General features: G+C 38.9%; 6 protein-coding genes across 7 annotated transcripts; 3 read left to right on the top strand and 3 right to left on the bottom strand.

Annotated features, from left to right (window-relative positions):
- The first annotated feature begins 254 nt into the window (after positions 1-254).
- LOC122656079 lies at positions 255-2,413 on the top strand. Its single transcript, XM_043850514.1, has 2 exons — positions 255-401; positions 2,163-2,413. The coding sequence occupies exons 1-2, from the start codon at positions 297-299 to the stop codon at positions 2,247-2,249; spliced, it is 192 nt and encodes a 63-aa protein (XP_043706449.1). The 5' UTR covers positions 255-296; the 3' UTR covers positions 2,250-2,413.
- A 7,254-nt stretch (positions 2,414-9,667) lies between these two features.
- LOC122657124 (vignain-like) lies at positions 9,668-11,152 on the bottom strand. The gene is made up of 4 exons (XM_043851904.1): positions 10,675-11,152; positions 10,354-10,592; positions 10,135-10,275; positions 9,668-9,941 (listed from the first exon to the last, which is right to left on the bottom strand). Exons 1-4 carry the CDS (start codon positions 11,126-11,128, stop codon positions 9,696-9,698), a joined length of 1,080 nt encoding a protein of 359 aa, XP_043707839.1. The 5' UTR covers positions 11,129-11,152; the 3' UTR covers positions 9,668-9,695.
- A 3,698-nt stretch (positions 11,153-14,850) lies between these two features.
- LOC122657123 (vignain-like) lies at positions 14,851-16,266 on the bottom strand. Of its 2 annotated transcripts, none has more exons than XM_043851902.1 (3): positions 15,782-16,266; positions 15,371-15,621; positions 14,851-15,277 (listed from the first exon to the last, which is right to left on the bottom strand). In XM_043851902.1, exons 1-3 carry the CDS (start codon positions 16,242-16,244, stop codon positions 14,888-14,890), a joined length of 1,104 nt encoding a protein of 367 aa, XP_043707837.1. In that variant the 5' UTR covers positions 16,245-16,266; the 3' UTR covers positions 14,851-14,887. The 2 variants fall into 2 exon arrangements, with proteins under 2 accessions (XP_043707837.1, XP_043707836.1); XM_043851901.1 differs by having other exon boundaries at positions 14,851-15,292; positions 15,386-15,621; positions 15,782-16,265.
- Positions 16,267-28,976: 12,710 nt separating this feature from the next.
- On the top strand, positions 28,977-30,459 carry LOC122653730 (vignain-like). The gene is made up of 4 exons (XM_043847668.1): positions 28,977-29,519; positions 29,630-29,862; positions 29,949-30,089; positions 30,190-30,459. The coding sequence occupies exons 1-4, from the start codon at positions 29,072-29,074 to the stop codon at positions 30,436-30,438; spliced, it is 1,071 nt and encodes a 356-aa protein (XP_043703603.1). The 5' UTR covers positions 28,977-29,071; the 3' UTR covers positions 30,439-30,459.
- An 8,536-nt stretch (positions 30,460-38,995) lies between these two features.
- LOC122654014 (protein terminal ear1-like) lies at positions 38,996-41,683 on the top strand. The gene is made up of 6 exons (XM_043847986.1): positions 38,996-39,810; positions 40,207-40,816; positions 41,031-41,150; positions 41,243-41,384; positions 41,467-41,603; positions 41,680-41,683. The coding sequence occupies exons 1-6, from the start codon at positions 39,027-39,029 to the stop codon at positions 41,681-41,683; spliced, it is 1,797 nt and encodes a 598-aa protein (XP_043703921.1). The 5' UTR covers positions 38,996-39,026.
- Positions 41,684-54,370: 12,687 nt separating this feature from the next.
- On the bottom strand, positions 54,371-57,368 carry LOC122653458 (BTB/POZ and TAZ domain-containing protein 1-like). The gene is made up of 5 exons (XM_043847280.1): positions 57,176-57,368; positions 56,697-56,830; positions 56,008-56,311; positions 55,590-55,906; positions 54,371-54,562 (listed from the first exon to the last, which is right to left on the bottom strand). Exons 1-5 carry the CDS (start codon positions 57,356-57,358, stop codon positions 54,409-54,411), a joined length of 1,092 nt encoding a protein of 363 aa, XP_043703215.1. The 5' UTR covers positions 57,359-57,368; the 3' UTR covers positions 54,371-54,408.
- Between the last annotated feature and the right edge of the window lie 227 nt (positions 57,369-57,595).

The raw sequence follows: 57,595 nt of genomic DNA, 5'->3' as shown, positions 1-57,595 counted from the left end.
GGCCGATGTAAAGAATATTTGAGGAAAAAAGCCCATAAACACGATAAAATGCTGCAAAAGTGGGCTCCACCAGAGCTTCGACGTTGATATTTTGCAGGCCACATCAACGGTGATGGTAAGTAGGATTTATTGCAGATGATGGACCTTCGTTCATTTCAAGTTGCTCTTCAGTCTTCGCCTCGTCCCTCCGTAATACTTCGAACAGTCACAGGCAATAAATACGCTTCATAGAGTCTCCGAGAAGGAAATTGGAAGAGCGGAAGAGCGGAAGAGCGGAAGAGCAGAAGACGAGAAAGATGGTGAAAGTCTCTACATACTTCGGCATGTCATTTGGTGCCTTTATTTTCTGGCAGTCCATGGACAAAGTCCACGTTTGGATTGCTCTCCATCAGGACGAGAAGGTACACCAGTCTCTCTCTCTCTCTCTCTCTGATTGATCTCCGAACATTTCTACAGAAAAACGATTTCCCCATCAATGCATGAAAAATTGAATTTGGAATCGCTCAACTCCATCTTAGGAATCGTCGAGCAGGACATAAGGTTGGGATGGGGGAGAGAAGAATTGAAAACCCTAGATCACAAATAATTCTGCATTCTTTCAGTTAAAGCTAGATTTGTAATTTCTTGTATGGAGAATTTGATGTTCAGTACTTCGTCGTGATATATATAATTTCAAACTAGATCCACTAGATTGTTTGAATATAGACAAATATAAGCGATACAATTCTTTCGTATTCGAAGGTTGATTATGTTCTCGAAGTTTTTGGCGGTTTCGTTTTAATGTTATGCGGTTATTTCTAAGAATCTAACTGTTTTGTGACACTGTTTTTAATGGTTCGTGGTCGAAATGCAGATGATGGGGTCATTGGGTCCTCTGACTTATTTATCAATCCATTGGATTGAGAGGCTCGCTATGGACTTATGTATTCCCTTGGAGTTTTTTGGTTGCTAGATATTGTAGTATTTTTTTCTGGAGGATCTGTCCACTGGAATTTATCGACAGGAATATAGTTTTGCCATGTGGCAGTTTGGATTAGGATTGTGGTCAGGTAAACCCCTTCCCCTGCTCACCTGTTAAGTTTCAGCCCCAAACGAGGTTAGCTAAGTGGCAAAAAAAAAACATTGGAAAATCGAGGATACTCAAAGGGTACATGCCAACACTTGGACTAGCGAGAGGGTGCATCCCATTACATAGGAGTGTATATGATTGAATTTGAATAAACTTTGTCACCTGGTCGATTCATATCATTTCCTAGATATCCAACAGTTGGAATTGTCACATCACACCTCCATGTGGCACAACTTGGTGTAGAACAATCCATAGAATCTATAGCGGACTGCCTTGTACTGTTGAAACTTTTATATAGTATTTTGAGCCAGGTTTTATTTAATTTTATCAATGATTTGTGGGAGTTATTTATGCAAATTTTGAGCGGAGTGATGTTTCTTGGTATCTGGCCATTTCTCTGTTAATTAAATTCGAGAACATTGGGACTGAGTATTTTGATTAACAAAGATATTTGGGGAATCCAAGGAAATTTAGAATGGAGAAGCTGTCCAGTTAATACTGCTTTTGTTACATAACATAAACCTTTGGCTGAAAACTCTACTAATTATTTGAAGATCTTTTTCTGCAAATTTAATTTCTAATTACGTATAAAAAATGGTTTTAATTTTTAATGTGGACTTATCATTAGGTATTTGACTTGATGAAGTTCTTTAGTGTTGCTTTTAAATGAAGATAAGCCATTTACTTATCAAAAAAAAAAGATAAGCCATTTGAGTGGGAAGGAACCGCCAACTTATAAAACTCTAATTTTGTATTTATCTCATAGCTTGAGAAGGATTGTCAATTTGTAAAAGGATCTCTAGAAAAAGTTCAGTTTGTGTTTGGTTTAGGGCAGACTTAGTTTACTAGGTAAGGGATTCTTAAGGTACCACTTATTCAAGATTTATTGAAGTAGTGTTTACCTTTGGGAAGTTCATGTATGAATGGCTTGATTTAATTCAAAGTATAGAATTGGGTGGGCTTTGTAGCTCTTCAAACTAGCACATAGTGTATCTATTTCATGCTAGACAGTAAGACATTTTCTTAGAAATTTGAGCATCAAGCATATCCTCTCATTTTCTTATTAGTTGTATTTGCTTTCTTATTACATCAGAAAGAGAGAATGGAAAGGGAAATGGAGGTCAAGAGGGTCAGAGAAGAGCTACTGCGACAAGGCAAGCAAAACAATTCTCCGGCATAAGTCTCTCATTATTAATAGTGGCCCTGCCTGTGAACTTCATATTTTTGTAATGCTCTGCTACTGTTATCTTAATATTTTAATAACAGATTCCACATAAAACACTGTAAACATTTCAAAGTGGATGGTTTATTCTCAGTGGAAAGTACCTTGTTCTCTTCTCTTAATTGTGGTTTGTTTATCATCAATGTTTGAAATATTTATTGGTTGAAATTGGTCTATGTCATGCACGGATTCGAATAATATGCTTTTATTGCTTTATATGCCTTGGTGCTACGCAAGGATGGTCATCTATTTCATGGGATCCAGTGACCTTTCAGCAATAGAGGAAACTGAATATTAATTGGCATGTGTTTTATGTACAGTATTATGTTTATATTCTTATGGTTCATTTGGACTGTTTATTTGTAGGAAATTACGAGTTAAATGCATCCAGTTTGTTGTCTTGCTGATTTCAGTTTGAGTATTTCTCACATCTGTTGTCACAAAGTGTAGTCTGTTTGACGAGATGATAGTTTAGCCAGATAACTATTGTTTGAAGAACAAATTAAATCTTGGATCTTTGTGCTTTGTACCACAGGCCTGGTTTGAAAAAACTGTCTTCAACTTAACTACCAACCATAGACCAGCTCTTTTATTAAAGATAAAAAATAAAAAAATATTTTTAAACTTTACTGGATTCTTGTCCAAAATTGTGCTAGTTAAGGGCATGCAAGCGTAAAGCTTTAGCAAACTTTTGGGTGGGGGGGGCTGTGTTGTCATTCTAGAGATTCTATTTTCGATCAGAAGAGCTATATGTCCATGGTGCTTTATGCAGTTGTGTTCTTTTTTTTTTTTTTTAATGTCTTATAGAAATGTTTTGTTGTGCAGCTATGCTGCTAAGAAAATATTTTAATGGGTGCAACTTGTTGTCACCAAAGTGGTGAACCTAGAAGTTGTAACCTTCTTTTAATTGCCCTTGTCTTATTTCCAAAAGTTTTTAATGCAGGGGTAAAAAAGGGTTTTAAAAAGTTGAAAGTTATTTAATGCAGTATTTATGTGAAATGACAGGATTTACCCTCAATGTAAAAAAAGTGTGTTATGCTAAAAGGGCAAAAAATAAGGTTACGATTTTTTTCACCAACCTTGATTACAACAAGATTTTCCCAATTTTAATTCCCACAGTTAATGAGAATGGATATTTGAGTGCCACCAGCCATTTTTGTATCTTGCAATCTTTTGAGTTTTGGGAACTGGTGTCTGCTAGATGCTGAAGATATTTGATGTAGGACTGGGAACCCTGCCAAAGTAACTAGGGATCTATGAATATTATTGGTTCTAACTTCAAGAAAATGTTCTGGGAAAATGGTTTAGCGGGGGACGATCAAATGATTATCGAGAAATCGGTTCTCCTGAAAAGCATTGAAGGGTTTAGTAGAGATTAAATTTAGGTGTTGGATTGCAATATGGCTATGAAACTTGAAGGGATTGATTTTTGAATGGAACGTGGTGTTTGTTGAGAAAGAATTCACTAATGGGATTTAGATGGGTTGCTAGGATGGTGGTGGTGAAAACTATTGAAAACAGGGGTTTTAAAGGAAGAGTGCTGTCAGTTAGGGATAGTGCTGGGATCTGATGGTAATTTTGATGTAGATGATGATGATGATGATTGAATGGTTAGGTAATTTGGTGGTCATTGATGAAAAATTGATTGAATGAAGAACTTTCAATGGTTGAATGTGGCGTTTGTAAATGCAGGAAGTAACAAGGCAACTTAGATAGAAGATAAAGGAGGAGAGAGATGTAGAATCCATCTACTTCAACCACAAGTCCATGGGGCTACATCGGACAAAGTATCTGTTGAAAACCAAAATTCAATAATTTGTGTATTTGGAACTTGCTTATTTGAATGGTCTTGGTATTCATGATGTATTAGAAACCGCGTGTTGAAATAATGCTTGTTTGGATGTCATACAACAAGTCATTGATATAAAGACATAAATTCCATATCCACTGTCTGGATAAATTTCAGAATTAGTTGGATTTTTGCAACCAATTGCATATAGTCATGGAAGTAACGGTTGTCCCAATGTAGGACCCATCATCCAAGTTGGGCTTCTTTGGTGCAAAGTGAAGAAGGAGAGAGGACTGGGAAGTTGATTACATTGTGAGGAATGAGAATCTAGGTTGGATGTGGAAAATGAGGTGTTGATGGGAATCTCTCTTTTTGTTTTTCTTAGTTCTTTACAGGTACCTGGGGGGATTCTTCACTGAAAGATTGGTGTAGAGGGATTGCTCTGTGGGACTGGGTGGAGGGATTTGATATGAAGAGCTGAGAGGTTCTCCCTAGGGAAGCAACATTGAGGCCAGGATTAGGCTCACTAAATGAAGTTATTCATTGGGAATTTGCCTTGTTGGGGAGCATGTACACAGTACATACTGCAAATATGGTTGGGGAATATATCAGTGGGAAGACACTTTTAGATGTCATCTTTTTTGTATGATGCGTCCAAGGGGATTGTTGTGGTTTTGCTCTTTCCCCCCCCCCCCCTGGGGCTGGGAAGGGATGGTATTTGATCTTAAGCTTTCACAGTTATGTCATGGATTCAGATTTCATGTCATATTGGAATTTTTTTTAATCATTCGAAATATGTACTTGGTATAAGTGTATTGAGAGGGATTTGTAGGGAGTCCTTAATAAGGAGGAAGCTGACATGCAGGTTGTATTTTTTAGTTTACCGGTTTTCTCTAGAGAGGAGAAGGGGGGGGGGGGGGAAGAAATACAAAGGAAACAAAAAGGTAGCAAAGAATAAACTAATCTTCAAAGTGATGGTAGGGACTGCCTTTTGTCCTAATTAAGTTTTGATGCTCGAAGGAATGAATTTGGATCCTTTTGACAATGAGAAGGAGAAGACCTGTTGGCTGGGGAGGATTTAAAGAGAATGAAGTAAGTGAGGTGATTATTAAAATGAAAAAAGAAAAGTGGGGTTAACTTTTTTTCTCCACACTTTCAAAACCCAAACAGTGTTATAGAGATTTTGAAGTTTATTCTCACTCGTGCTGGTTTGTGATGTTTCCATAGGAGTTGAATTTATGATTAATATCCTACAGTTTGTATGTGGTGCCGCTTGGATGTGATTATGATTGAGAATAAACAATGAAATAAAGGGTGAGCGGGTGCAGGTTAGGTGCTGCCAGCGGTTTCTGCGAAATTGTGGGTCATGTGTGGCTCAAATTGTAGTGACATGTAAGCTCCACATGGTTTTAGGTTTCTAAAAATGTAACAGAAAATATGTAATAAAAGTTGGCTATAGGACGAAGGAGGGGTTCCTAAATGACATGATGTCCTCTCATTCTCTGATATAGATGTGCCAAGTAGGCGAGCTATGGCGGTACGGCCATGTGGGGGTTTAACCCAAAACCTCAAGGCATTAAGTGGAGGTAACTCCTCAAGTATTTGAAGGCATCAAGAACCTGAACAAACTGATGTCATACTATAACTCTGTAACTCGCAAATCTCAACACTCCTCTTCACATGTGGTTTCAGCATAGTTTTACATGTGGACAAACAATTTAGGGAGGATAACAAATGGATCTAGAGTCTAGACTCTGATATTATGTTGGAGGGTCTAACTACAAAAGTTCAAAATCTTGACACATCAAGTGGAGGTAGTTTCTCTAGAAAATGAGGGAAGCAAGGACATGAATAAACAAATGTGATACTATTATGTTGGAGGATCAACAGGTTGTTGAAAAGGATTAGTAAATGTTAATGCTACAGGTTGTTGAGATACATTTAATTCTGTTTCCGTATGTGGTTCCAAAATTAAAAGTTCTTTTTCTCCTGTTCCCCTCCCCTCTTCCCCTCTTCCCCGTTTTGTATTGGTTTAGGATCAATTTTGAAGCAATAAAACATGTCAGTCTCGCTCTTACCTCTTTGCTTTTCCAGACGAGAGGATATTGTCTCTTTGCTCTGCTTGCATAAAAAATACCTGAATTTTATCTATGAGACAAATTTATACCCTAGTGTATTCCTTTCAATGTTGTCATAATAGACAGAGTAAGATCGTTCATCGTGGATTAGAATAATCTCTGATCCAAATGAGAGAATGTAGGATGGTTTGAGGGGGCAAAATGTGTGACAACCTGACCTATCTTTAGTAGAACTCTGCCAGATTGTGTTTAGCTGTAGCTTCTACTCTGTTTCTAGGTTGTGATTGAGGGAAAGTTGTATACTAATGGTAATTATCAATGAGTTTTTGCATGAGGAAGTTGATCAACGTGTCACACATTTTGAAAAGTTGAAGGTTTGATATTATCTATCACAAGGGGAAGGGATCACTACGATGGTGGCGTGTAATGGAATCTCTATGTCCAAACAATGCCATGTCCTTCTAGCTGACCTGCCACTGCGGTTTACACTAGGTTCTAAAAAAGTGTAAGGCATCTGAGATAGATTGGAGTGCGGGAGAGGATAAGAACACAGTTCATATTCTGTAGAGTGTGTTAGTGAGGAGAGAAAATGTAAAAAGACGCATGACACTATTGACATATGCGACCTTTTCCCTTGACAGAAAAACTTCAGAAGGTTTCTATTTTTGCAGAAAAAGAAGGAAAAGAAAAGGGTATGAGTATGTACCCTGCCTCGAACATGGCCAATTAAATGGCTTTGAAGTTTTTTGTATGTCTTTGCATGTCAATGCTGATGGACATCAATTGCTCCTTGCGTATGGAGTATATCCAATGAACATAACCTGCTTATGAAATTTCACCCTTGAATATGTAAAAGAGGTATGTGAACCGTGGGTAGTTCTTCTTTTCTCTCTAGTCAAAATGATCAACATTAAGAGGAGCTTTCCACCAGCTAGAGATTGGTTGTATTTTTTCCATATTGAAGTATGGCTGATGAAGGAACATGGTCTGTACCATGGTTTGAGGTATCAGATCGGAGCGACTGATATTGTTCGGATCAGATCGGTATCGGCCGAGACCGATCCCGATACCGATCCGATCCAGCTGTATAGACGAGTAAAAATGTAAAAAAGGTATTTTTTTTTTATAAGAAAATAGGGACAAAAGTGTCATATTTACCTGAGTTTGGACGATCCAGCCAATGCCGTGATCACGAACCATGGTTTGTACAGATTTCATGCACTGTTTTGAAAAGCGGGAATAGCTCTAGCCATCTGTAATGGCTTAGAACTTTGTAGACCTCTATTGTTGTTGTGACCCGGCCCTTTAAGAGGCTGGCAAAAATAATCACCGCTAAAAAAGCAACATCACTGGTTGACAATAGAAATCCCCATTTTTCCCGTGGAGAGGAGAAATGCAGGAAAGAGTGTGGTCGGCTAGGGACCTTCTGAACATAATGAAGGCCTTTATATGACAAAATTAACCTAGCATTCAAGCAAATCCTTTTATATATGGATCTCATAATTTGAATTTGGGTCTGGTCGTAACCATCTCTGTGAAGGGGATATGATCCTCCTATCATATATATCTGTAAACTACCCTTATCAACCTCCTTATTATGGTTTTCATTTATAAGTAAGTAGTCATCCTCATGCAATATTTCTTGGTTCAATGAGAATGGTAGTTCTTATTTCTTAAGAATTTAGCATGGCAAAGGGTGTCAAATATTGCCTTGATGTCTCCTTGGACCACATGGTTGTGGAAAAGCAATTGAAAACTTTATTATTGGTTGAGAAAGTTAGCTTCCACTGCGACACTGTGAGCCTTTCTTCTTGAACCTATCATGATTCCTGATCAATTGGCATCATGTTCAAAAGTTAGGATATGGGCGAAATTAGGGTTTGACTTGGGCAGTCCTAGCCTGAGCCTGGCCTGGCCCTGCATTACAGTTGGATTGAAAAAACACAACCCAAACGAAGCCTGGAAAAGCTCAAACATATGGGTTTGCCTGAGCTTAAAAGTGGGTTCATGGTTGCAACTTGGAATTCAGAAAAACCTGATGTCACATAAAATTTCTGGGCATGTGGGAGTTAATGATGTTACAGGAGTCTTGCTCAGGCTCACTGTTATGGGCTTTTCCCACATTCTAGCCAGAGCCTGAGACAGAGCTGTAATTTAAGGGGCTGGGCTTGGCTTACCCAGGCATAGACCCAACTCAGCCCATGTACAGCCCCTAGTCTACTATATTGAACTGTAGAAAATACAGGGGAAGGACCGAAGGGGTGGATACTGGATAGTCTATCTGTCCACAAGTTCCAATTGGCCATTTCATCCCACAAAATGGCTTAAAAATAGGCACCAGAGCACACAGAAGACCTATTGTAATACCCTTTATTTTAGTCCCTTACGGATATTGTCCACTTAACAGGAGATTACTAGCCCCTGACCTGCCGAGACCTGTTGGAGGCTGATTGGTCAATTGGAAAAGAAATGACGAATTTAATATATATTAGGATAGTATTTTCTAAAGTCTTGAGAGGAATTTGCTCACCACATCAATGGTAGTGCGGATAACGAAATCATCCACATGGGCACATATAATCGGAACAGAAGAGAGAGAGAGAGTTTGTTTTTTCCATTTGAAAGATTTGACTTAGATTTACAGTCTCCATTCCCACATTTGTTAGTTCCAGACGTTTGATTTGCTTGTTAAGATCTGAGAATCTAAAGCTACATTTGGTTGCAAGGGGAATTAAAGGAAAGGAAAATGAAATTTTCTTACCTAAAAAAGAAATTTTTATAATTATTATCTCATATGATTGTATAAGCTACATAAATTTATAATTATATTTAGTAATGATACAATTTAAATGTAATTTTATTTTATAATCAAATATGGAATGATTTAGAGTTAGTGATATAATCACATGGGATAATGATTACAAAAGTTTTTTTTTTAGTTATGAAAATTTCACTTCCCTTCCCTTTAATTTTCCTTGCAACCAAACGAAACCTAAAGAATCATCTTGCCCTCATGCGATCGAGTTCAATTTAAGAAAGAAAAACAGTGATATATCATCCAAAACCCGAGTTTAAGGGTGGACAGATCTTTCCCAAAGTCAAAAGCCTAACAGACCCACACTACGGACGGATGTGGGACTAAGCCTTCCGAATTATTGGTCATGGAACTGCACAGAGTCTCATAGTTGTTGATTTTAATACCTGATATAAGGAATTTTGATTGCTTCCCTTAACCATTTCTCGCTTATTATAAAACCAAACGATTAAATCTTGATCCAACCAAGAACCTTTATTTCATTCTCTCAGAAATCCAAGGGATTCCATTAACAACCTAAGCACACTAACAGTCAAGAGTTGCTAGAAGAAACACATGCTACTTACTCTCTAGAACTAAAAACATCAATCAATAAACAGATTTGTCTATTTGTCTTTGAGGGTCAAATGACAGATCTTTGCAATCTTAGGAGGACGGAGGCATACGTGTAACTGAGACAAGAACACAGAAGGAAGAGAGATGATACACTCAATCCTCACTTCTCAGAGTTCGTCCTTTAGAACATGTTCAGAAGAGTTTTTGATGGGATAAGAAGCTTCTATGGCTATACCACACAGTCCCTCTTTGGCTGAGACGTCACGCTGCATTCTAATGTAACCTTGCTCTCCCCATTCAGCTCCCCATGAGTTCCTCACAATCCAGTACTTAGTCCCATCAACAGTTGTTCCATACCCAACAATCGCCACCCCATGATCTAGCTCTGTTCCGCAAGGTCCAGTGAATACCCCCTGTGTTCATCATCAATCATCGCACTTGCAGGGTTATTTCAGTCTCGAACCTTTTTAATTTTTATATTACACATTAATTAAATACTAATTTTGGATTGGTAGGAACTATATCACATTATTTAATTGAGAATGAAAACAAAATTCCAGATACTCTGTTTTCTCTTTTTGTTTTAGATGGAGATAAATTACGTACCTCTGAATAGAACTGGAATGCATTGCCGCTTGCTTCAATGGCAACTGATACGGGTTGGTTTGCGACGGCTTGCATCAGAGCATTTTCATCGCTAGAAGGTACGTTCTCATGTCCATCAATTGTCACCAAAGGAGCATTTTCCTGAAATTTCACAGTTCTTTAACAAGTCTCATAAATTTCTAAGAATCTATCATAGAGAGCTAAAATCTAAGAATCTACCTTGGATACATCACAAGTCCCACTTTGAGCTGTGTAGGGATAAATATCCTCTGTAGTGATCCCTCCGTTGTTCTTGATATACTCGAATGCGTATTCCATGAGTCCTCCATTACAACCTTGGTTCTGATCACCTCTGTCGCAATCGACCAGCTGCTGCTCAGACAGGGGAACCAGGTTCTGGGTTTTGATTTGGTTTATGCCCTCAATAGCAACAACAGTTGAAAAAGCCCAGCAACTTCCTGCAATATATCACATTAATGGATTGATCGATCTCAATTAATTAAGGTTGTTGCCTTGTTGGGTATCTTAAAATATTCTTACCACATTGGCCTTGGTTCTTGACAGGGGTGACGGCACCATTAGTCCTCCAATCGATGGAAGAAGGGGCGTCTTTGAACTTCTCGTACATGAAGCCACCGGACCGAGGCCCTCGCATCATGGTGTGGTGCTTCACTTTGGAGCCTGCGTAGGTGCTCTTGAACTCTTGGTTGGTCATGTCTGCAAATTTGTTGAGCTTCAACTTGTAGGGGTGGTCCTTGTTGAATTCATGAATGTACTTGACGTTCTCTTTGAAGACATTGAAACGCTTTTGCTTCTCTGAGAGGTCTCGAGAAACCGTGTGATGACTCCTCCACCTCTCGTACAGGTTCCAGAGACTGTCTTCCGTCTCCAAATCCTTTTCTTGGAAATCGAAGCTCTGGGCTAAACCCAGAAGAAGAGCAAACGTTAGAGCAACAACAACAAACACCTTCTTCTCCATCTCCATTGCTTGCATGCTTATGTGGGAACTTAGGCCTGAAGAAGCTGGTTTATATAGAAGGAGCACAAGAGGGAAACCTCCTTGGATCCTTCTCCATTAACAAATAATTATTGGAGCAGCTCGCAGTTTTGAACCATCGGATTTGCTTTTGCCATCAAGATCTCTGCTTTATCTCACTCTCTCTCGCTCACCAATGTTAAGGACCAGTAGGATATATTTTTGAATATCTTAATATCAAGAATCAAGATAAACCAAGGTTTCAAGTTTTGGATCACCAAGCACTGCACTCAAAGGCAGTGAAGGTAAACAGAAAAGAAGAATAATAGAAAGAGGTCGAAGTCCTCAAAACCCGTAATCGAATCAAACCGTTTAAATCGGAATTGATTTCAATGTTGGTCTAAAAAATAAAATTGTTTAATTAAATAATTCAGTTTAATTTTGAACCGATAAATTGTTGGTTTTGAATCAATTAAAATCAATTGAAACCGATATATTAGTGAAGCAATTATACATACAAAATCCATTAATCTTGGTATTCTATATATGTTTTCTAGTGTTTTGTAGTGAATTTACACCATATACATTAATTTAATCTGATATTATTTCTTAAGTCATAATTTGAGCTTAAACTTGCGTCAAAAAAAATAAATTTTGAGCTTAAATGTCTTGATTCAAGCCCAATAAAAATAGGTTTATTTCCAATTAAGTCCAAAATTGGTAACTCAAATTGACAATGAATCGAAACTGATTACAATTAAACTGAAATCATTTAAAAACCATGTAGCTAGAACTTTTATTAGGTGATTTAGATTTGAGATATTGGACTGTTTAATAAATGGTTCAGCTCTGATTTCTACTTTTCTTACCTTTAATCGAAACCAAACCAAACCAATTAACCTGACATTTTGATTTATATGACTGAAAAAGGGAAATTTTCACTAGATTGTTTGTATAAGTCTGAATCACATAACTATACATTTTGACATTAAGTTATGTCAAATTAAAGGGTAATATTGAAAATCCAACCATTTCATAATAAGGAAATTATCTGGATGGCCATGTGTACATTTTAGACTCAAATTCAATCTTCCATGTAATGTATATTTGATTTGTATTATCAGTCATTCCTTTCTTTTCTTTTTTCTTTTTGTTTTTTTATAAATTTCAATTTTCAATTGAGTTTTCAATCTTGAGATTATCTATTCAGTTCTATTTAACCTGCCATGTGACAAATATTTATCCTACCCTTTTTCACGGAGCGATTTTGCTGGGGTGGCATGTCCATTGAAGGCAAGTTTTTGCAAGCTCGCTACCACATCATTTCGCTTTGCCTATGCAAGGGGAAACGCTGGCTATAAGAAGTGCCTTATTATTTGCGTTGGCAGCCGGCTATGACAATCTTCAGATTGAAGCGTAGAACAAAGAGGTGATTGAGTTTCTTAGAGGATCAAGCAAGCTATCACCACTAGACACAGTAGCAGTTCTACAGTATGTGAAACTTTATGCTCTTTTCTCCATAGTGTCTTATGTACTTGTATTCCACGAGCTCTGAACTTTGTTGTGGATGTCCTGAGTAGGAAGGCCTTGTCCATTGTGTATAGGACTGATTGGTCGGATTCCACTCTTTGGCTTCGCCGACTCTGATTGGCGGTTTCCGCTGCTTGTACACATGCTTATCCTCATTAAACTACTCTTTACCCCAAAAAAAAACGTCCATTTGGAATCATGGACGGTTCTCTCTATCATGATCAATTATCATAGATGGCAGAAGTCCAAAACCAACAAGTGCGGCTCAGGCCCTTACGAAAGTGTTTTTACCTGAGCCGGCCTCAAAATCAACAAAGAGCAACAATTTTATCTACTCTGACAAGTTTCTCTCATTTTTTTAGTCCACATAGGAATCTCTTTGCCTACGCATCTGTTTAATGGGATTTTTTTTTTTTTGGGGGGCGGGTAATGAAAAAGGTTTAGCCCAATTTAAAAGGTTATCTTATCAATGGTGTTCAAAAAGCCAACACTTGACCTCCATTTTTTTTTTTTTTTGGGGGTAAATCCTATTCGTATAAACCATTAGTTTAACATTAACTATAAAGAACGAAACTCTATTTTCATGAAGAATAGAGATCCTTCACTAGAGATCAATGCCAAAGGCATAATATGGTTTTTCAGCTGTTCTAGTTTGTGGTTATTATTTCTTGTTTGCCTTCTGTCTCTGCAAAACGATGGAGCTAAAACATTGAGAAAGAGCGATTGACAAATAGTGAAATTATGGTATACTAACCATTCCTTAACATTCAAGATACTTTAAAAAATACGACCAAGGCAGCAGAGTAAATGATAAGATAATGAAAATTTCATGGCGTGGAGTTAAGAAAGAGAGGGAGAGAGCAATTTAGACAGTACATATATACATATGGGAAAAGGCTCTCTGAGCCTAAGGTCTACAATACCTTTTTCTTTTCACAATGAATTATTATACTATTTGAAAAAAAGAAAACTACTTAATCGCATGGCTCCAATACCTTTTCTTTTTTTCACAATGAATTATTATACTATTTGAAAAAAATAAAAAAAACTACTTGATCCTGTGGCTCCTATGCCTAGACACAATTCTACCTTGCCCCCATGGAAAGTATCGTGTACTGCCTATTGAAAGGCGGAAATTCCACTCCACCCAAATGGATGTTTGCAAGTTGCAACAAAGAAATAATGACTTAAAAAAAAAGGTGTTAGTATGAAGAGTACCTTGCCTACTCAAAGAATCCTCTCCTTAGGGTTCATCTTGTTGTCACAAGTAGGTGAACTAACAAGTTAAAGTCTTGCTTTTTCACCTTTGTCTTATTCATAAAAGTTATTTAATGTATGATTAAAAGGGTTTGTCAAAAGGTTGAGAGTCATTTAATAAAACATTTAATGCATGACCTATTTAAAGCCTTTTATTTTTTAAATTATTAGATGATTATTGTAAATAATAGAAAGAGCGAAAAAATAAGTTACAACTTGTAACCAAGTTAAAAGTTTTTTTGTAATGAGATTGCAACTTTACTTTATTGCCATTTTTATTATATATAATATGGAAAAAAAATTTTCTAATAAGGGAAAATCCTGTCATTTCTCAAGTGCACTTGAAAGATGTGTAACTTTATTATAAAAAGAAAGAAAGACGTGCAACTTTTAATAATGACAAGTTGATTTCAAATTATTTTTAACATTACATTAAAGGACCACAAGGAATGGGATCTCATTCACTGAGAGTTGGAGAGTGCGGGAAAGGGTATTGGGAGGGTATTTTGGAATATACCAAAACCCTAAGAGAGGTTTGTGAACCCTAGGATGGTGGGTGAACCGTCCTCTATGGGTGACCAGGATATTATCAGCCCTTGACCTGCTAAGACCCTATTGGAGGCTGGATTGATCAAAAAATCATCTTGCCCTAGCGAAAAAAAGATGATCACTTTCAACCTAAATGTTGGAGCGGCTTAAAATGATGATACTCATTCATGCCAGCAACTAATTAAATCTTGATCCAATTAAAAACTTTTATTTAATTTTCTCAGAAATCCCAGGGATTCCAATTTTTTTTTAGGTAACTAAGCAAATACTGTTACAACCTAATAAGCATACTACTTGCTCTCTAGAACTAAAAACATAAAGCAATAAACAGATTATATAGTCGATTTGTCTTTGTGGATCAAATGACAGATCTCTGCTGCAGTGATTGAAGAACGGAGTGGGACCACGTAAATGATATGCTCAGTCCTGAGTCCTGACTCCTCAGAGTTCGTCCTTGAGAGGTGATTCCGGTTCTGGAACATGTGCAGAAGAGTGTTTGATGGGATAAACAGCTTCCATGGCTATGCCACAAAGTCCCTCTTTAGCTGGGATGCCACGCTGCATTCTAATGTAACCTTTCTCTCCCCACTTGGCTCCCCATGAGTTCCTTACGATCCAGTACTTAGTTCCATCAACAGTTGTTCCATACCCAACAATCGCCACTCCATGATCTAGCTCTGTTCCGCAAGGTCCAGTGAATACCCCTTCTGAATAGAACTGGAATGCCTTGCCGCTTGCTTCAATGGAAACTGTTACAGGTTGGTTTGCGACAGCTTTCATCAGGGCAGCCTCGTTGTTGGCAGGCACATCTTGATGTCCATCAATTGTCACCACAGGACCATTCTTCTGCAAAATAAAGAAGAAATTTGAGAATTTGGCATTCTTAAATGTTCATCTGCAATCCCCCAGGGGTGGAATTTAGATTTTTAGAGAATCTACCTTTGATGCATCACAAATCCCATCTTTGGCTGTGTAGGGATAGTTCTCCTCTGTGGTGAGACCTCCATTCGACTTAACGAATTCGTATGCGTAATCCATGAGTCCTCCATTACAGCCTTCATTCTCGCCCTTGCTGCAATCGACCAGCTCCTGCTCAGATAGGGAGACGAGCTTCTTGGTTTTGATTTGGTTTATGCCCTCAACCCCAACCACAGTAGAAAAAGCCCAGCAACTACCTGTAACAGAATTAAAATTAAATTTAGAAATCTCATCAATCTGATCGATCAATCAAGCAAAGTAAACAAAACCCACAAGACAATCAGACCCAGTAATTGTAATCTCGATCAATTAATTAAACCTGTAATTGGCAGGGTATCTTTGAAATCAAATGCTTACCACATTGGCCTTGGTTCTTGACAGGGTTAACGGCACCTTTGGCCCTCCAGTCAATGGTAGAAGGGACGTTTTCGAAGTTTTCGTACATGAAGCCACCGGCCGCACGAGAACGCCCTCGCAGCATGCTGTGGTGGCTCAATTTGGAGCCTGCGTAGGTGCTTCGGAACTCATGGTTGGTCATGTCTGCGAAGTTGTTTAGCTTCAACTTGTAGGGGTGATCCTTCTTGTTGAATTCATGAATGTATTTGATATTCTCTTTGAACACATTGAAACGCTGTTGCTTCTCTGAGATGTCTCGAGAAACCGTGTGATGACTCCTCCACCTCTCGTACAAGTTCCAGAGACTGTCATCAGTCTCCAGATCCTTTTCAAGGTAATCGAAGCTCTGGGCTAAACCCAGAAGCAGAGCAAAAGAAAGAGCAACAACAACAAAAACCTTATTATCCATCACCATTGCTTTCATGTTTATATGGAAACTTAAGCCTCATGAAGCTGGTTTATATAGAAGAAGCACAACAGGGAAACCTCCTCGGTTCTGTCCTCCATTCACAATTCATTATTGGAGGGGATAGGAACAAGTGATAATATCATATTATCAGCTCACAATTTTGACCAGTACGTAGGATAAGTTTTTCATTTTTTGAATATCTTCTCTCAAGATGGATAAAACTCGGATCCAGATCTCCTATGGCCCAGCTGCCCGTAGCATCTTGTGTGAGACATGACAGGGTCGTGCGCGCAATGACCGCCTTATCCTTGTTCGGACAAGACACTGGGCAGGGGGTAAGACAATCATTGCATGCACAGCCCAATCTACACCGCACAGGCTGCTACGAGCAGTTGGGCCGTAGACAATCTGCATTGATAAAACTCTCTGTCTCTCTCACTCACTCAATCTAGGTCATCAACACTGAATGTTTTGACCAGTAGGATATGTTTTTAAGATTTTGAATATCTTCTCTCAAAATAAACTAGCTAGGGGTTTGAAGTTTCGGATCACCAAGAAATCCACTAAAAGATAAAAGAGAAAAACAGAAAATTAAGACGGTATGTTAGAAAGAGGTTGAGCTCCTCAAAACCAATGCAAATCGTCAGCCAGTGCGGCACAGCAATTATCCCGATTATATCACTAACTTCAAATCATTTCATATTTGGTCGTTATTAAATTTCACTTAACTTTGCGTTCAATTCCGTTTGATTTAGAATGTAAATAAAAATTTCATGTAAAATATATCATTACTAAAAGTGATAAGACATTTAAGTAGTTCAAACAATCACATGGATAGTGATTACAAAAGTTTCTTTATTAAGTTTGAAAACTTTCACTTCCCATCCCTTAAATTTTCCTTACAATCAAACGTAGCCATTATTTGAGCTTGCCATGTACTGTTCACGCCCCTCTCTCAACACATACGGTCAATCCGATCCCAATCCAAACACTATTTGTTACCTCATTAGGAAGCATGGGGAACTTAATCAAGTCTTAATTAACTGTCTAAATGTACCCATAATTAAAGATGCCATGAGTATGATTCCAATTGAAATGGTTAAAATATATGAAACATTAATTGAAAAGGACTCCAGGATTCCCAACTCCCAAAACCAAACTACGAAAGAAAAGAAAAGATGCCATCGAAAAGCAATATTTAGGTTGAGATTCTTTGAATTTGTTATATATACTATTCTAGTCCCAAAATACACAGAGATTCCACGGAAAGAAGATTGGATAGGATGAATTTTAAGAATTTGGAGAAGTTAATCGTGAACATGATGAGGGTTATGGCTGGACTAATCAAGTTAATTAATATAATGAGCTCATCTTACGAGTGGTAGGTGCAATGCCTTCTGATTTATTTATGGGATTATCTGAATGACACTTCTATATATGTAATTTAAAAAAAGATAAATTACATTGCCACCCCTTGAGGTTTGTATTAAATATAGAACGACTCCCTGTGTTTTTAAATTATACAGCCACACCCCCTGAGTGGTCGGTGTTAAATAATACATTTTAAATACCAATTTTGCCCTTTTCTAATATCCTGTTAATATCCAATGGGAAATTCCAACTTTACCCTTTTACCCTTATGTACAAAACCCTCTTTCTTCTCTAGAAACCACTGTCCTCTCCGACGAGAAACCACTGTCCTCTCCAGATCTGCAAGGGAGGAACTATTGACTTTCATTTTACTTCTTAAACAAAACCCTTCTTATTCAACATTCTTCTTCAACCTTCATCTTCAAATTCCGATAGAGGCATCTCGGCCAGGAAGGGGGAGGGTGGGGGTTCAGAGAAAATTATCTTCTATATATGTAATTTAGAAAAAGATAAATTACATTGCCACCCCTTGAGGTTTGTATTAAATATAGAACGACTCCCTGTGTTTTTAAATTATACAGCCACACCCCCTGAGTGGTCGGTGTTAAATAATACATTTTAAATACCAATTTTGCCCTTTTCTAATATCCTGTTAATATCCAATGGGAAATTCCAACTTTACCCTTTTACCCTTATGTACAAAACCCTCTTTCTTCTCTAGAAACCACTGTCCTCTCCGACGAGAAACCACTGTCCTCTCCAGCGATCTGCAAGGGAGGAACTATCGACTTTCATTTTACTTCTTAAACAAAAACCCTTCTTATTCAACATTCTTCTTCAACCTTCATCTTCAAATTCCGATAGAGGCATCTCGGCCAGGAAGGGGGAGGGTGGGGGTTCAGAGAAAATTATTGATTTTTGCAAAACAAAAGTTCAATCATGTAAACAATGGGAGGGTTCGGTTCAGCGTATCCATTCACTTAATAGAAAGCTTTCCACTTTATGATTAACTTTTGTCATAACTTTAGGGCACGCAAGCTCACTATCACCGCCCCAAAAACTAGCCCAAACACAGACGGCAACCACATCAGTAAATCCAATTCTGTCACAATATCCAAAGGCATCATTTGAACAAGGGATGATTGCATCTCAATCGGTCAAGGCCCAATCAATACCACCATTAATGAGGTTACTTGCGGACCAGGACATGGAATTAGGTATGTTTTCCCTTGATCCCTAACCCTAATTTTCAAGAGAAACCTAGAAAAGGTGTGGCTTTAACTAATTCAATATTAATATTGTGGGTTTTATGTTTAAACAACAGAGTTGGTAGCCTTGGCAAGTATCCAGATGAAAAGGATGTGAATGGAGTTGCAATGACGAACTGCACATTATCGAACACAGAAAATGGTGTTAGTTAAGCAATCTCCTAAACCTAAGAGTCTTTGTTTACAGAATTTTCTAGATTCGACCAAAACCTTCACCAGATCATACTCTGACTCACAAGATCTCAAGCATTGATGAAGAGAAGTGGGAGCTACAAGAGTTTAAAGATTGACGATTCTGATTCCTAAGCGTTTAAAGAGAGTGAATAGTGAAACCTCTCTGTGTGTTTGTTCTTTAAGAGTTGAGCTCTAGCACTTATGCATAACCCAGGGTTTAATTTCATCTTTTTTGTTCAAGCAAATTCAAGCCGGGAGGGGAGGATGGGGTGTGGTGGTGGTGGTGGTGTTAGGTTGTAGTGGGTAGGGGGGTGGGTTGGGTTGCAGCAGGTGGTGGGGCCAGTGGGGTTGCAGAGAAAAAGAAGAAGAAGAAGGGGGGATGGTGATGGGTCCCATTAACTCTATTTCAAGGGCAAAATTAGGAAAAGGAAAAAATTGAGCAATTAGGGGTATATTAGTCATTTTAAGTCATGAATTACCAACACCGTACCAATTAACGGGAATGATATAACGGAGTGGGGCTGTCTGTAACAACTAACCAAACCTCAAGGGGTGTGGCTGTATAATTTAAAAACACAAGGGATCGCTCTGTATTTACTATAAACCTTAGGGGGTGATAGTGTTAGAAAATGTAGCGACGGATTTGGCTGAAGTAATCAAGTTCATTACGATGACGAGCCCATCTTATGAGTCATGGGTGCAATGCCTTTTGTTTTATTCCTAGAAGTTCTTTTAAGTTAGGAGCAAAAGAGGGTTTTCAATATTTTTTTAAAATCAAGTTACTAATTTATCTTTTTCAAGAGTTGTCATCGATCAAGACAATGTTTCAAAAATCAAAATCAGATCAGCTGAATCGGCTAATTCGAATCGATATTAGCAGTGACCAATCCCAATTTTGAACATTTTAGACTGACTTATTTTATCCTTGTTGAAAAAATAAGATTGCAAATTATTAAATACATTGATGAACATCAATGTGTTTGAGATACTGAGGACTGCTACGTACCATTGAAACAGGAGTAAGCTCCATAGTATAAGTAGGGTACATCTGTACAGGACTGAGATCCATTGATTCAGAAGTTGCTGGAATACTTACCATGGGATCATCATCATAGATAAAAATAAAAAATAAAAAAAAAAGGACCCCTGTATCGGGATTGGGATCAGGATCCAGATCCGGTCGGTCCCGATTCTTATCAGGGTCAGTGAAGATTCCTAACCCTAGTTGCCGTACATGAATTCAAAACATGGTATTGTGAATTTAGCTCGTCTCCAGGGATGCGTGCACCCAGGGTGTTGTTAGGGGGCATCCAGTGGTTGAGCTGTATCGTACACATCTCGGCGCATACCTAGGGTGCGGTACAGCCCAACGGCTGGCAGCACCCTGGGCGTTCCTGCTCCCTGGAGACAATCGTGATCCGTCTATGTCGCCTTCGGTTGACCTTAGGTGGTCTTTTTCTTCAGTTGGGGCACCCTCCTAAGTCGACTAAGAGGGACCAAAGTGAAAGTTTCACGACACACGCATTGATTATGTGAGAAATCTCAAAGTGCAGATATGCTATGGTCTTCAGGAATTCGTTCTATATATCCCAACTTTGCACCCTTAATTGGTTGGTGTTTGTTAACAGATCTGTGGATGAGGCTGTCTCAGTGCTATGGGCCCCTCCTAGCCCTTCTGCTGCCCCGGCCCCTTATCTCACGGAAAATTATCACCTCCAGTTTGCTGCCCGGCCCAGTTCCCCAGTTCCTCTAATAGGGGGATGGTGGATCCCACCCGGGCAGGGTGTTTGGGCATGGGTAGAGAGGTCATTTCAGCCCCCCTTTGTTAGAGGAACTGGGGAACTGGGCCAGTCAGCAAACTGGAGGTGATAAAGATCCTTATCTCACTGGGGCATGGAATGTGGATGATACACGCTTCGGGGGTTGCTATGTTGATATTGATGCTTCCCTTTCCCGTTCTCCCTCTGCTATGGGTTTGCGCTCACTTATCTTGGATGTCTCTAGTCTACATGTTTTGGTAGCGCGCCACTGATCATGTGTTTGAAATATGTCAACATTCATTCGGATTGCCAGGCTCTATTCCAATGTCTACTTGGCATCTTCGTGCCCGGATCCTGATTCTCTATTGTCGAGTTGTCTGGTAAAATCGTGCTGTACAGACACAGCAAGGCATGAAATGACCGCCTTACCCCGATGATCTTATTAAGATTGTAGGTACTCTTTTGCCTAATGAGATTTAATAATATTCTCCCATTCTAGGGTTTTAACACTAAAAAAGAGTACTAATTACAAAAAATATGGCCAAGGCAATGGAGTAAATGATAAGATAATGAAGCCTCAATCTAAGAAAGCATGAGTTCTAAGAAATGAATTTAGGCATAGTTTTTAGGGACTATGTCTTTGGGAATTTCCCAAGTTTGGTGATTCTGTCCACCTCTTGTACTTCTTTCTCCTTCTTTGAGACGAGGCTTTGCTTCTTCTCTTTTTTAATAAATGAATCTTTTGTTTGTTTCTATCAAAAACAAATCCTTTGTTTGTTGATAAAAGAATAAATAATAAAAAACTTATCCAATGGTTGAACAATATGGATCTGAAATCATCCCTGTATTCGGTTTAATGTGCACATAGGACCACCTTACATATAATAGAAATTGGATTTTTTTTCGAAAAAAATAAACCGTCTGGATCGATTCCATGGATTCCCTAATTAACAATTATGTGAACAGGGATATTGAAGTTGTAACCAACTACTTAGCTCCAAAGAACTTAAACCTCTATGCAACTTTAATTATTATTATGGGAATGTGTTCTTTGTCTTGGAGCGTGACTCCGGCCTGTACCAACACATAGCCAATGGGAGGACACACGGAAGCATCAATAGGGGTGGAGTAGTCATTTTGCCCCTGTTGTGTTTGGTGCAACATGGGGAAATGAGTTCTTTTTTCTTTTTTTATAGGTAATATTGATTTAGGGAAATGATCCCTATCCTCTCTCTCTCTCTCTCTCTCTCTCTCTCCTCCCTTGAAAATGATTTCTTTGTCTCAGCACCCTGATAGCTTTCTTTTTCCTTAATTTTTGTTAAGAAAAAAAAAGATTTACAATTTATAATAAATACACCAGTTAGAATCATCCTTTGCAGTATTTAATAGATCAATAGGAAACATCGATGGATAAATATCAGTTCCAGTCAATCTTCTGTCAGTAGACTCCATTGGATTATGTATCATATCTACCGATAAATATCGATTAATATATTCAAAAAGTGTTTTTGCAATGGAATTAACCCCAAAAAAAAGAAAAGAAAAGAAAAGAGTGGGGAGGGAAAATGGTTTTTTGGACCGTCAGGGCGCATGTGTGATAAAGCACCCCAAACCCATCCAGTTTCTTCATGGGCGGAAAAAAGAGTATCTCCCCTAAGGGGCTTACACCCATATAAAACTTTCTTTCTTTTTCTATTTTTTTGGGTAAAACCACTCATATAGAATCATATTGGATTCTATATGTACAATTATCATTTCTCTTCCACTTCCACTATTAGACTAAACATTCCACACACAAAAGTGTAATGCCCAAAAAGCAAAAAACACGAAAACAAAAATGCAAGATCTTGAGGGAGAGAAAGCCAATTTTTTTTTTAAATAAAATTTTATAAGACAGTTTGAAACTTATTTATTCAAACACCATTTAATACAGCATGGAGTGTGTAGCTCTACAATTTCACAATGATAACATTTCTATCTTGTACAAGTTCATGTTTAAAAACGAACTATATATGCAATTTTTATTTCTAATCCACTGGTGCCTTCCCCCCTCTCCACAAAAAAGAAAAAGATGTTATTCTAAACCAGAGTTTAAAAACAAGGAACCGAGATCCGAATTAGAGGCAATCAATTCTGTTATAAATTACTTAGAATTGGTTGGAAAACGACCAAAATCTGATCTAAAGCCTAGAAACGGAGTGTGAACCGGCCATTATGGAATGGGAGGAATCACGATCAGCAGAATCCAATCCAAATAGGCTGATTCACTCGATCTGATTCTGTTTTTTGAAAACGTGCTTTGAGCGGCCAGCTTGGAAAAGAATTTCGTAATGGATGTTCATTTTTGTCACATAGATTAGCGATTTGATAATTCTGATTATTGGATATTTATGGAGTCATGTTGCTCGATCATTTGTCAAATTTCATAATCTAATCCAATCAAGCACACTCTCGTGTTGGTACGTATCCACATATTTTGTCTGCATGTTTATTGTTACTCTAGCAACTACTGTGCATTTTCTGGTATTTTCATATTGATGTACATTAAGATATCAAATTATCTGTAATCTTGTTTTTTGGCCCTCTTGTCATTTCACGTGTGTACTCAAAATATCTGTAAGAAAAAAATTATTAATATTTGAAAAGTTAATTATAATTAATTTTAAATTTTCATTTTAGCTTCTTCATTACTTTTTAGAAATAAAACAAAGGACAATCAAAAGAATGTGTCAAATTCTAAATACACCTATATAGAGGTGTCATCTAGATAGTCCTTATTCTAAAGCTTAGTATTTAATTACCGGGAAATTTCTGATTATAATTGAAACTTCACATGTGAACAGAGAAGCATAGAGTCAACCTTCCACTAATTTAGGTGTCCACTTAAATTGCCATGTGATAGATATTTAGGTGTCACTTAGAGATTCCTCTCACATAAATTAATCAAACTCATACCATTTCTCATTTAGGAGAACCCATACAGGAAATGATTAAAATAATTAACAAATTTTTAATAAAACATAAACTTAGTTTTCCTAACACACAAGCACTTGCATGCTAAGTAACCCTCCCTGTTTTTCCACCTTATTTTTTTTTTTATCCAATGGATCAGACCAAGCAACTTGTCATTGGAGATAGACGTTTCTTTCTTTTAATGTCTAATTAAAAAAAAAAAGGTAGGTGCGGTGTAGGTCAAATGGGAAGAAAGAGCAAAAATAAGAAGCAGTTTTATAATACACTGATTATTTCTATTTTTTATTTTTTTTTTAAATTTCGAGAGGTATCCACGCACATTGGCCCGACTAATCCCACCCAACTAATCCCATCGTACCTACTGTCGGTCACAAATCTTCGTTACAACAATCAACTGGCTTGAGACTGAGTGATGACTGACCCAAGGTGAGGGCAATGGGATTCGAACTTAAGAAGGGTTTACGGCTCTCCTTGGTTCGCAATAAACCCTTCCTAAGTTCGCAACTACGCCAAAACTCTTGGGTTGATTATTTAAAATAAATAAATTTAACTTCATAAATTTTATTTTGAAAAAAAAATACAAATCTTTATCAACTCTTAACTCTCTAGACTTCTTCTGAAAGGCCAAAGCCATGAGTCTTAAATAAACAATTTATAACTCAAGTTAAATACAAAATTTTTTGTTAGAATAAGTTAAATACAATTAAAAGAAAATTAATCCAAACTAAAATCTAATCAAATTGAAATTTAAAATTTTGACTTTTCCCAGTCCATTTTGTTAATGTGTTTTCTTTTGGATCCGACACCTCTACTTCCGCCTGCCCGGTACTTCTGTGCGCCCACACACACAAGACGAGTGGAAAGTACTACCTTACCCCCACTCGGGCAAGGCGCTCGGGCAGGGGTAAGGCGGTACATTCCACCCACCTTATATGTGAGGTGTGCGAAAATACTGCCCGAGGCGAAAGTAGAGAAGTCTCATCGGTTTTCTTAGAGGCGATGGGTTGAGTTGCACGTCAATCACTTATTTTGGCTTCTCAGAAAACTATTGGGTAGTGCACATGATGCACATGATTGGTAGAAAATGCTTCATTAATATGTTAATTAAGATTCGTAATCTCATGATTCATCTTTTAATTTTCTCTATCATAAAAAAAAAATCTTTAAATTTTGTCACTTATAAAAAAATCTACTTAATTTTTTAATCCAAAGTCGATTATCGACATTTCTTGACCCGACATGCCACAATTTGCCATTTTTTTATTTTTTTTTTTTATTTTAGGACTCGGTTATTGTCGATCTTTATAGGATATTAAGTCTTTTTTCTTTTAATATATGGGAGAAAGAATGCTAACCAATGCTTTGTGTAGACGTGTACCTGTGCCTAGACACAGTCCGATGCTAAAAGATCTTTGCACCTCTGGACCTTACCACCTTTTTAGGGATGCAACGGTCTTTTCGCATCAGACTGTGTCTGGGTGCAGGTATACGCTCACACACAACACTGGTTAGCGTTCCTTTTCCCTTAATATGTACAGGTAATATGTATGGATTCCTAGTGAACTTGATTGTAACTTGGTCTAATCCTTTTTTAGCACCCCCCCCCCCCACCCAAAAAAAAAAAACTTGGTCTAATCCTTCGCAATAGACTAGTTTGAACCGGGTTACGTACCAAGCAGATTGTCAAATCAACTGGGATCGATCACTCACAATCATAACTGAGTCAACTCAATCGATACGGCCAATCCAATCCCAATCCAAACAGTATTTGTTACCTCATTAGGAAGCATGGGGAACTTAATCAAGTCTTAATTAACTGTCTAAATATGCCCATAATTAAAGATGTCATGTGGTATGATTCCAATTGAAATGATTAAAATATATGAAACATTTATTGAAGGACTCCAGGATTCCCAGCTACCAAAACCAAAAGAAGAAGAAAAGAAAAGATCCCATCGAAAGGCAATATTTAGGTTGAGATTCTGAGATTCTCTAAATTTGTTGTATACTATTCTAGTCCTAAAAGCACAGGGATTCCACGTAAAGAAGATTGGATTGGAGGAAATTTAAGAATTTGGAGAAGTTAATTGTGAACATGATGAGGGTTATGGCTGGAGTAATCCAGTTAATTAACATACTGAGCTCATCTTACGAGTCGTGGGTGCAATGCCTTCCCATTTATTTATGGGATTATGTGAATGATACTTCTGTACATATAATTTAGAAAATGTAACGACGGATTTGACTAAAGTAATCAAGTTCATTGAGATGATGAGCCCATCTTATGAGTCGTGGGTGCAATGTCTCTTGTTTTATTCCTAGAAGTTCTTTTAAGTTACGAGCAAAAGAGAATTTTCAATATTTTTTTTATAATCAAATTGTTAGTTTATCTTTTTCAAGAGTTGTCATCAAGACACTGTTTCAAAAATCAAAATCAAACCAATCGAATCAGTTAATTCGAATCGATATTAGCAATGACCTATCCCAATTTTTTAACATTTCGAGAGTAGTTTATTTTAGGGTTTTTGGGATGAATTCCGATCTATACATGTGAGTGAAATGACATATTTTTATCATTGTTGAAAAATTAAATATTAAATTTAGAAAAAAATAAGATTAATAAACAAATTGATGAACATCAATAAAAAATTATCTTAATTTTATTATGTACTTATTAGAGAGCCAATTGGATTTTTGTAATGAGACGTGGAAGCAAATGGTCTAAAAGTCTTGACTTATGGCATCTATACTCTCAATAATCGTTTCTTCTTTGAATCTTTCAAAATGTCAACTTGGTAAGTGGGAAACTGAACCAAATTGAAACACATCATGGTCACCATCAATTGATTAATAATACAAGATTCAGATTAGATAATACAAGATTCAATCTCGAATACTGATTATTAATTTCAAGATTCATGGGGACTCCATGACCTTTCAAAGGCATGAGTTGTGGCCTAAAAATATATAAATGTGTGAAATTAAGCATCATTAGGCATTGACTTTATATTTCATTTCTTTCTAGTACGTGATGACTCATGAGGTAGTCAGGGACCCAGTCTGGGTGACAGTCCTTATCTATGGAAGAGTTTCTTAAAAGACAAGAATGAAAACAGTTTTCATTGATATAATAACACTTTTGCACTGGTTCCATGTTTCAACCAAATCAAGTAAAAAATTTTTACTATAATCTATTTCTTGTAAGTTAAAAAATTAAATTCGATTTGATGGAAATTTTTATTTGATACTAAGATTGTTTAAAAAAAAAAAAAGAGTGAAAGTTGGGTTATGGATCATTGAAAGCCATCGGATTATGGGTTATGGATCATTGAAAGCCTATTTATGCCTGAGTAGTAGTCTAAATATTAATTGATGCTTAACCTTAAGCGTTACTGAAAGATAATTCTAAAGAGTGTGGAAAAATTTGACAATTTTCTAATCTACAGTAGAAACAAGACATTTGAATGTATTAGAAAGGAAAAATACGAAACACGAGACGTTTGAATCTATTGATAAAAATGTTGACATTTTTGTTTTATATTAATGGACCGACTTTCTTTACACCCATGGTGAAAAGTGAATCTTTTAATCCATGGAATATGACCCTCAAACTACATTCACTAATCTGGGAGTCCAGTCATAGTGCCAAATCACCTTGAATGAAGAGAATGGGAGAAAATTTTCTTCTGTAACATTTAGGAGAAAGTTTTCCCACACCTGTAGTGTAGGGTTCAGCCAACATCCTACGACCCTAAAACACCCCCCCATAAGACGAAGTCAATAATACCTTTCCTCTATGCATAATACTTCTCCTACCATCCCGTAGTCAAGGAATTTCCCTTCATCATGGTTCAAGGACAACTCAATCTTAACATTTATCCTAGTCCCATGAAAAACTAGTTAAAATGTCAAGAAGAATGGGGAAAAGAGAATGTTTCTTACACGCAAAATGTAGGGTTTAACCACAATCTTAGTGTCCTAAAACATCCCCTCCTTTTATATGAAGTTGATAATACCCTTTAGAAGGTCGTGGTCCCCTTGACCCTGGCTGAAGGAAAATCCGATTCCGATAAAATGTGACTTTTTTTTTTTCCAATTTACTTTTTCTGTCTTATTGTCCCATAACATGCTGAGGAGCAATCCCACAACTATGCCACGGATCTTTATCGCCCCCAGTACTGGGGGGGGTCCTGTGCGCATCGTGCGGCTAGACACCATCCATGTGTGCACGGTGGGGCCCATTGTGCACACATGGGCGGTGCCCAGCCACACGATGTGCACTGGACCGCCCCCAATACTGGGGGCGATAATTTTCCCTATGCCACCCCATACTCCTCGCTAAACAAACTGAGCCAAAAGCATTGGCTTCCTCGTCCCGCTCTCTTTTGAAAAGCCTTTATTTTTTTGGGATAAGTGCTACTCTATTCTATTCTAAGGGGAAGGAAATGTGTGAACCAGGAGGCTTGAACCCCAGACTTAGTAGCAATGAATTTTTTAAAGGGCGATTATGGAGGTATAAATCCTCTCCAATGCCCCAATGGTGCAGTGCAATTCGGGGTGGAGAGGTTAACACTTGGTAGCTCAGACATCCAACAGTCCGAGGTCATTGACTTCATTTCTTTTTTCTTTCTTCTCGAGCTCGATACCGTTGAATATCCAAACTACTAGGTGTCAACATCTCTAGCCCGAACTGCACCACACTCCACTTTTAGGGAATTGGGGGGACCTTTTTCCTTAAAAGAGGGGTTTTGCTTCCATCAATCTATTTGTGGGAAATCGTGTCCCTAAAGTCTCCAAGAACATGACCAACCCGTCACCCCTAGTGAATATCTTAAACAAAGTTAGCGTGTTTGGCATGCAAAGATGAAACCACAAAATGTACAAAGCTCTCATTCTACCCACATGCATTGTCATGCATGGATGGAACTGTTAAAATGTAACCGAACCATCCTCTTTCTTTACTTTATTTTTCCAGTTAAAGTTCTAGCGAGTAAGTATCTGCCTCATGTCACTACTACTCATCCTAGCTAATTAATTAATAAATAATTCGGCCAAATATACCCTAGTTTGGTAACCTTCCTAGCTTATAATTGATTGATTTATCCATTCTGAATTGTTACCCACAAGAAACCTTCAACTTGATAATCTATTCTCAATTATTCTCTTCCCCTGCTATGCCCTCCAATAATTAATTGTGATTGGAAAGGATAAGGGTACCCCGAGGTTTTTTCCTCTAGTGGTTCTTCTATATAAACCAGCTTCAACAAGCCTAAGTTTCTCATCAAAGCAAATAGAAATGGAGAAGAAGGTGTTTGTTGTTTTTACTCTATCGTGTGCTCTACTTCTGGGTTTAGCCCAGAGTTTCGATTTCCATGAAAAGGATCTGGAGACGGAAGACAGTCTCTGGAGCCTGTACGAGAGGTGGAGGAGTCATCACACAGTTTCTAGAGACCTTTCAGAGAAGCAAAAACGCTTCAATGTCTTCAAAGAAAATGTCAAGTACATTCATGAATTCAACAAGTTGGACCATCCTTACAAGTTGAAGCTCAACAAGTTCGGAGACATGACCAACCACGAGTTCAGCAGCACCTACGCAGGCTCCAAAGTGAGTCACCACAGCATGCTCCGAGGGCGTTCTCGTGCGGCTACTGGCTTCATGTATGAAAATTTCGAAAACGTCCCTGCTTCAATCGATTGGAGGGCTAAAGGTGCCGTCAACCCTGTGAAGAACCAAGGCCAATGTGGTAAGCATTTGATTCTAAAGATACCCAATTACAGCTTTAATTGAGAATACAAATCAATTACTGGGTCATCATGTACGAGATCTCTTAATTTCGTTATGGTATTGTTACAGGAAGTTGCTGGGCATTTTCAACTGTTGTTGGTGTTGAGGGCATAAACCAAATCAAGACCAACAAGCTCATCTCCCTATCTGAGCAGGAGCTGGTCGACTGCAGTACCGAGAATTCAGGCTGTAATGGAGGACTCATGGATTACGCATATGAGTTTATTAAATCGAATGGAGGGCTCACAACAGAGGACAGCTATGGCTACACAGCCCAAGATGGTAGTTGTGATCCATCAAAGGTAAATTCTTTAAAATCTAAACTCTTTTAATCCCTTGGGATTCCAGATGAATTAGGGAAATTTTAATTTCTTGATTTAATTTGCAGCAAAATGCTCCAATGGTGACAATTGATGGACATCAAGACGTTCCTGCCAACAACGAGGCTGCCCTGATGCAAGCTGTGGCAAACCAACCTGTCTCTGTTGCCATTGAAGCCAGTGGTTATGCCTTCCAGTTCTACTCAGAGGTATATATGTAATTAATTAATCATCATCATCTAATACTATAAGAGGAAGATTGTTGTGATTAATTAATCTCACTAATTGCCATGATTGATGATCGAACAGGGAGTATTCGCTGGACCTTGCGGCACACAGTTAGATCATGGAGTTGCAATTGTGGGATACGGAAACGCTGCTGATGGAACCAAGTACTGGATTGTGAGGAACTCATGGGGAGCAGACTGGGGAGAGCAAGGTTACATTAGAATGCAGCGTGGCATCAAAGCCAGTCATGGCCTCTGTGGTATAGCAATGCAGGCCTCTTACCCCATCAAAACATCTCCTAATCGCGAGGTGGTCAAGGATGAACTCTGAGGAAGAGTGACGACATTTCTTATTTCTATCTCTTCTTCACACCTTAATTTGTCCTTACAAGACGCTTACATTTTGTCTCACATAGACAAATTTGATGCTTGATGTTTTATTTTATTTCCTCAGAATAAGTAGCTAGCAAGTGTTTTTTTTCTTTCTATTATCTTCTTGAAGGTTTATTAGTGTGCTTAGGTTGTAATGCAATCTCTTGAGTTTTTGAGAGAATGGAATAAAAATTTTCAGATTGGTCAGTAAAAGCTGTGAATGATCATTGTCTAGTAATAATGTGGTTCCTCTATTGTAGAGCTGCCTTACCCTTGCCCAAGTGCCTTGCTTGAGTGGGGGGTTAGGTGGACATTTCCTGCCTTGCTGTGTTTGCGCAGCATGGTCCTGTCGGATTTATTCATAAAAAAGAAAAAAGGTGTTAGGACTGAGTTTCCCTTCACCCACACCCACAGGGAAGAGAAAATCTCTTAATTCTCTGATTGGACTAATGGAGGATGGGACTCCACAAGTAGTACCAAGGTCATTTTGGACTTCGTACAATATTAGAGGCAAAAAGAAGAATGATACCTCAATGGTTAGATTCTTTTCACCTAAGGTGAAAAAAACGATTGCTAGGTGTTAAAGTTAGACAAACAGTTAAGACATAAATCGTTTATATTATTGCTAATTAATTCTAAGGCCTTCCCATCGTTGGATACACATTGAATTTGTATAAGAAAGATCTTTAATGGCTAAGAGTAAAATGAATATAAGTTGGTAAATATTGGTAGCCTCAATATATTTATGTTCACTAGATTTTGATATTGGCCATATGTTAAGACCCTATGAATCGATTAAAATCTCATATTCATACTAGAACCACCGCAATTCAATAAACCTCTCAAGCTAAGCTCAAAGGTTCTCTAAGTAAGAACTATTTGGTCATCACTTAAATGCATAACAAATATTCCACCCTTGTAGAATGATCAAACAACAAGAAAAAAGGGTTTCCCAAAACATATCTTCGAATCAAGATTTTTTTTTTTTAAAAAAAAGGCATATATGAATATACAGACACATACAACTATGAATATATATATATATATACACAATTATGCATATAAATTCAGGATTTTGTTTCCCATGCAGCCAATATATCGAATGTATACCATCTCATATGGGCTTTTAAATTATTTTCTCTCTCCTTCTCAACCATGTGGTCCTATATGGATGATGATGCTCTTGCACAACCATTGGTCTGGTGTGAGAGGGGGAGTCCCCTCCCATAAATTATATATAGTAGGGCAAAGACTTCCTACAAGTCCACATTGAGAGGCATCTCAACAAGATTCAATCTATTTGGGCCACATTGAGAGTAGGGGTGTCAATTGGTCCGGTTTTGGGCTATCGGTCCAGATTCTTAACGGTTCCGGCTCTAAGATGTCAAGACCATAACTGGACCAATAACCTTATCGGATCCAAATCTGAGACTCGGGACCGTTAACTAATGGATGGTCCGGTTCCGGTTCCAAATCGGTACCAAACATTATTGAGCCCAAAACAAGGACAATGAGAGTTTCTCTAAGAAAACGGGAGCTTCATCATACATAGATATAATATGTAGAGCCTAAAATAAACACATTGATTCATATACTAGCTTTAAGAGTTCATAATTTCCATTTCAAACTCAACTCATATACTTATGACTTAAAGAGAAACAAAAGAGCGCCAGTTTAAAGTCCCAAACAATGTAATGTTATTAATAGATTAGGGTTTAAAGCTTTTTAGGGTTTTAGAGATCTAATTTCCCATTGAATTTTTTTACATATCATCTGGTTCCAATGGTTTCGGTGCTACCGGGTCCTTAATGGGCTATCGGTTTTAGACCCGTTGGAAGACCGGACCAATAGTATATCACTAAGACCAGATCCGTCCCAATAAGCTATTGGGTGGTCCGATTCCGATTTTTGTCGGTCTGGATCGATTTCGGTTACTAGTTCTGATCCTAAATTGACACCCCTAATTGAGAGTATCTTTGGTCAAACCAACTTTGAATGGAAGGTTTGAGGTAGCCACATGTCAAGTTTCAAGTCTCATCTCCTTATATGGCTAACTATTACTTGAAACAAAATTATACTTTCATATCTCCATGTGAAAGAAATGGTATTAAAACTTGATAAATTGAACGAATGATGTGGACAACATATCCACAAAATTTGTTACATATCATAACATCTTTTTCATGAATACAATTTGGTGCTTCTTTTAATATTAGGAAAACACATATTTTAGTATTGGATTGGGCTCGTGCATTGAAGCCCAATCCCAGCCATGATTTGGTTAGGGTTTCACCAACCGAAGGCCACTTTAAGTCATCAACCAGGCCCAGCCCATCAACGTTTCCACTTTAGTCTAGTCTTGGTCATCTGGGCCAGTATTGAATTCGCATTGTTACAACTAAACAATCTAGATTCTAGAGTCTAGACCATGAAATTTGCTCCAAATAGATTTGACTGATTCTGATTAATCTCGATTCTTTCTTACTCGAATTGAATCTGGCGTACAAATAATTCGGATGAACCTGAACAATTTAGAAGCCGAAATATATTGATGGGTTCAACCCAAAACCTTAGTAACATTAGGTGGAGAGAGTTCCACAGGTAAATGAATAAGAACATTTAAATTTTAAACCAATGCTGAACTAGAAGTACCAACATCTCAACACTATGCCAATTCAGAGCAGCGCTGCATCGCTGGAGACTGAACCCTGTCTGAATTCTGGAAGCTGGATAGTGAAAATTCGCAGAATTTAATGTCATTTATTACAAAGGTACTTGTTTTGGTAGAAATTACTAAGGTACTTAAGATGCCTGTAGTTGCTCCATTTCAAAGACGGACTTGGATCCTGTGCAGCTGTGGCGGGAGCTGCATTGTGCAGCATCAAAAACCACCCTAAATACAGGGGGAAGGTGGTTATTTCACATGTGGGGCTTAGGTGGGACCCACCTATGAAATGACTACCTTGTCCCTATTTTTTTTGTCGATTAGCTGTGTTGCATAGGTGCAGCTCCTGCCACGGCTGGATAAGATCCAATTCCTTCAAAGACAGCCACGAATATAAAATAAAGGGAAGCAATTTTCTATACGGGAGTGTGGCCTACACCAGCACTCTCATGTGTCTATCTCTCTCCCCCTTAAAATAAGGGGGCAGAGGTGTCTTTTCTCATAGGGAGGAGAGAGATAGACTCATGGGAGTGCTAGCATAGGCCATACTCCCAGACAAAGAACTTTTTCCCTAAAATAAAACTCCATATATTTCAGAATAAGAAAACAACCCACCTTCCCGTGTGTGGCGAGTAACGATTCTTTACATACGATTTTGTCAAAGAAAGTATGTAACCTTTCTTAATGTTTTTGGCGTCACATACATGAAAATAGGGGTGTCAATCGATTGGGCTTGGTCGGTCTCGGTTGGGCTTAATCAAGTTTCATCAATCTCGAGCCTTGAGCCGTGATGGCCCGTTTAGGTAATTGGGTCGGGCCTGAACAGGCTCAGTCGATCTCGGGAAATAGTTGGGCTACTAGAAATGGGCCTGTTTAATTCTAAACGGTCTTTAAACCGGCCAATAAGATGATGTTCATTATTTATTCATCTTAATTAATGCATTATCGATTAATTAAAGAATAACTGGATCTATTGATTATCAAGATTTCCTTCCTAACTGATTCTTATGGTGTTAAAAAAAAGCACCACCTAAAATAGCACACAAGACCTAATCTTTTTGTTTTTTTAAATGCGTCAAAAGTAAATTTACCAGAACACCTTATGATGTATTTTTCTTTTGTCTCATTGAATAGCAATGATTCGACAATAGAATTTACATATGGAGCAATCGACCCAAAGCTTAAAAATAGTAATCAATTGCTCTAATTTGTCCAAAACATTTTTCTAGTTTTGCCATCAATTTAATCAGTAGAAAACATATCTAAGAGTAGAATGGGAATTTCAAATGATCTTAAATGGGTCAGATTAGATCGGGCTTGGAATCGATTGGTTCGATTAGGCGTCCAATGGGCTAAGACCCCACACCGAGAGCGTCCGATTACTAAACATGTTAAACATAAGCCCAACACGATTAATAATCAGGCCAGGCCGATTCGAACTTTAACCGGACAGGCTTGGTTGGCCTAATATATAGGAATCGCATCCATCAAAGACGGGTGACGATTCTTCCCGATAACCGGATCCGATAAGGGTCCACATTCTCCCAAATGGACCCACTCAAAAGTGCCTAACTTTGTTCAAAACACCAAAACGCCTAACAGGCAAGGCATGGGATGGGCCCATTAGTTATTGTCTTACTTATGGGCTAAAGGACGGATAACCCTTTTGTTTTTTCCACAATAAAGCCAATGAATCCACATTTCCCCACCACCAAAGTGGATGGCAGCACTCCGGTAACCAGGGGGGAGGAGGCAAGTTTGTATGGTCCTTTCCATCTCTTGTCTCCCCAAAATTAATCTCTCTCTCTCTCTCTCTCTCTCTCTCTCTCTCTCTCTCTCTCTCTCATTAATGCCTAGGAATGACACATTTCCTTTCCTTATAGAAAATAATAAATGTGGGTCATGGGTTTGGGGAGCCACCACCAACAAGATATGGAGGAATACTTATATTAAGGGATTAGAAACAAAGGAAAGGGAAGTGGAGGTTGGAGACATTCCTTTCATGAACTTCTTCTACCACCTGAAAAGGTGTCTCCCTCCCCCCATATATATAAATATTAGTGTCATAAAGTGTGTTAGAAGACAGAGAGAGTGTATCAATGTCTATATAAGTGTGTATGAAGAGTGAAAGGACTTTACTGTTTTTGCATTCCAAAAGAAGATGTCTATTAGGTAGTGGTGCATGATTTCATTGTTCTATGTTAATTAATGTTGTTAACAAGTTAAAAGATAGAAATTACAAAGATTTGTACTGTATAAACACAGGGTTTTAATAAATTAAAAACTGATCACCAAAGGGAGACAAAAGAGTGCGGGTAACGAAGAGAAGCAAATACTTTTCATGGGAGTGTACGGTATAGAAAGATATCGGCGCACGTGTGTCTGTGTGTGCTTTGTTTGCTTTTGGATTGGGCAAGGATTTCTAGTTCATGGTATCGACACCGGTATTGGTTGTTTTGATACTCATATTTATCTGCTTCATCAAATTAATATGAATCGAAACATCAATTTTCTATTGGGAGAAAGAATGCCACCTTGTTGCACCAGAAACGCCACCCCTACCAACCCCTGTGTTAGGGGGCCAGACTCGCGTGCACCCAAAGACTTTCATTGAGATAAGAGGATGGCCAATACTGATACGATACTTAAAACTAAGGGATGTGTGCTCTTTTGTTGATGCCAATTGAATGGACTGGGCTGTGCCTCAGTTGAAATATCCTACCTCAAGATTTTCATATCTTTTATAAATCCAACGGGCGCTAGTGATATTAAAATAAGGGAGAGGCTTCCTTCCTCACTATCACCAATATAGAAAGAAATCTACATGTCATACCGATGATAGTGCAAAGAACCTATGGGTCAAAATAGGAGAGAGGATGTCAGTGTTAACCCCACATCTCATTATTTGAAAGATTGTAGGTTTGAATTTGAATTCGTCCATCGTACGTTTCTTTTTCACTTAAAAAAAATATATAACCTTGACGAGAAATTAATCCATTGGATAAATACAAGATGTTTTGTTTACCAAAAAAACAAAACTCCACCCTCCAATATTCATCCTTGTTAGTCTTACAATCCATCAATTGATTGTAGATGACCTTGTTTAAACAGATTTTGTCATCAACACCAAATTTCTGGAGGAGAGATTTACTGCCAAATTAAAGAGGCTAGTAAATTCTATAAAATCTTCACCCACTGCACCATCTTCCAAAAATAGAGGATAGCTCAGGGACTACTGGCTAATCTCTGTGATATATTCAGAAAAAGACATTACATTTTTCTCTTACAGTCCCTCAGGACCTTGGGCAGCCTTAAGAAATTTCATTAATTAACATAAAAAAAAAAAAAAAAGAAAGAAGGCAAATATGATGATCCAAATCATTTGGCATGGAAAAAAAACCTCTGCAAGATCACAAGAAACCTGCTGACACAATAGCTGCTCTATTCATAGAGTATTTCTACACTTTCTAAATGCAAATCTGACACTGAACTCCCTCTCACAAAGTCATAGACATTACTAAGATAAACAATACAATTAAAATTTCCTTTCTAAGGCCAAACTTTTTGCTCTCCAAAGGACATGGGCTCATCAACAGTAACAAGTGTATCAACTACATGAAGGTCGCAGAGTGTTAGGGCTTAGCTGGGTTACTCTGAAGCTTTTCAAGGCCATGGTGGGTGGGTTGAATGGTATGACGAATCGATATCGGATCGGCCGATTTGTATTGGAACCGGTGGAGATCGATATCGATTCTTCGTCGATCCCATATCGATGGATCGCTATGGACAAAGGTAAAAATGTAAAAGAAAATCTAGTTTTTTTAAGAAAACATGACCGATTCAGATTGATATGGACCGATCGAGATTAGTAGAGACCGGTATTGATACCACTTGGTTCAGGGTTGATGTCTTGATGATACGAGTTGAAGCTTTATCTACACTTCACTACTCAGTACCTAGGGGTGTCAACCGATCGGGTTCGGTCAGGCCTAGCCCAGCTTAACCAACCTCAAACCTTGCACTGTGACACCCGTTTAGATAATCAAGCCAGGCCTGGATGGGCTTCGTCGATTTCTGGCTATAATTGGGTACATGAATCGGGCCTTAATCGGGTTGTGGACTTGTTTAACTCTTAACCATGCCTTAATCCCCATCCACCAAATTGACAATTTTGGGACCTCACTTAGGAATTCTACTTTTGTCTTTCATATTACATCATTAAGAAATCACAACAATATCAACTCCGTAGCCTAGGACTTAAAGTTTAGTAGGACAGGGGACCCTTTCTGTTATGCAATTGCTTCTAACCTGGCCATAAAGACCCCTGAACTCTAACTCTACTGGATCTTCCTCTTTTCAATTTATATATATTTTTTTCTCATAAAAAATAAAAGAAAAAGAAACCACAACAATATCGAGCTTTAATAGGAATTCTAGACCAAGAAATGCTTCTATATAATTATACTTATGTGAGTTGTGTCCTTTCTTTCTCCATAATTAATTATCAGAATAGCCAACATCTTAAGTGCTAGATTTTTATTACCAAAAAAAAAAGAAGTGGTAGATTTTATTGCAAGAAAACATTTGTACAAGAGTGTTTTAAGTGGGGCACTATTCTCTATGCCTCAATGCAGGCTGCACCCAGACACATGGGGGTGGGTGCAATGACCATCCTGCCCCTTGCACGGGCTGCCCATGTGCCTGGGCACATCCTGCGTTGTGGTAGAGAGAACATTCTCCCATTTGTAAACATACAAAACTGTAGGTCTTGTCCCTAGTAGATGTGGGTCTGTTTAATTTTAATATAGATAAAATATGTCGGGTTTTAACCGGACTAACTAAGTCAAGCTTTAACTATGCGGGTTAAGTTAGATCATAATCGATTGGTCCAATCGGACACCCAATGGGCTCAGACCCCACATCGAGATCACCCGATTATTAAACCAATTTGACTCCTTTACTTCCGCCTGCCCCTACTGTCGTGTGAGCCTCTGCCTTGCTTGTGTGTGGGGCGCACGACAGTACCGGGCAGGTGGAAGTAGAGGAGTCGGATCCTTATTAAACCTGTGGGGCTTAATAATCGGGTTGGACGGACTTGGTCGGCCGGGTTGCCGGGCGGGCCTGGAAGTGACATCGCTACCAGCACCCATCATCGAAGGCAGAAAAAAATCCCAAAAGATTTTCCATCATAAAAGTAAGTACAGTCAGAAGATACACGTGGCATACATGCTCTCTCAGCCAAAGAAGCCTATTATACTTATTTCCGTAATTACCCTTGTCTAAGTTAGAAACTCTGATGCTTAAAGTATCAGAGCCACGTGTACGGCTTATGATTACTTTATTTTTCCTAAATATGACGTTTAGTCTGTTTTCTGTGGTAAAAAAAATTTGTTAAGACCGGAGATAGTAAATAGTATCAAAGGGGTTTGATGTGGGCTATACACTCCGTATCTGGAAAGATACCCGTACGAGGAAAGAGGGGTACTTTTGTAAATTTAACCGGCACAGGAACCACTTCCAGCGAAATCGGCTCGACAATAAAGGAAGCAAAAGGAAGTCCAAACTCCAAACACCAGTTTTTGGGGTCTTTCAGTTTTGAGTTGAGGCTCAGAGAGAGAGAGAGAGAGAGAGAGAGAGAGAGGAGAGAGAGGGGTTTAAAGTGTTTTTGAGTCATGGAGCTTTGCTTGGGAAGATGAGAGACAGAGGGGATGGGATGGACGAGACTTTTACTTGCGCCGGCAAACATTTCTTCGCATTAATGTTCTTCTGCGGGAAATCTTCTTGACGAGATAGCGGATTTCAGGTGATGAGGTATACTGAGAAAGCTTAAGAGTCTAGTTTCTCTTCCCCTCCGGTAAGTGAAGAAACTTTGGTCGTGAGCCATGGACGAAAACCGAATTGTTCGGTTTCCTGGACACTTGGACCCTGGGGCGCTGGAGTTCAGACCCAGAATCTCTTCCCCGCTGAACCAGGTTTCCCTACTTCGACCACCCCATATGTACTACCCGTTCCCCTCTTCTGCTTCATACCCATCTACAACTACTACTACTACTACTACTACTGCTGGTGGAGATCCAATGATACCGGCCTTCTACAGTATGAGCGTGAGTATGGGTTATCACCAGTCGCTCCCAGCTCCAGCCCAGTACGTTAGACCCACGAGAGGAAATCAGCCTCCACCACCGCCATTAGCGCTGCCGCCGCCTTCACCGACAGCCACTAGAGCTTTGGTTCTGAGTTCCGTCCCCGTGGACGTAAGTGAAACGATGGTCCGTAGAGAATTGGAAGCGTTTGGAGAGGTTAGGTCGGTGCAGATGGAGAGATTATCGGAAGGAATTGTCACCGTTCACTTCTATGACCTGAGGCACGCGCAAGCGGCGTTGGTGGAGATAAGGGAGCAGCACATGCAGCAGCAGAGAAGGTGGAGGCAATATTACGCCGTTCTCCAGGAACAGCAGATAAATTTGTCTTTCGGGTTAGAGAATTTCGCTGCACCATTGCCTCCACCAGCGCCTGGGCTTATCGCTGGCCGGGCTATTTGGGCGCAGTTTACACTACTGGGGGTAAACAATGTTCCCGAAGGGCATAATCAAGGAACGCTGGTAGTTTTTAATTTGGATTTGGAAGTCTCTTCCCGCAGGCTTAAGGAAATTTTCGAAGCTTTTGGTATGAACTACTCTAATTACTTCCAGATTACCTCTCTCCCCTCCCCCTTCCCCCTTCCCCCTCTTTTCAAGTGGATGGGTTTAATCTGGGTTTTGAATCAGATTGATGTCGTTGTCTTGGGAGTTTGGTTTCTATTTTCTGTGTGGTCTTTTAATGTCTCTTTCTTTCTCCCTATGAAGCTTTAGCAAGAAAACTAAATAAGCTGTTTCGTTCATTCTGGTTTTAATTTAACATATCGGATGCCTTGTTCACTTGTTTATCTGCTTCTTGTAGTTGTGGGTCGATTGGTCGTTACCGTTTTCTTCAATATACCCATGCATGCATTAGACTTCCACCTATTGGATCCTTTCCTCCTCTACTCTACTGGTTTTCTTTTTCCCACAATTGTTATTTCAGGTCCCGTGAAAGAACTGAGAGAGGCTCCATTGAAGCGGCACCAACGGTTCGTGGAGTTCTTTGATATCAGAGATGCTGCTAGGGCTCTTTCAGAAATGAAAGGGAAAGAAATTTACGGGAAGCATGTAATAATTGAGTTCAGTCGCCCTGGCAGCCATGGCAGAAAGTACTTCAACTCCGCAGCTGTGGTAGCTCCCCCTAATTTCAATGTCACTAATGGTGTTCACACCAGAAACAATCATAATATGAAAATTTCGAAATACCCATCTCCAAAACCACCTCCAAGGTTGTTGGGTCGCTCATCCTCGGATGCTGTTCCATGCCATGTTTCTCAGTCGATGTGCTTGCCTAAGAAATGCAATTATAAGGGAAATGTTGGTAGCAATAGGAAATCAGACCATGAAGGAACGACAGTAACCAAAGGTTCGATTTCTCTGCCGAGGAAGAGTAACAGCCATGGCAACAATTCTTCCACGACGACGAAGCTGTTGAGGAGTCGGTCATGGAAGGGAAAACATAAGAACTCTGATGCTCATTTCTTGATCAACGAAGATGCCCTTGTGGATACCAGAACCACTGTCATGATCAAGAACATACCCAACAAGTACAGGTGGTTTTCTTCTTCTACTGCTCTTTCTTCCAAGTCTTGTTTTTCTGGGTAGTTGGTATATTTCAGAGTTACTAACTATTATTAAATTTGGTTCTTCCATGAATCCATTAGAAAGAGTTTTATCCATTTCTTTGAGATATGTCTGGCATTTTGGGTTTTTTATTTGCATCTCCCAAATATTATTTTATTGATATCTGGAAGTGCTGCTTTGCAGTCAGAAGCTGCTATTGAACATGCTGGACAACCACTGCATTCACTGCAATGAACAGATTGCCGACGGCGACGGTCAGCCCTTTGCTTCCTACGATTTCGTCTATCTCCCCATTGATTTCAAGTAATTTTCTCATTTGATTCTCTTTTTTGTGTTCCCCCGCCCTTCTCACAGGGTTATTAATTAATTTTGATTTGGGTTCTCTTGTTTAATAGCAACAAGTGCAATGTGGGTTACGGGTTCGTGAACCTTACGTCTCCTCAAGCGGCATTGAGGCTCTATAGAGCCTTTCACATGCAGTCATGGGAGGTCTTCAACTCCAGGAAAATATGTCAAGTCACTTACGCCAGATTACAGGTATAGATTGTAACATGCATCCTGGGTTGGGTTGGATTGGTTCGTGTCACTCATCACTTCCAACTCTTTTTTGGGGGTTTAGGGTTTGAAGGCGTTGAAGGAGCACTTTAGGAACTCGCAGTTCGCGTGCGAAATTGGTGAGTATTTGCCGGTGGTGTTTTCACCGCCTCGAGATGGGAAGCAATTGACGGAACCAGTGACAATCGGCGGCCAGCCAAAGCATATGCTCGTGAGAAGCAAGGGGGTTTACTGGAGTGTAAGTAATGGCGTTGATAGTAATGGTGGTGATGATGAGATAGAGGGTGGAGGTTGTGGTAATAATTCCAACAGTAACAGTGTGGATGATATTGAGGATGGTGATGGTGATGGTGATGGTGATGGTGATGGTGACGGTGGGGAGGACGATCATGATGATGGTGACGACGAAGTTGAAGTTGAGGATGAGGAACATGGGTGCGATGGACAACCTCGGCTTTCGCATTTTCTCTGTAATTCCAAATGTAACAACGCCACCTCTACTGTAGCAGCAGCTGTTGCTGTGTAGCTTACACCACCCAATGGGTGCTTGTTGAGCTGAATACCGGACTGAACCTCGACAGCGCCACCGCCACCCCCACCGCCACCGCCGCCACCGCCCAGTATATATTTATATATATATATATGTTGCTCAGCTCAGCTCAGCATCCCTCAGCTAACATCCCTCTCTGGCTCTTCATTTGTACTGTCCTTTATTTCGTAATTTAGGAAAACCGATGATTAGGGTTTTTTTCTTTTTTTGTTTTTGTTATTTTGTGATGACGAGATAAATTAAAGGAAAAGATGATGCATATTGGTATTGGATTCTGAGGAAAAATTACATAGTAGAAATAGATGATCCGTCGAAAGTGAGTTTCAGGAAGAACAGAAGAAGAAAACCGACATATAATTCCGATGTTGAAACCACATCTTGAAAGGAGCACTAATATTGATTAGGTGTGAAGTAGAGAGAAGTGCCTGCCGATGACCTTTGGATATTTGCCTTCCCCTCTACTACAGGACACTACTGGCGCGGTGTTCCAAGTTTATAGGGAGAACCAGAGAGTTTTTTCTGAATTCTCTGGCACGAGACACCTTGATTTGGGCTTTTTTGTTATATGCCTTTTACAGCCTCTCAAACATAACGCTCTCTCTCAACTTGATAACATGTAACTTTATAACCGATCACTCCTATCCAAGGTGGCATGGAGGTTGTGCGCAAACAAAGAACTCTTGGCATAGTGTTCTTGAAGGAAAGAAGGTTTTGAATAGTGGTTTGTTATGGCAAGTGTGTAACGTGGTAAATATTGACATTTGGAACGATTGTTGGGTTCCTTACCTCCCTTTTATGAGGCTCCAAGGATCCAAACCAGCTAGTTTTGAGATCGGGAAAGTTGTTGACCTTATTGATGAGCTAAACCACTGTTGGAAGGTGGACTTGATCCGATGGCATTTCTTTGTTTCAAATAGAGAAGCCATTCAGAGGATCAAGCTTACTCTTCTCCCAAGGGAAGACTCTTTGATTTGGGGCGGGGCAGTGAAGTCTGTTTACCACTTTCTCACCAACCGAAGAGATCATCTGATATCTCTCTCGGCCTCCTCCTCTCACAGGCATAGTTGGTGTGGCATCTGGCGAGAACCTTCTTAAACGACAGATTCCTTTGGAACCGAGTTGCAAGTGTTGTGGCCAGGCCATTGAATCGAGTGACCATATTCTCTTGGAGTGTCCCTTTGCCAAGGCTGCATGGTTCGGAAGCAATCTGTCGTTTTTTGTTCTTAATGACAACATCCTTCGTATTTCACACCTGCTGAAGATTTGGGACCAATTCAATTTTCCAAGTAAGAAGATAGGGACTAATGTGCTAAATCGCTTTTTCTTTGTTTGTTGGCATTAATGGCTTATCTGGAACGACTTGGTATTCGGAAGAAGGAATTGTACCCATGTGGAGGTGTTTTCTAGAGCACAAGCAGCTTCAATTGAGTTTAAAGCAACAAATTCGAGCAACTCTTCGAGCCTGGAACTAGTGGATATTACACAGTGCTGGTTACCACCACCTAGAGGTCGTATGAAGTTGAATTGTGATGCTGCTCTTCCCATGGATACAAATGTTGGAGGACTCGGCTGTGTCCTTTGTGATCATTGTGGAATGCCTATCTTGGTAATGTCGGAACCCATTGTTCTTTCTGATGCTCTTATGGGTTAGGTGATGGCCATCAGAAAAGGGTTAGAGCTGGTGATTGAGGTTGGGAGTGAACAGATTACTAACAAGTCCGATAGTGCTCACCTCCTTACGATCATCCAAGGATATATATATATATATATATTGGGAAAAAGTTTTCAGTCCTACGCCGCACTCCCATGAGTCTCTCTCTCCTCCATGTGAAAAGACATCTCTGCTCCTTTGTTTTGAGGAGGAGAGAGATGGACACATGGGAGTGCTGGTGTAGGCCACACTCCCGGACAGAGAACTACTTCCCATATATATATATTAGTAGAAAGAGGATTATTCATTCATGCGCGTCCAATGCCAAGCAAAGGAAAACAAAATACATAAAACAACTAGAGAACATGATAAACGCAAGGTATGAATAAATAGTATCGAAAACCAAGGAATGGAACTGACCCGATCTCACATGTCATTTACAGGGTCATCCAAACTAAGGGTTGGGTCACAACCACTTCCTTAGATAACAGGTTGTAGACATTGCTAATTAGAATTGCATTCATTTGAAGTTTCTGGAATTGTAGAGGATATCATTGACTTGACTGCTCAAATACGAGGATGCTTTTTTCTTTATATTTCTAGAGATGCAAATCATGTCGCACACTCTCTAGTAAGGAGGGCCTTGTCTACGACAATGTGGCATGTTTCCTTTCCTTAGCTTCTTAAAATTATGTACTCGGGACACCTTGCGCTCCTCTTGTCTCTTATCTCAATAAAAAAAAAAAAATCTTTACTAGTTTACCCTTTTCTGTGCGTACCCGTAACTAAGTAGGGAGAAAGGAGACATATGTGGGGAATAAATTGTATGGGTTGCAAATTTGGAATGATAATTGCACATGGTCAGGTGTGGTGGATAATGCTTTGTAAATGCTCGTTCAAATTCGAGCTTCATTCATTCTATACGGTTGTTTTAACTTACACAGTGTAGACCAAAGGCGTGAAATAGAGAAGCCATTCGAAGCTTCATATCGGTAGAGAGGAGAAGCGAAATCTACCCCATTCTACAGGGCTTTGAAAAGGTCCATAAGCGGGAGAAGGAAACGACAAGAATGTTACATTGGTCAATTAAAATTTCAGTTATGCCCTTAAAGGTGCAATTGGGCAGGAAGGAGTACTTGGGGGCTTAATGGTATTTTTGATGAACAACTTGTGTAATGGGTTTAATTACCAAATCTAGGCCCGATTTCAAGTTCCAAAAGAGTCTTTTTTTTTTTTTTTAAATTGCATACTTTAGAGATGTAACAGTTTTTTTTTTTTTTTTTTGGAGAACCGAGGCACAAAATGGAATTAATTGCTTGGAGGTTGGAACAGTCAGGTCCTGCTATTTTGGACATTGCAAACACGTAGGACAGTAAATATTTGATGACACGTGTTTCAATCCTTTCCCTTCTTTTCTATTTGACTTGATAAACGTACAGGTGTACGTTTAAGAAGTTTGACCGTGATATGATATAGAGAGGTCGTGGCCTCCGACCCCCGGTTCTTTGCTCTGTCTATTATCCTCGTTGTCTGTTACTTTTTTTGGCATTTAAAAAAGTTCAAAAACTTTTCCTTTTTAGCATTTTGTGTTGTCCTCATTTATGCAATTATCTGAAAGTGCGACATGTACATCAGTACATGCTTATATAAGCATAGATGATGATGGTGGTGGATACATAAAAACAGCAGCACTCAGCAGATGGATATAGTGAATCAGTAGAGATCGAGTAGAGGCTAGACTTCCTACTCCCTATTTCCCTCCTGTATATGCTAGTAGACTAGTGGGTGGCTGGCTGGCTAGTGTTGCGTAGTAAGTAGTAAGTAGTAACCCCCTAGCTGGTGGAGTGGGACCCTGCTGCGTGCTGTTTTGATTTAGTGGTGACGTGACAACTGTTTTGATTGTTGAATCGTGCCATGATCCGCACCGGATGAAGGCCTTTATGAGTTGCAAAATCGTCCAACATTATCTGATACAACTAATGTGTATCAATATCGGGAACGGCCGAGATCGATACGAATCCCAAGACCGATATTGGATTATAGGAGAGGGCAGATATGCAGGAAAGTCCAGTCCAGTTTCCAGCCCAGGTGAAGATATGAAATGGTAAGGTAGCATTTGATCTATATATATAATCTCGTTTATTCCGGCCCATCTCTTCTTCTCTTTCACAGTAATAGTAAAGGAGCATATAAAAAGCACCGTCCTGTCACACTCCTTGGTTACAATTTCACGCCCAAATACCCAATACAGGAGAGGAGAGAGGAGCGAGCAGTTTCCTATGCTAAATTTGCTGCAATAAGCCTATAACAGTAGCCCCTACCTTAACCAGTTTATGGTGTTTACTTTTTCCTGCATGGTTCATTTTGGGAGGTCCTTTCTTGATCGCCCTTCTAACCTTTTTTATTTTTTAATGAGAGCGTTCTCGGTGAGGAAGTGCACTTTGACATCTGTGTCTGGGTGAGCAGGATTACCATCATTCATGTGGGGTAATGTGATCATTTTGTTATTCATTGTTTTAGGTCATTGGATGTCCGAGCTGTCAGGTGTCGACATCTTTACCTAGCATTATCATACTACACACTTTTAGAAATTAGAGGGAATTAAAATCCTATCCCCCAACCACTGGTGTATCTCCCTTCCTCTTTTGAAATGATGCCCCAACCCCTCTTGTATGACACCTCATCCCGCATCTCCATTGGTGCCACTGCCACCCCATAGTATGATGCACACAGAACAATGCTTTCTCTTTTCAAAAAAAGTGGTTGCAAATATGAAACTTGTATTTAAAACTTAGTACCTCTATTTTATTGTTCATTGTCTCATCTTCAGAAGTTCTTTAAGTTAAAGGTATTAAAGGATTTTTCAAAATAATTTGAAATTGATTTATCATTTTGTCATTGTTTTAATATTTTTTTCAAGTATATATGTGAAATTACTGTAATTACCTTTGTTGTGAACAGAACATATGTTATATTAAACGGACAAAAAATTAAGGATAAAGTTTCAAATTATTTGACACCTTAAGATGTATTAATGAAAATTTTTCATTAAAAATAAGAAAAATACATTTGGCGATATATGATTGAATTTTGGAATTGGAATTTGATTAAGTGGACAATCCAAAGAGATCAATGTATATCCTATTGTTTGAAATTGCCAGATCACCTTGCCACATGGCAAAAGTTGATGAACCATAGAGAAAAGCCTTTCTAGGTGCACCCTATAACATCTTTGTATGCCTCTTGTACGTGACTGTGCATAAAAACTTCTTCCTAATTCTTATACGAAATATTGAAGAGTTAATAATGGGTTTTCACATTTAGGATGCTTTTTCTCTGTGCTACAGCGCAGACTACGCCCAAGCATATGAGAATGGATGCAATGACTACCCTACCACCTCAGTGACCAGGCTCATGTGCCTGAACGTACTCCGGCATAGAAAACACTCTCTTTACATTTATACATGTCTTCACTCTTCACCCAAAAAATTAAAAATTTGGGATTGGACAATATAATCTTGTATTCAGGTTTAATTTTCAAAACGATTGATGTGGAATTATGGATAACTTCCTAAGTAAGCGAAAAGAAAAAAGGGTCATTCTAAAAACTCCAGTGCTCGGTGCATGGATTGAGGCGTTGAGCCTCCAATCTCCATTTAAGATATGAGCAAGTGGGGGGTGGAGGTGGGGGTGGGGGGGGGGGGGTTCACTTTCAGGCCCTGTAAGTATCACCGCACGAGCATTAAATGCTCGTGTTCTTTTAGTAAAGATTTTTGTCTCCTCTCAATTTGCCTATTACGAAGAGGCCGACAAAGTATACAATCACCATCTCAAGCCCCATCACTTCCTCCTCTCCTCAATCATAGAAAATAATATTAACGATCCTAATAAGTTTGTCTTTTCCGAGTAAAGCTTCGTGCTCATCGAGAGGGTATAATTTGGCTTTAATCTCATCTTTATATACTGGAGGAAGTATGAAGGATTCAACTCTATGTTTCTCTCTCTCTGTTGTTTGTTACTTCGTTTCCTGTTCTTTCAGTGAGTGCGGCAAATAGTCAAACATATTGTGCGGGTGGGGGAGGGGAAACCAGACGCCAACCACAGCATAGAAACCGCGGCATGCGAGCAATGTAATTGGGTATTTCAAGGTCACACGGCTAGCCACTGTTACTGTTGTGGTATTATATATTAACTGCTTGCATTGATACAAGTTATCCTCGGAAAACATGTCTACCTGAGTTTGGGAGTTGTGTTTGTGTAGTATTATGTTATGTTATGTATGTGTGGGAAAATGAGAGAGAACGAGGGACCAGTTCCACAGATGGAAATAAGGGCTTTGGGCCTTGGCCAGTTTTTTAAAAATTGGGTTTGGATCAGCCGGATTGGTTGATTCCGATCGGCCAGATTAGCCGATTGCTGATCCCAATTTTGGCCGATCTCACTTGGTTGACTCCCTTCCTAAAACTGCGATTAGAGGCTTGGAGCAAATTTGGGCCGATCTTGAGTCATGACGGATTCCAATCCAATCCGTGGGGACCGTTCTGAATCCCGATACTGAGTTTTTTAAACCATGTCATGGGCATAAGCAGAACAATTCAATACATAGAGACCACCAGGGTTATGATTATTGGAATCGGAGATTAAGACTGAATCTGTCGGTGCCGATCCAAATCGGATCGGAATTTGTCTATGAAAGCCTAAAATCGGCCTCTTAGATCTAAAAACCAAGCGATCTGGTGGGAGAAACCCTAAAATCGGCTGAACCAGAAGGTCCAGGATCAGAATCAAAAGGTGACCAATAAAAGTAGAAACCAGAGCAAAACTTCTGGGTCAGACCATGGGCTTGATTTTACTAGCCCAAGTCCCACCAAAAATGAAAAGCTAAGCTGCTCGATCTGAATATATGTAAATGATATCCACTTAGCCCAGCACAGATTGGGTCCGATTGGGCCAAAAGAAGTATCAAATGAGAAATGCATCAGACCATCAACTATCGCATCTGATAGAATCATTGCAACCTTGCTTAGCAGATTACTTCATCCCTCTTCTTCCCCCTTTTTCCAGATATTGTTAATGATACTGTTCTGCTTCATAAAACCATTAAGCAGGAAGAATTTTCAGTCATGACTCATGATCGTTTTATCTTTCATCTCCCTTTGAATCCTGGGCCAACCCAGCTTGGGCTTCACTGTATTAGTAGATTCTGGATCTGTATTATGTGCCCTACATCACCACCCTACCAGATACATGTATACATGCATGAAATGGTGATTCATTTAATTTTGACAAGCTTAGATAATATTTTTGAGCAATAAGTTATTTTGGGCTTGAGCCTTGAGACTTGAAAGCTAACCCAGCCATGACAGGTCTTGAGGCCCCTGAACCCATCATGCACTAACAGAGGTCTATAGGAGCCCAGCCCAACTTCATAATAATATATGTCAGTAAAGTAGGTGATCATGCACTTTTGAACAAAATACACATGGGCTAAAAGGCCTATATCAATGCTAAATAGTGTTTCTAAGTTGTGCAACTCAGCCTAAAAAGTAGACGATGTAAGGGGGATGGATTTTAGCTAGTAGGTCAATTAACTAGCAAAAAAATTCTTTTTAAGATATTATTTTGGTGGCCAAAGAAGTGGAAATTCCAAGTGTTAGCCAATCATCCATGCTCTTGTTATAAAATTTAGCCCAAAATTATTTCACCTAGTGGCAAGATTTGGCAATTAAAATTTTGCTGTTTGACAGCACAGAGTTATTCAGCTGGGTTTGGTATACATTCTAGGTCAATTTTCGTATTCTGAGATGATAAAATTTGAAATCGACCTAGAATACATTTCAATAATACAATCCAAACACAGCCTAAGCCAGTCTAATAAGGAACAACATCGTCCGCTTGGCTGGTGAACAACTATCGGGAGTTCGTGACCACCTACATAGATCCTTACGGGGGTGGGGAGCAGAGGGGAAGAGTAACAGCCTAGAAAAGAGATGGGTCTTTGTTTTTTTGGGTTGGGGGGGGGGGGTGGTGGTAAATAAGGTTTTGTGGTGCCTATGCCCAGACACAGGGAGGACGACCGCCCTATCGCTCGTGAAATGAAAATTTCTCACCCATGTTGGATGCCCCTGTGAATTTTCTCATTAGCCTTCACGCTGATGCGGGGGCTTGGCAGCGATCCCCCTCCCATTTTTTTTATTGGAAAACAAGAGAAGAAATGTGGATTTGGAGTTATGGTTGCTTGCATGGTTCAACTATGAACAATCTACCTAATTGTGCCAATGAACATCTTAGGATTTGTTGGGATTAGTTTTCATACCTTAAAAAAAATGTTTGGATTTGTTATTAGACCAACTCCGTTCATGCTAAAACTTGACATGTGAATAGTGAACCGTCAGATTTACCTGTTTATAAAATTTCGATTTTATGGTTCAACCATAACTTTTGGCTATGCTGGACCAAGAACACTTCTGTTAAGAAAACAACGCCCAGAATGGCGATTTGCCGAAACGAAAATAGAAAGAGCACACACAACGCACAATACAGATATTTACGTGGTTCACCTCCAAGATGGAAGCGACGTCAATGGCCGAACAATAGAACAGGTTTCACTATTTTCTCTGAAAATGTTACAAACCCTCATGACCCTATCTCAAAGAGATAAGAACAATATATAAGAAAATCTTAACCCCAGAAAGTACACAAATGCCCCTAGTCCAAAAATGCCAAAAAACCTGAGCCGGACCAAAACATAGCACATGACTCAAAAGTACTCATTTTGAAAATCTCGACGAGTCCCACCATTTTTTAGCATTTTGAGGTCGTTTCGAGGCCGAAACGGCCCTCCAAAAGTCTCAACTGCACTTTCTGGATCAAATCAGGCTTCACCAACAACAACTTCTCCCTTCGAGAAATAGTTGAAAATAGACTACGATTGAAAAAAAACATACAGAGTTATTTAGAAAGGAGAATGTTCTCTGTGCCGCAACGTAGGCTGCGTCCAGACACATGGGCCTGCCACTCAGGGGATAGGATGATCATTACGTCCAACTCCATGTACCTGGACGCAACCTGCACTGCAACACAGAGAACAACGCCCCTATTTATTAGTAAGTAGGTCATGCACTCATGTATGCAAACGACTTTTTTCCTTTCTAAAGCAAAAACTTGCTTTTGCTTTCAATTGTTTCTATTCGAAAGCCCTATTCAGTCTCCTCTTTAAAAAAAATCACGTGTTTAGAATTTTCTGTTTATGAAATGATCTTGAGCTAGGTCAACAAAAGTCGGCAGCTAAAGCAAAGAGGATATGGTATCAGGAAAAATCAAAGGTGTGGTGGCCACCCGCCTCTTTTTCTTGTAAATCCTACCTAATTGAAGGGAAGGAACTCATATTCTTCCTTCTTCAAATAGATCACTTGGTGGAGGCGGTTTCTCCACCTTCTTTTGAACACACACAAACAAACAAACAAAAAAAAGAAATAGTTTCTCATTATGGTCCACCATTGTTGAGCTCCATGAAGGCATCATCATATCATGGATTCAACCCTTAAATAGATAAAGCACCCTTTGAGTTGGCATATCTCAATCCAATGGTTCACCTTATAATTGATTTTTTCCCATGTATTTTAGTTGTCAAATCAAAGGGTGGCCAATGCGCGATATTTAAAGTTTCAAGGAAATTAGGAAGGAACTACATAGATTGGTCATAGTCAAGTTTCCAAAACAAATTCAATCATATGAAACCCCTTATGTTCAGTATTTTTTTTTTCTAAACATCCCAATCTTGATCAATATTGATTTATTATCATTCCACGTGGAATAAAACTCTTGGGATGTAATTTATCATGAGTCAAGTATGGCGTGGACAAGAGAATGGATCATCTACACGTATAAGTAAACGTAAATTTGAGGGATCTTTATCTGCTTCATTTCTTGGGCAGGTTCATTTCCCCAAGTTCCTCTAAAAGAGGGGGGCAAAAATAACCATTGTACCCTTGCCCGGACACATTACCTAGGTTGAGTACACTCCCTTCTATTAGAGGAACTTGAAAAAATAGAGCATAGGAAGTGGAACAGATTAAAAAATACAAATTTGAGAGGCAACCATATGTCTTGTTTATATTCATAAATATTCATCCTCTTCTGAATGACAAAAATGAAACATGTTGTCCATCTCTCACATGTACATGTAGAGGAATTGAACTCGATGGACAATACATCCACAAAATTATGGAGCCCATAACTTGTGTTTGTAGAGAAAAGAATGCAATTTCACAAAGCATATACGGGACTATAGTTTCATCACCCTAAATACTGCCATAATTCAAGGAAGAACAAACCATGCATTTATCACATGGAAACTTAAGTTCATAGGTCTTTCACATGGCCCATCAATTACACATTTTCCCCATTGTATCTCAAGGGCTCAAACTCATTAACAGATTAATGTTTCTAGTAATTTTTTCAATTTAGGCAAAATAGCTTTTACATAATTTTTTTTTTTTTTGGCTACATGAATAATTGATGTAGCTAATCTAACTTGGATAGAAACATCATGGTTTGATTAGTCATAAATATCAAATTTTGTTATTAATAAAAAAATAAGGGGTGTTGGTCTCTGTGCCACAGTGCAGTCTGCTCTCAGGCACATGAGGGTGATCGTAATGATCACCTTATGCCCCTACATAGGCTTCTCATGTGTCTAGGTATAGGCTGCGCTGTGGCACAAAGAACATTCTCCCAAAAAAATAAATATCAAATTTCGAATCCTACTTTAGTAAATTAAATTCTCTTACATTGGTACCGAAATCGTAGGCTTCAATAAACTCACCACGTGGTAATAGGCAAGATTGTTTCTGCCCACCTGTGCTTAAAAGTCAAAATAAATTTGACACTTTCCAGCAGATGGGACCAATGATTTAATCCTCTTGAAGATATGTGAGGAAGGAAAAGGCAGGAGAGAGAGGGAGAGAACAACTGCTAGGTTGAAGTCCTTTTGGTAAAAGACATGGTTTGAGGCACCGGTGGAGTGCACGGTTTTGAATGTGCCCGATATTGATACATGGTCGATATGATATTGGTGAAATAATACAGACGAAGGGTAAAATAATATAGAAAATCAATTTTTAAGAAAACTCAAGGGTGAAGTTATTTGATACAGTCAATCTAAATCAATACTGTATCAATTTTGAAATTAATCGATACCCGATCCGATACCATGCACTAAAACCATGGTAAAAGATCTAAGTAGAAACTATGGTATAGCAACAAGTATGACAATGTGATCAAAATGGTCACGGGAGACCTAGAAATAGTCTTTCTGCAAAAGCAGGGTAAGGAAATTTACCTCTTGTAATCAGAGTTATAAGAAATTTCAGTTAAAAACTGAAAAGGAGAAAAAAAAAAAAAACCAACTCTGTATATAACCCCTTCTCCTGATCTATTTTCTGAAACCGTATAAATCATCGGTTTTAAACCAATTAGATTTGGTATGCTATTTAACCGTTGTATATTCTAAAACTATAAAAAAAAATATAATAATAAAATAAAAATGAATGGGGTAGTCCAAATAAATACGCTCTAGCTAGTATTTTTTTAGTGGATTTATACCATATAAAGTTGTTTTATTTCTTAAGTCATAATTTAGATTACATGGTTCAAGCCCATCAGATTTTTTTATTGGGCTTATAAAATAGATCCGTTCCCATTTGGGCTTAAACCTATCAACTCAAACCAGCAACAAAATCGAAACCAATATAAAACCATTTAACTGAAACCTTTTAAGTAGAACCATTTGTTAATTGGTTTGATCTGAGTAACTAGAACCATTTAACAAACGATTCGGTTTTGACGGAATCAATCAATACCCCACCCATAATTGCCACATCATCCTTTCAGATGGCAGAAACAAGTGGGCAGATTAGGAAATGTTGTTATTTCTGTTCAAACTTCAAAGTTGATTTTTTTTTTAGGGGAAAAGTTTTTTGGATATGAGGATCAGGAAACGCCTACTCACACAACCGTGCATGCTTACACGGTCATGTATAAAAACTTCTTCCTTTTTAAAAAAAAAGAAATTATAAATAAAAAAAACAAATGCGAGTGGCCATATCTACAGGCCTACACCCTACTCCTCAAGTTTAGAGAGACTCACCACCCGTTTTGACGTTTTCTTTTTAACCTTTCTAGCTTTTCTCATCACTAACAGTTTTTTTCTTCTTTATTTCTTTAGTTCCTCGTTTAACCCTTCTCTAATTAATAAGTTTTTAAGTCATATATATAAGCTTTACCAAAAAAGTCATATATATAAGTGAGAGATGGTTATCGTTGGTCATGTTATGTAGTATTTCACACCTAAACTTTATAACTTGCAAGTCGCCTTTTGTATAATGTAAGCAGGAAACAACCTACCCCACCCCCTTCCCTCCCCAAGTACACCTATACAACCAAAAGAACAAACAAAAAAAAAAACAAAAAAACATACCAACGAAAAAAAGTCATGTTCACTCCTTTACAAATTTGATATATTTTTTAGTTCCTTGTTATTGATAATTTTTGCAAGGAACTGCATTTTCAATACATTTGTTAATTGGAAAAAGGTTTTTCTTCGCCCACCTATCCATATTTACTACTCTGTGGAGTGTAAAGGTTCGAAATGCACTTGTCATTGTCCAAGAATCTCATCCAACTATCAAAATATGGTGGATGAAAATTTTTTTTTGATTCAAAGTAGGTGAAGAAAAAGTGATTCCTATTTTATTTCTACTAAGATTTTCGTCATCATCCATGGTACGGTTCTCCTTCTAGTCCTACTCTTGTAGTCTTGTTGGTTCCAAGTCCTTTCTTTTAGGGTTGGGCAACCTCAAAGAGGACATAACTTTGGCCGCCAACACTTTCCTCACAAGTAGTTTCCACCTTGCATCATCACCCTTTTTCCCTAATTGCGTTTTTGGTTGGATTTGCCTGCCAAAATAGAGAAAATTATTCAATCAGAACAAACAAAACAAATTTAATCAGCTATCAATTGTTACCGAAAGGAGTAGTTCAGATTTTTTTTTCAGTATAAAACAAAAATTTTCCATTAATAAAATATGAGCGCAATGGAAATGGGACCCATTCATCTATCATCTATATATATATTTTTGTTATAGAGAACGTTACGCTTTCTAATTGCGTGTGGCACACAGTCTTATACTAACACAGAACCATATAAAATGATCATCACATCTTTAAAGATTTTTTCTCTTTTTATTTTTAATACGTATATATATATATATATTTTTTTTTTGGAGTAGGACTGGGAGCCAAATGATGTGCAAGATTCATTCTAACCCTAACTTAATTTTCCACAATAGCATTCAATTCCATTAGTGGATGGGTGCCGAAATCATCCGTCTTTTTCAATCTTTCTCTACCTCTGCCTCCTCCTCTGGGTCCATTTGGTAGCTGGCTTTATTGCTTAGTTGTATTACACTGGTGGTGTTCATAGTGGTGGTCAGTGGTAACTGGTGACTGGTGGAGTTAGTGGTGGTGCCGTGGTGGTGATGTTTCCATCCCCTACTGAATAATCCATCACAGAAACTTATATAGAAACGTGGGGATCCCACTCCTTGTCTTCTTGCTATGCATGGCAAATTAACTATTTTATCCCCAGTACGTTACTCTGAACCAGGTGGAGGTGGTCAATTCATTTTTTGGACGAGACGGAAAGACCATGAAAATTGAAAATGCCAGTGTACCCTCCACCCCGAGGATTCAAAGAACCTTTTTTCCAATTAATCTCTTTAAAGTCTAAATATCTAATGGTTTTGATAATGGTCAAAATTGTCATATCAATCATCTTCGTCCACATAATTAAAATCATGAAGAATCCTTTCCAAACTACCACCTCAGAGGCCGGAACTTTTCCTTTAAGAAAATTCACGTGTTCTGATTTGTGAATCAAAGTAATAAAGGAGAGAAAGGATCAGATGGGTTAGGATTTACACACCTGCAAAGAGGAACCTTGCAAGTATCGGCATGGTCGCAGATGGAGGAGTGAAGTCGGAAGAGCTGCGACATCCGCCTGCACCGGCAGCAACCACCACGGACCTTTCTACTACACGTGGCAAAATGTCGAATCAAGAGCTGCACTCCCTGACACGTGGAGAACTTCTGGCAAGGACCCTTGCTCATGCTCGGCTCCTTGTCATAAGGTCCCACACTCGTACACCCCTCAGTGCAGATATGCTCCAGGCACTCCATCGCTTCGTTCAGTTGCAGATACAAACTCTGCGCCTCCTTCTCCTTAATCCTCTGTTTCTGCCTCTGAAAATTTACCATTTTACCCAAGATTTATTAATCAATCCATTAGCAAAACTCAAAATTTATACTCAATTACACGATCATAAATTGAATTCGTTGCTTACCAATTCGGCTTCGTCGAGGAATTGTAGGATCTCGAGCTCGAGCCAGGGATCATGATCTTGCAAGAACTTCCATGCTTCCGTCTTCTCGATGGCCTTCAAGTCCTTGGAGACCATCTTCATACATTTGAGGTAAAGATCCGGCGCGTCGCAGAGCCTTGCCAGCTGAAGCATGTCCACCACGTTTTCTATCGTCAAACGCGCAGCTAACCCTCTAGTGCATCTCAGCTTTAGCTGGCGTATCGAGAAGACGTGCGACAGCGTCAGTAAGTGGATCCCGTACTTGTCCATTTCTTCCTCCGAGCATCTGCCGTCAAGTCAGGTGAATTTCCGTGATTTCACAATAAGTACAGAAAATATACATATAGAATTACAAAATGGAATCAATATAGTTAAGAATGTTTCTTGGGAGTTAAGCATGGAGGAGATTCAAAGAGAAGACGTTCCGCAAGGCTTTCTGATTTTTTTTTCTTTTGATCAGATTTTCTGTTTGACGGTCTAAAACGAGCCAAGTGTAAAGTGAGGGAAAGAGGACGGTTGGTTTGGACTTTTTCACATAACGAAGCAAGAAAAGGATCTAATATTCTAGTTTCCAATTCCAAGATACATCTGATCTCGGCCGGTATACGATGAGTTGTAATGAAGCTATTTAGTAGGTTAGAAGGAATCAGGGAAGTGGAGTGGTAGCTGACCTGGAAGAATAGAGATATCGGACAAACGCGAGCACCGCGTCGCAAGGAACGCCCAGTATGGGGACGATCTTCTTGGAGTTCCGATCCTTTTGGGGTCGATCTATGATCTTCGCCAATACAGATGAAACCGAAACCTAAAATTTCAGGACCAAATAAATAAAGACAATATGAACGAACATCAGATGAGAAATGAATTTTCTATCCCCATCCAATTCCAATTTACAAATGGCGTTCTTATTTGAAATAATTCTAAGCTTCGATAAACATTCAATAAACAACAGAGAGAAAGAGAAAGAAGAAACAGAAATCATCAATCCCCACAACTTAGGTTGGGTGATTTTGAATCTGAAGTAAAATCATTTTCCAAAACGTTAATGAAAAAAGAGGGGGGAGTTGGTTTCTGTTCCAATTTTTGTAAATAAATCGGAATTGAATTAGCTCTCTCGGGGGATTGATCATCAGGATTCCGGAAAACGCACCAGAACACTAGCATGTACGGGAATTCTTAATCCACCAGAAGTAAGAATTCGAACATCAGCATCTGAAATTGAAACTTCTCCAGAACTTAGATCTGTTCCTGCCGATAACGCACAACGATAACATGAAGAAGATTCGGCCGGCGACTTGATCGCGGAGACCGTCATAGTTAGGACGTCTTCCATTAAAAGAATACAGAATTCAGAATTGAGAGAGAATGAGAGAGAGAGAGAGAGTTCTTCAGCTATTCTGCTCTCTTCGCTGTGCTGATTGCATGTATGAGACCATTCAGGTTTGTTTCCCAATTTATAGACAGATTATCAAAGTGGAAGCGGTAAGGTCAGATAGATAGGGGAAAAGAAACAGAGACTGCTTTTATTTTATTTTTACTTTTCTTCTTTTACCTGGAAGTGTCCTTGTTG

The sequence above is a fragment of the Telopea speciosissima genome, chromosome 3 (genome assembly GCF_018873765.1).
Source record: "Telopea speciosissima isolate NSW1024214 ecotype Mountain lineage chromosome 3, Tspe_v1, whole genome shotgun sequence".
Classification (NCBI taxonomy): Eukaryota; Viridiplantae; Streptophyta; class Magnoliopsida; order Proteales; family Proteaceae; genus Telopea; species Telopea speciosissima.
This window is presented reverse-complemented; position numbering and strand designations above follow the sequence as displayed.

Bases quoted from the DNA above. Each gene is read 5' to 3' on its own strand.
- LOC122654014 (XM_043847986.1), top strand. From the start codon at position 39,027: ATGGACGAAAACCGAATTGTTCGGTTTCCTGGACACTTGGACCCTGGG. The intron at 39,811-40,206 runs GTATGAACTACT...TTGTTATTTCAG, and splicing joins GGAAATTTTCGAAGCTTTTG to GTCCCGTGAAAGAACTGAGA. The intron at 40,817-41,030 runs GTGGTTTTCTTC...GCTGCTTTGCAG, and splicing joins AACATACCCAACAAGTACAG to TCAGAAGCTGCTATTGAACA.
- LOC122656079 (XM_043850514.1), top strand. From the start codon at position 297: ATGGTGAAAGTCTCTACATACTTCGGCATGTCATTTGGTGCCTTTATT. The intron at 402-2,162 runs GTACACCAGTCT...TTATTACATCAG, and splicing joins CTCTCCATCAGGACGAGAAG to AAAGAGAGAATGGAAAGGGA.
- LOC122657123 (XM_043851902.1), bottom strand. From the start codon at position 16,244: ATGAAAGCAATGGTGATGGATAATAAGGTTTTTGTTGTTGTTGCTCTT. The intron at 15,622-15,781 runs GTAAGCATTTGA...ATTCTGTTACAG, and splicing joins CAAGAACCAAGGCCAATGTG to GTAGTTGCTGGGCTTTTTCT. The intron at 15,278-15,370 runs ATCTAAATTCCA...AATGGTCCTGTG, and splicing joins CAAAGGTAGATTCTCTAAAA to GTGACAATTGATGGACATCA.
- LOC122653730 (XM_043847668.1), top strand. From the start codon at position 29,072: ATGGAGAAGAAGGTGTTTGTTGTTTTTACTCTATCGTGTGCTCTACTT. The intron at 29,863-29,948 runs GTAAATTCTTTA...TTTAATTTGCAG, and splicing joins GTAGTTGTGATCCATCAAAG to CAAAATGCTCCAATGGTGAC. The intron at 30,090-30,189 runs GTATATATGTAA...ATGATCGAACAG, and splicing joins CCTTCCAGTTCTACTCAGAG to GGAGTATTCGCTGGACCTTG.
- LOC122657124 (XM_043851904.1), bottom strand. From the start codon at position 11,128: ATGCAAGCAATGGAGATGGAGAAGAAGGTGTTTGTTGTTGTTGCTCTA. The intron at 10,593-10,674 runs GTAAGAATATTT...GATATATTGCAG, and splicing joins CAAGAACCAAGGCCAATGTG to GAAGTTGCTGGGCTTTTTCA. The intron at 10,276-10,353 runs GTAGATTCTTAG...GTGAAATTTCAG, and splicing joins GGACTTGTGATGTATCCAAG to GAAAATGCTCCTTTGGTGAC.
- LOC122653458 (XM_043847280.1), bottom strand. From the start codon at position 57,358: ATGGAAGACGTCCTAACTATGACGGTCTCCGCGATCAAGTCGCCGGCC. The intron at 55,907-56,007 runs GTAAGCAACGAA...GTAAATTTTCAG, and splicing joins TCCTCGACGAAGCCGAATTG to AGGCAGAAACAGAGGATTAA. The intron at 54,563-55,589 runs GTGTGTAAATCC...CTATTTTGGCAG, and splicing joins TGCAAGGTTCCTCTTTGCAG to GCAAATCCAACCAAAAACGC.